The sequence below is a fragment of the Gossypium hirsutum genome, chromosome D08, assembly GCF_007990345.1.
Source record: "Gossypium hirsutum isolate 1008001.06 chromosome D08, Gossypium_hirsutum_v2.1, whole genome shotgun sequence".
Classification (NCBI taxonomy): domain Eukaryota; kingdom Viridiplantae; phylum Streptophyta; class Magnoliopsida; order Malvales; family Malvaceae; genus Gossypium; species Gossypium hirsutum.
In genome coordinates, this window is record NC_053444.1 from 4,409,769 (window position 1) to 4,470,034 (window position 60,266).

The window sequence follows — 60,266 nt, forward strand, 5'->3', positions numbered from 1 at the left end:
CGGCGGCGGTTGTCGCGTTATCAACAAGGGAGACCTCGTCGACGTGGTCGGCGTTGATGAGGTCCTTTATGATCATCCGCGACGCCGTTATTCCATTACGGAGGGTATTAAAGTAAAAGGCATCAGGTTGTCGGAGGAACTGGAGCTGCCACCGGCGTTGGGCAGCAAGAACCGAACCGGGGCAGCTACCGAAACTCCCGTTATTGATACGAGCGACACGTGGTTGGTGGTGAGAGAACTCGTCTCGGATTTCGGATTCCGGTATGTAATTGGAAGAAAACTTGGGTTTTTTGGAGCTGCGGTGAGGCGACTCACCGTTTCGAGGGTCTTCGTGCTCCATGGGGGAGCGAAATGGTGAAGAAAGTGAGTGTGAAATTAGCGCTACGTTCAGAGAATCACAATCGGCATGATTTTCAGTAGACTAGCAATTGTTGCATTTGTATAGGAAAATTCCAAGGCCTGGAGTTCTGCCCGCTGTGAGCTAAGGCAATAAAAGTTTACACGAAAGGTTTCATTTAATTTATCAGAAAGATTTTATTAAAATTTTTAAAAAAATTCTGAAGGATTAGTATCTATCAATAAGAATATATTTTAAGTTCAAGTCGATTTCACGATCGATATTGAAAATCGAAAAAAAACTGTTATAAATTTTAATTCGTAAATTCATTATTTCATGCAAAAAAATCTAAAATATAGAAGAGAATTAGAGCTTTTTACCTGTGCAAAAAATGCGAACAAAGAAGGCCATACAATAAATTATTTTAACTATCCAATGACTTAAATGAAAACTTTTTAATAGTTTTGTGATCATTTTATAACTTTTTGAAGTTGAGTGACCAAAATATAAACTTATTAATGGCTTAGTGACCCTGAGTGTAGTTTACCCATAAAATTATTAAAGTTTTATATAATATTAAAATATTTTAACAAAATTGCTGAATCTTTACCAATTTTAAATTTCTTATAAAAATATTTAATTTCTAAAAAAAATACTAATGCTCTTAAATAAATTACTGAATCTTTTAAATAATTATTAAATTTCATACAAAATTACTGAATTTTTTAAACATTATTAAATCTCTTACAATATTAATGAATAACTTAACAATATTTCAGAAAAATTAAATGGGAAATTTTTGCTTTAAACCCCCCAAAATTCATAAAATTATAGTTTGACTTCCCAAAAATGTTAAAATTTCGATTTATTCATTTTGAAAATCATAAAAATACCAACCAATACGTGGAAAAAATTACATTTTAATTCTCCTTAAAAATATAATTTAATCTCGGTCCTCTAAAAGATTTCTAGTTTTCGCCCCAAATTTTTTACAATTTAAATGACTGAAACTCTTACCCAAGTACTAAATCGTCTAATAAATTATAAATCTATTACTATTTTTGAATTTCCTACAAAATTACTTAAAAGATTACTAAATCTTACTGAATTTCTTATAAATTTACTAAACCTCTTGCAAAATTACTAAAAATCTTACACATTTAGAACGTTTAAGTGATTTTTTACAACTTTATAAATTATTAAATATCTTCTGAAATTACTAAATTATATTTGTAATGCTGGACTAATTTCTTACAGCTTTGTAAACTATGGAATCACTTATGGATTTATTAAATTAAATTTGTAATGATTTCAATAAATTATTTAATTTCTTACAATTTTGGAAAAAAAATTTTACATAATTACTAAATTTGTAACAAAATTGTAATACTTTTAGCAAATTACTCCATTACTTACAACATAAATTACTGAAATTCTTATAAAATTGTCACCGTTTTTTTACACTAATCGTAAGTGAACGCATTGACCATCCAAAGAAACCCTAAATCTCATATAAATTTCTTACGGAAGATGTTACAAATTTACTGAATTTCTTATAATATTGTAAAGTTTTCAGTAAATTACAAAAAAATTCTTTACAATGCAAATTATAGAAATTCTTACATTAAATCTCATACAATATTATTGAATCTCTTATAATATTACAATGATAAGATAAAACCAGAAACACGTATTTTCATTGTACTAATAAGATAAAACCAGGGCTGCAAGGCTATCAAATATCAAAGTCAGACCCCAAAAAGAGGTCTATACCTGCGTGTGTTATTATGTTAATACCCTAATAACATTACATTGATTGATAACTGAACAACAAATATAGATATATGTATGTGTTCATATATGTATATGTCAACAATATTACAGCCTCTGCAACTCAGTCCAAACCCTGGAACTTTTACAGTTTATTATAAACCGATTACAAATACAAACCGCCTAGTAAATGTTACATATTTAGGGAGACTAACCGGACTTCAGCTTGCACCATAGTCCAACAGTTCCCATCTGAAGGGACGGAACACGTACACAACTTCCGGACAGCTCTTAAATAATAAAGCAACGCAGACGCAGACTGCAGCAATTGCTACCATCGACAGCATTGCAGGCCTGTAACTCAATGACATGTTGGTCGCCATCCCATAGCTATAAGGAAGCTTCTGGTCACAAAGCTTGCAATGTCGCTTCACGGGTCTCAATTCGAGCTGACTTATCTCAAAGCTGGTGGTTGTCTCATTGTTTTGCTTCTGGTTTGGGCTGGAGACAGAGGGAGTGGCGGGAATGTCAACCACCACATGCCCAGAAAGTGATCTCTTGTTAATTTTCCTTTGTACCAAGTGGATGTACGAGTAGTGGCCACGTAAGCGAGCATAATCTTCAGGTGTAGAGCCAGTGCTGTCCTGAGCACTATTCCAAGCATCAATGCCAACCTAAACAGAAAATAAGCACAATACTTAAGAAGTCAATAGACCATGGCTGACAGAATCCAGACTGAAGGAGATACAGAAGATCACCGAAATTCATGTTAGCAAATCAAAACAAGAATTCCTGCATTTCATTTCCAGGAATGCTCAGATATAAATTAAGAAGATACCTTTCCAGGATCATCAGTTAATGCATCCAACACATCCTCGGAACCATCTTTACCAGCTGCAATGTGAAGAGGAGTCAAACCTCCAGGGCCTAGTACATCAGGTCTAAACAAGGAGGTTTTATCAACACCAGCAGCGACTGTCCCATTCTCAAATCCTAATTTATCTGAAGCGTTCTCCGGAATAAATCTTAAAAGGAGCTCCACTAGAGGTCTACAATTTTTCCTAACAGCTCTGTGAAGAAGACTCATCTCTGTTAATGCAAGGTAGATAGAGTGGTGCTCCCCAGAGCCCACTGTTCCATCAAGAAGAATATTTAGAAGTTTCTTCACTACAGCACACCATTCATGGTCCATAGAGAACTCCATAAGCCACTTGAACCGCCTTAGAGAAAAGGATTCTGAGCTAGGATCCAACTGGCCCAATCTAGACTTCAATTGACTTCTATGAAGAAGCCAACCAACTTCATGAATGAAGTCCATGGCTACATTTTTGGCTTCCATTCTGCCAACATCGGCATCAGTGTCAGTAATCTCCAGTAAACTCTCAAGCATTCGGATCTCTGAACAAACATCATCCTCAGCAACTATGAAAGGGAAGAAACTGCTGCTAAAGCAAGGGTCTTCAATCTAGAGAAGATCAAGGAAATGTCAATTTCCGCAAAAGGAAAGACATACTAGAATAAATTATATATATACACCTTTTACAACAAGCATGTAGGGTAGAAAAAAAAAGAAGAGAAAATAGCAAAGACAGATATAGCAGTAGACTCTACTTATTTTGCACTACATGAATGGAGCATAGTGACTGAAGAATATAGTGCAACTGGAAAACCAGAAAGTGTCATGCTTCTATACCTCTCTCTACATTCTCACCAAATCTAGAATAATACCAAAGCCAGACACAAATTAATAAAAGTTGTCCAAGCAGTCAACAAGCAGCCAAGCATGTTCTATGATCCAACATAAATACATCCAAGAACTTAAAAGTTCAAACTATGTCTCAAATCTCATCATCCTAGGACTTCTCTATTTCCTCCCTTTACCCCCTCACACACTCCCATGTTTCACCTTAAATAAGATGAAATTTCTTGCAAATAATTACGATAGTCCACCCAAAAGTAGTAGAGTTAGCAGTAGCACTAACCAGGATGTATTTGCACTACACCTGTTATCTACAAGCTACATTGTAACCTCACACCCAACTAAAAGGAATCTTACTAGAATTCACATATAATCATTTCAAAGATAACAGCAGCAAGGATGGGAGCAATAGGATTGATTAAAGTAGTAGAAGAAAGACCACCTCAATGAATCCTCTCCCAGTCACAGTAGGGATAGAGCAAGAGAAGTTAATGCACTGTAACTCATCTTGCTCCTTGAAATCATCGTTGTCATCTATCAACTCATGAGAATCATTTTGCACCAGATACTTCCCTTCTACTGAACAGAGCAACCTGGGATAGGAATCCAAGAATATCAAAGGCTCTAGAGCAACCATAAAAATTCAATACAAAGCATGTACTCTCTTGTATACACTCCCAAGGATCAATTCAAGCAATTGAGGGATAAAATGACTCAAGAAATATTGGCTGCAAGAAAAATGTAATGAATACCTTGTGGCTGGCCGAGACAGATTGATACCTTTAACTGAAAATTGAGCTCTCTCAGTTGCAGATACTGCAATTGGTTTGACATTCACAATTTTACCATAATGGATGCTACCAAGAGGTAAATACGTATCTACCAGAACCTGACCTGCAGTACAAAAATAAATTGGTCAAGTATTCACACCTCCATGCATAAGTACTCTTGCTTGCCAATTATTTGGTCATATCAATTAAATGAATACTGATAAAGACAAGATAAAGAGACCATTATAAATGAATGCTATCTGATCTTGCACCCTTATACAAATCCATCCAGTCCTCCAGAAAATGTCATCCGAACAATCCAGAAGTCGACTCAAACTGAAACTCAGATTAGAGCACAGCTGACAAAATAATAGACGATTAAAATTGTGAAGAAATTAATAGCATTTAAATGCATAGGAGATAAAAGAATCTATAGTTTCATGCAAACAAGCTTACATCATCCCAAGCAGCCTCAGCTTGACGAAGATAAACTGTGAGAACTATGCAACCAGGCCTAATATAGCTCTCAATGTCGGTGGGACTATGAGATAGCCAATCAAGAATCTGGAAGTTTAAACATTTTACATAATTATACTTTCGGAAGAAGCGAACCCCATACTAAAGTTGCATTTAAAAACTTTTGAGTACCTGTGCTCGCAAGACCAAAGGAAAATCATTTGGTTCTTTCCCAAATAATTTAAACACAATCCTATCTGTACGGCTCTGCAATGTCAAAGTGAAAGTAAATCATCAGAGGTGAAACTTTCATAGAATTTTATGGCACTACATATATTAATCAACAGGTGAGATGGATCATCAAAATATCCCTTGGTAATTGCTTGTCATGACAATTTAAACCTCCTCCACAAGTAAAGCCATCTAGCAACTGCCCTGACCCCAAAGTAATATTCAAGGAATTTTAATACAAAAATGGTATGCAATCATGCATATTATGCAATATAGAGATACCTGAGCACCACCACTGGAACTAGAAGGTGATTGGCCAGATGCTGAATCTGAATTCCTACTGGTCTGGGGTGGACTTGAATGATGAGAGGTCTGTTGAACCCATGAAGGGCAATCAAGAGAGCTAGTCCCTCTATTCACAGGTGCAGGTGACCTCTCTATGTCATCTGTGCTATTGTCTGAGTCAATATATATGTTATTCAGATCAAAATCATTCATCTTGACCACTCCAGTAGCACTGCCTTGGACCTCAGCACCCCTAGTATCATGAGAACATACTCCTTTCTGTGGCATCTCCAATGCAGGTCCAGTGATATGCTGCTTGAAAAGCTGAGGAGGGCCTTGGCCATTAGAAAACAAAGTTGAAACAGCTTCTATATCTTGAGGTACCGGCAGAAGCCCAGATATGTTTCTTCCCCCTTGTTCACTGGTATGGTTTTCAAGGCTCCTTAGAAGATGAGACAGAACATCCTGGTCCGTGGTCTGGCCAGATGTGTTAGCTGTCATTTAAGAATATCAAGGTCATTCACCCATAAGCAAATACAAAATATTCCAGGTGAAATACAATAGCTAGAATTATGCTACAACCAAAGAATCTTAACAGCTCTCTCATGTCTAACTTTTAAGTTCACCTAAAATATAGATTTCCAAGAAAGTGCATGGTGAACTATCCCGAGAAAAATAATTGACTAAGTATGAAAAATGAATTGAGATTCCTTTTGCATTGGTTGTTCAAACATTCATAATTGCCCCTTAGGTCCCCAGAAGGGAAAATGATCCTGTAAGTATGAAAATGTATAGCAATTTAGACCCATTTTTCAGAGAAAAAATATAGAAGATTATATACTCAACAGACACAAACCCAATAGCATTCAGTTGTAGTGGAAAGTCAACTAGATACTTACAATGCAAATTAGAAAGTATCTTCAGAAGACTTAACAACAGATAACCACTAGTTTGCTCATCATTCAGTGAATTGCCATTGACGACAGCTTCAGGATTTCTTTTCCTCCTCCTTTTATTGTGGCCAGCCAGACGTCTGCGACAGCTTCTCTTACCGTCATCAAACTCTTGAAGGACATGAAACCTACCAAAAACCAAACAACATATCCAGCAATATAGATTTTCAGCTTGAAGTACAAAAGATCACCAAGACGTTACTTCTATAAGAATTTCTACAAATTTAGTTAGCTTATCTCTTTCAGTTCTGCAAAGTGGTTCAAACCTTAAATGCTTACCGACTACACTGCTGACAAAATCGCTGCATGACATTTCCAACCAGTGTCTTACTAGCCTTGGAATGCATCTCACAAACCTTATGCCGCCTATGATAATCCTTGGCATCACTCAGATCAGCCCTGCAGTCATCAACCTGACAAACTGCACGATTTCCAGAACCTCCACTCAACTTGGTCTTCTTCCCACTAGTTCCCTCCCAATTTATCGTATCTCTTTGGCTAAGTGGATTACCATGACCATCTTGGCCCCCAAGCTTCAAAGTAAGGCTACCTGCTTCTTCATTCAGACTGTCATCTTTGACCACAGTGACCCTTCTCCTCTTCTCCAATTCCCTTTTCCTTTCAGTTTCCAGATCCACTTCGTCAGAGCATGATGATGAACTATTGGATGAATTGCCAGGAATCCCAGACCCCAGCGGGAAAAACTGCCTCCCCATACCATCAGCAGACACCGGATTCATCCGGCTAGCAACAAAAAGGTCACCATCCCATTTCCAATCATTCAAATTCCACTCCAATGTCCTTTTCCCCACAGCCTGCAGATCCTCCGGACTCACACCATGCAACTGAGCTTCACTTCCATATCGAGCCTCCATTTACAAAACCCCAAGTAACCAGAAGACTCAAAACCCAGTAATTCAACCTCAAACCAAATCTCAATTTAACAAAAATCCACAACTTTAACCATCTTCCAGCTACAGATCAGAGCTCCAAAACCCTATACTACTAATTACAACTAATCAGCTTCAGCTCTTTCCCAAAAGTTCAATAAACAGTACACCAACACATCCATTATCCCAATTAAGAGTAACCCACATACATAATCAAAACAAAAAGCCTACTTTTCGCTAAAACCCCAAATTCCAAGCACTTGAGGGGTTTTTTTTTCGCATCTCACAACAACGTATCCAAATAAAAGCTGACAATCAACTCCAATTTTAAAGGAGCACAAAGAATCAGAGGTAAAGAAAAAAAATAGACCTACCGGTTACTAGCTCGGAGTGTAGACAGGCGGGAAGATTAGGGAAAAGAGTTGGCCGGAAAGAGAATGGAGATTAGAGACAAAGTAGCGAAACATCTCAGTAATGATTATTTATGATAGTAACGTTGTTGCTTTGTTTGTTTGTTTTTTTTTTTTCTTTTTTTTATGAGGAGAAGAAAAAGAAAGGAAGGTAACAGTGGACATTAAACCAAAATGGTGGACATACCACGTGTCATATTTTCTTAATTCTCGTATAAATATTAAATCAAAATTCAAATGATTCCATTTGCACCTCGTTAAACGGGATGACATTTTTTAATTTTATTTTTTTCTTTATTTTTTTTTTTAAATATCGAATTAATTGTGAATAAATATTTTTTAAAATTTAAAAAATTATATTCATAATATATTTATATTTCTATTTCTATTTTTAATTGAGTGAGTCAACTAAACATTAATTTAATTAGGAAATAATTAAAATATATTTTTTATAGAGTAATAAAATATATGAATATATTTTTATATTTATTTTAATATTAAATAAATTTAAAAACACAAAATACTTGAAAACGAAGACGCATCAATATTAAAGTGTTAATTTTATTATTTCAATCAAAATTAGTGTTCGTTTTTTTATAAATAAATAATTTTTCAATAAATTATATTAATAAATATGAATTTTATGAAAATATTAACCAAATGTTGATGGTAACAAGAGATTGAGAGTCTTACGCAATAGTTTAATATTACATCAGTAATTTCATCTTAAATTTTAAGATTTTCAATTGGATATAATTTTTTTCAAGATACAAATACTAAAATTTAGGATGAAAATGTTGATGTATCATTAAATATTTAGAAAAAAATATTTTTTTAAAAATTTTAAAAAGATAAAAGCTAAGATATTTTTAAAAAAATTGGAATTTCTCATTAAATCTTTCAAAATTTTAAAAATTTTGATAATTTCCGTTAAAATTTTAAAATATTTGAAATTTTAATTAGATTTATCAAAATTTCTAAACATTCACATTAAGTACTTTTAGTTAAATACGTTAAGGAATTAAGAAAATGATAATTTAAAGTTGATCACGGGAATAATAGTTGAATGGCAGCTTGCATCAACCATCAAGTGCCAGCTATGGTCCTTGATCATCATACTTCTTTGATGAAAGAAACCTTGTACTGTTTGGACCAAAAACTTAGGACCATCTCTGTATACCCAAAAAAGGAAAACCAACTTTCATCAGATTTTGGGTTTGAATTTAGCAATTCTTTTATATGGAAAATTTGGGATTTTTTTCATATTAACATCCGAACTTCTTTTTGTCTAAATTAGGCCCTGAACTTGGCAAATGCTCCTATATCGAGACTTGATTTTTTTGTTCAAATTAGTCATTAAAAACCCTAAAGTTTAAGCCCCAATGTGGAAAATGTTACAAAAAAAAAGTCTAGGTCTCAAGGTAGGAACAAGTGCCAAGTTTAGGGCCTAATTTAGACCAAAAAATGTTTAAACCCCAATGTGGAAAATGTTACCAAGTCTAGGTCTCAATGTGAGAACAATAGCTAAGTTTAGGACCTAATTTAGACCAAAAAAAATTAAACCCCAATGTGGGAGAAGTTGCCAAGTTCAGACCCCACATAGTGATTTAACCATTTATTAAATAATGTTTAATAAATCTTGGGGCCTTTGGGGTACTTTAATAAAAAAAAATGGATAAACTACATTCAATATCACTAAACTATTAGTAAATTTACGTTTTGGTTAATCAACTTCAAAATGTTACTAAATAGTCACTAAATTATTCAAAAGTTTCCATGTAAGTTGTTGTCGAACTATTAAAATTGTTGTTGTATAGCCTTCTCTATCTGCATCGCGTGCACCAATCGAAAGTTTTCCTTCTTCTTTTCTTTTATAGTCTAGTTTTTTTTTTCATGAAATAGATTTGAACGTCGCAAATCTATGAACCAAATCAAAACAAGTTTCTTCTCTGATCTTTAACATTGGTCATCAAATCGACTTAGATCTAAGGTATGTTCTTCTACTGGTTGATGGGTATTGATCCACTATATCGATTGTCGAATCATCACTTGAAACTCGCAAGCCGAACTTAAAAAAATTAACTGTCTAATAACTTAAATAAAAACTTTAAAATAATTAAATAGTCAATTTATAACTTTTTAAAATTAATTTACAAAAATATTAACGTAAATTGAATGAACTTAAAATTAATTAATTTTGTTCCTAATAAATGTTAGAATATTTTATTTATTTTTTAAATTTTAATCTTATCTTTTCACTTTAAATAAAATAATTTCATTCTTAAATTTTTAAATAATTATAATTAATTGAGTAAAAGATGTCTCGTTTTTACAAAGCTTATATCTTACTCAAGTTAACAGTATATTACGCAGGTTAACAATATGTACCATAGATGATTGAACTTGTTTGCATTTTGAAAGTAGACATGCAATAAAACATTTTAACACTACTTTTTATTATCATCGAGAGTATATGCATCATTTTAATAAAATGATATTATACGCATCTCAATTTCTATCACCGAGAAATAAAATATTGTTCAACATTTTTCACCGGTAATTTTTATTAAAAATTAAAGATTTTTTTGCACAAAATTATTCTAATTCTGTGGAAAGATTATGTTATGATCGTTGGTTGAGGAATTGATAATTCCTTTTGCAAGGAATGGTCAAAATTGGTGGTATATGATCTTTGGTTCTCTTTTGATGGAACAAACCTTGTTTTTAGCATTCGGGTGTATTGTTGGGTTGGACTATACAAAAATGGGTTGCCTTCATCACCTAATTTCTTTGATAAGATTAAAAAAAAAACCTCTTTTTTGTAGATAATAGAAATGACATGTGTCGAGGCACGCACACTTTGAAATATTTAATATAATGGGGTGAGATGGTGAAGGGTGAATCTAGAAATTTTTTTAACAGGGACTGGAATTTAATTATAATTTTTATAGATTAAATATAGGTTTAATTTTGTATTAATTTATAATTTTATCAGTTTTGAAGGGATTAAATATTTTTTTTATTCTTAAGGAGATCAGAGTGCAATTCCACTATATATTAATTTATCGATTTTCAATTTATAAGAGGACCAAATTGATTCTTTTTCATTTTTGGGGGCCAGTCAGATTCACCAATGGTGATGGTTGAAAAGGTGGAAATTATTTTTGAACAATCTTATTATAGATTCTGATAACATATGTTATCTTTTTGACATAATGCCTAGAATTACCCATAGCCCCTCCCCGACCCATAAATAAGAGAATAATACGCTTCGGTGCACTTGAACCTACGTCCTCCTACGTCGGCAACAATGCTCATACCAATCGAGTTAAAACTAAATCGACAAAAAATGTGGAGAATTAAATGGAAAGAACTAAAATAAGAGAATTGTAGAGAGAGATTGAGAGAATGTTTGCCCTCAAGTCAAAATTTTCCAAAAGTTCCTTCATAAAGTTATGAAGGATTTTTATTTATAGAGTTCGAGAATAAGCGTTACAAAGCTAGTTATTAATGAGAGAGAATTTTATGTTGAAAAGGTATTAATATTCTTTCATGACAATGAGTTTAAGCCGTTGACAATAGCGAATAGTGAATAAAAATTCATAATGTTGCTGAAAGAAAAAGAGAGAAATACTCAATATTACAAGAAAATATTCTCCCTCCATATATGATCCACCAAGCCAACATTTTCCAAACATCTCATAAGTGAAAATAACAAAAAAAATCCTACCATATTTCGGGATTATTTTCAATTCTTCTGTTTAGGGTTAAGAGTAACATCTGAAACATCTTCTACAAAACATTTTTTGAAGAATATGTCTTCCAGAATGACCTTATTTTACGATGAGTTGTTTTATGGCAATACTTTTGTTGAAAGTTTTATTTTGAAAAATGGGTATTCTTAAAGAACAATTGTTCTAAATAAAAAAATATTTTGAATAGCAATTGTTTTGGACATAATTGTTCTCGAAGAACAATCATTCTAAGCAATAGTTGTTTCAAATTGTTATTGTTTTTAACAAAAGCTGTTCTCAAATGATAGTTACTTTGGTTGACAGATATTTTAGATTGAAGCAGTATTTTGAATATAGTTATTCTGAACATAACTATTTTTTCAAGCAACAATTGTTATGAACAACAAACATTTTAAACAAAAATCATTCTTCCAAAAGAGACATGTTAAAATTAACGGGAAAGATATCAAAAATTATTCTGTCCAAATTTTAATGTCTATTAAGAGCTTGGACCATCTATTGATAATTAATTAACACTTATTTTCAAGTGAAAGTATTTTGCAGGTCCTTCTATCTTAGAGACCAGATCAAATTAGTTCTCTACTATTAATGAATCAATTTCATCCATGTACTATTAAAATAAATCAAATAATGCCAAAATTCATTTGAGTTAACATTTTTTTATTTTCAAAATGACATTTATTGTTTAACAAAATTAATATTTTGAAAGCTTTTTTTATGGTTCTACATATGAAATCTTTTGTTTGGAGTTGAACTGCAAATGAAAAAAAAAATCATGTCATTTTTTGAATAGTAAATATTAACTCTATTATAATTTAGCCTCATTAAATTCATTTTAATAATACAAGGATTCAATTGATTTATTCAATAATAAAAAGACTAATTTAATCCAATCTTTATAATGGAGGGACTTACCAGATACTTTTACCCTTATTTTACATTCTAGAAAACTTCTGATTGTATGAATACTTAATATAATTGAATTGTAAATTTTATTAATAATTTCAACTTTTAAAACATTTATTCCAAAATATTCAAATTCATACTAAAAAAACAAATTGAGCCAATTGTGTCTTAACTCGATCAGTATAGGTATTATTGTCAATACAGGAAGAGTGCGCTATAGTGCATTATTCTGGGTTGGGGAGGGACTATGGGTAATTCTAGGCATTGTATCAAAAAGAGCATATATAATCGAAACCTATAATGAAATTATCCAAAATGGAAGAAATTTATGTCTTCATGTAGATAATATTTTTCAAACATTTCAAATTTAGACCAAACAACTTTGCCTGCCCTCAAATCTTACCTTCAGGTTAAAAAGGATAAATTTTAAAATTATATATGAATTTTGATTCGATATGCAATTTGATATATAAATTTTGATTTTGTGCAATTATACGCATAAAACTTTGATTGTGCTTCAACCATACACATTTAAAAAAATAAATACATCTATTTATTTTTTATATTGGATAAATATAATTATTTGTATTACAATATATATTACGTATACTTAAAATGAAATTTTTAAATAAAAAAAAGTATGAGGATTGAATTATTATCTTTTAAAATACAGTGATTAAATCTCAAATTTTATCAAAGAACATTTCACATGGAAGTCGTCTTTTTATTATATTTTTTTATGTTTATTCTCTTATTTGAATATTTACTCACAATTTTTTTATAGATAATTTTTTATATAATTATTTAAATAATTTATTTATAAAATGAATCTTAAAATTATACATAATTTTTTATATAATATGCAGTGTTATACATTATATATATGATTTTGATTTTGATTCAATTTTCACACTCCGCTAATATTATTATTCATGTTGCAATATTTGTTATTATATTATATGGAAATTACTAATGTGAAATTTTATTAAATTGAAATTCAAATGAATAAATTTAAACATTTCAGCATAAATTAAGAAAAATACATGTTTTTATTCTATAAAAAATTACATTTTTTATTATTATTATGGCAATAGAAAAATAATTAAAACTATTTCAAAAGAACAACAGCATAATTTAAATTTATGTAAAATATTAAAATTTACTCATTAATTTTTAAATTCAATAAAGTCATCAACAATTTCTATGTAAATTATTAAAATAATTTGATGATTAGTCATGGAGCTGATTTTGAAAATTTAGAGGGTTAAAATATATGATTGTAGCTCAGTATATATATATGAAAATTTGGAATTTACATTATGCATTTTAATTTTTAGGAATTTAGTTTTTTTTATTTTTTGGATTTGGAATTTGGATGTTATAATGCACCTAAATTTAATAAAATGATTTTAACAGTATTAATAATTGACCTGAATTTTGAAATCTGAAAAGTAAATGACTAAATTCTTAGAAATAAAAGCACAGAGGACTAAATCTAAATTTACGAAGAGTACAAGAACTTATAGTATATTTTAACCTCAATTTAATATCTATTTAAGATCTCATAACTATTCGTATTTGTTCTATAACTCTTACTTTACCATTTAGTCCATTTGATGCCAATAGTTATTATTATCATATTAATTCAATTAACTGCAAAATGTTACAATACAACATAAAAAAATTAACATAATAAGTTACATATGAATTTACCTGGCAAAAATAGCAACATACAAGATGTCAGGGACTAATCTCAATTTTTCTTTCTTCGCGATTACCTTTCGATTGGTTTAAGCCTCGCTCTATACGATAATTCATTCCAATACATCAATTTCAATTACTTTGTAACATCATATTAAATGCACATGACAGTTCAATTTCACTTTTCCAGTGTCCCCTAAAGTTTTGCATTTTATTCAATTTAATTCTTAAAACCGAAATTACTATAACTTTCAAATTTGAGTTTCGATTTCGAAACTGATCTCAATTACATCCTTCTGAGATTCTCTACTATCCATAATTATAGAATTTTCATGTTAATTTTGAAATATTTACACTTTAGCCCTTTTTCACTTCTAAGTATCAAAAGTTTCAAGAAATCAACAATGGAAACTTTTGAGAATTTTAACAGTTTTGCAAAATAGTACACAAGTCAACTAAATTAAACTCTCGGGATCTAAAAAAATAAAAAACATAAGAAACAGACCTCAAATTGCTTGCCAATTGATTGATTAAAGTTATGGCTTCAACTCTATTCTTTCCTCTTCTTACGGTATGGGAGATGAAAAGATGAAAGAATGCTAAATTTTCTTTCAAATTTTGTCTTATATACTTAGATTAATTATTAATTATTCTTAACTTATTTACTTAAACCTTAATTAGTTAACCTTGTTTAGTTTAAGTTAGCGCATTTCTACATCACTTTCCACTATTCAATATAATTTCGTCTAATCAGTTAATTAAAAGTTCATAGCAATTAAAAATTTACAACTTTTACGAATTAATCCTTGTACCATGATTAACTATCAATTAGAGATAATTACTATACTTAAATTCAATAAATTACTTAATTAGACTTGTAAATATTAAATAATAATATTTATGAACTCACACATTGGAAATGAAGTTCCAAAACTATCGTTTCTGGTATCACTGAGAAACAGGCTGTTACAATTCTAATATAATAATACGTTAAACATAATGTATTTTTCATTAATATATGTAAGTTTTTTTTAGGAGAAGTTATTTTAAGTGAATTGACAATTGTAATTATAAAGAATATATCCAAATAACAATAACAATAACTAATTATTATAAAGCATGATTAGATTGTTAACCAAAATATATCTAGATTTAAACCAAAATAAATTTATACAGGAGCTAGTTATGGTGGTAAATAAACTAGAATAAATATGGACGAAAAATCCGCATACAGAAATTGAATATTTTAAAGTTCACAGAATCTTAACATTGCCATAAGCTGATGCCTCATTTACTCTAAGTTAATTATTTTTAAAAAAAAATTGTTTTTGATGATAATTTTGTTTTCTTTTTATTTTCTTATAAAAAGTTAAATATTTAAATTTAAATTTTATTATTTATACTAGCTTGAGATTAATTATTTTTCTTCCCTTTTTATTTTTTGTATATTTTAATCATTTTTTTTTCCAATAGAATCTTTTAAATAATGGCAAGTAATTAAATTTACATAAAATAATTTAATAAATTTATCTTGGTTGATAACTAAATTAAATACAAAACTTAAAATCCTTAATTTAAATTTAAATTAAATATATTTTTATGAAAATAAATAAATAAATTTAATTTTATAGTAATTCAATATGTAATTAAATTTATATTTATGTTGTAATTAAAATTGAATAAACAAATAAACTAAATAAAAAAATACAAAGATAATTAAAACCAATGGTATAATTTAGAGGTGCTCATGGGCCGGGCTTGGGTAAAAATATAGGCCCGAAATATGGGCTTGGGCAAAAAAAATGAGGCCCGTTTAGAAAACGGGCCGGGCCTCGGGCACCACTTTCTTGGCCCGGCCTGGCCCGGCCCGATATAATAAATATATTTATTTTTTTAATTTTAAAATATTTTTTACATACTTTTTTATTTTTTTAATTTTAAAATATTTTTAAAATACTTTTTTTAATTTTTTTAAAATAACAATGGACCGGGCCGGGCTGGGCCCGAGCTTATGATTTTTTCTCGGGCCGGGCTCGGGCAAAATCTTAGGCCCATATTTCGGGTCGGGCCGGGCACGGGCCAAGATTTTTTATGGGCCCGGCCCGACCCATGATCACCTCTAGTATAATTGTCTTTTTATCTAAAATTTGTTTAGTAAATAGATCTCAAATAGATTTATAATGTGTTCTTTAAACCTTAAACGGGTAAGAAGTCATTCTTAAAATCACGAGGTAAATATATCATTATCCTCAAAATACATCAAGAGAGGACGAATTGGTCTTTAAAAATTAAAAAAACTTTGCATAACAAATTCTGAGTGCTTCAGATTTCCTCAAATAATGATTCTTCCTCATTCACTAATAGGTACCTTTTAAGGACAATGTATAATCTTTACAAGATTATCTTTTATTATGATGAGATAATCTCGTTACCCCTTAACATTTTCTACCAAGACCTTAAGTAAACTCTCAAATAAGAGAAATGAGAAAATGAAACAAACAAAACCTCTCAAAGGTAAGTATACGAAGTTTAAGTACTCACAAATACAATTAAACACTTATACGATGAATAACAAATGAATTTAGCAAGTGCTTGCGAAAGAAAGATCAGTATAAAATGGAAGATTGAATATTTGTTTTTTTTATCTTTGTAAGTTTGTTTATTTTCTTCATTGGAGTGTTATTGGACCCTATGTAGATCCTCTTGTTGATTTGTAGCCGCTTGATGTTATTGGGGGGATTTTCTAATCGATGAGAGCATTAATTCCGTGAATTAATGATAATCTATAAGCATATAGGTATCGATATCCTAAAGAGTGGTATTGATACTTTACACAAAAATAGTCGTTAGAAATGATTGGGTACCAATATCTTCAAGGCAAGTACTGATACCTTAAGAACATGTATTGATACCTTGCAATATACAAATACCTAGAGCCTAGGTATTGATACCTCAAGATATGGTATCGATACTTTACCCTTCTAGATTGTATTTTTGACTACAGACTTGCAATGATCGATATATCAATCTTAGTGATAGATATCAATACATTGATGCATGGTATCAATATTTTACCCTTCTTGAAATTATTTTTGGCTACTGACTTAAAATGTACTAATACATCAAAATTGGGGACATATATAAATAATACTTTACCCCTTTAGAAAATATTTTTTATTACAAAATTACGATATATCGATACACCAATCATGGGAATAAGTATTAATACCTTAATACATGGTATCTATACTTAACCTTTGAAAGCTTGGATGACACTTTAAATAAATTTGGAAGGGTCTTGAGAGTAGTTAAAAACAATTTTGAAGCTTGAAAGCATTCTAGAAACTTATTTTTGAGTTTTTATAAGTTAAAAATTATCAAATTAATTTTCACTTATTTGATTAATGGGTTGAATTTTATTAAAAAAATTGAAAATAAAAAGTAACAAATATTTTACATTAAATTTAAGGAATAAGTACTCTAAATAATTTTATGAGATGTGTGAATTGAAACTTTTTTTTAAGATTCATGGAAGATCAATAATTCAATTATAAAATCAAAATCCATTGTTCACACCTTTCTTTTGGTGCAACATTGTTCACATTTCAGCGATAATAATTTATTCAGCAGCATAGTTCATGCTCTCTACTTTTACTTTTTAAAAGGAAAAATTAATTTAAAAGAAAATGATGAGTCGGGCTCTTGAAATTTAGTTTGATTGATATGTGTATTATTGTTAATACGTAAGGACGTGAGTTCGAGTGCGCTTGAGCGCATTATCCTCCAATTTATAAGTTTGGGGGCTATAGGTAGTTCTAGGCATTAGATTAAAAAAAAACCAGATATGATCATAACCTATAATGAAATTCTTTAAAAAAATATATGGAACGATCCCTTCAAATACTAGAATTTTCATTTTCTTCTATTAAACAAGTCGTTTTTCTCTCTCTCTTATTATTATTATATAAATAGTCACCCAACTATTAATATGTTTCTGTTTTGGCCATCTACATTTAATTTTTTTATTTATTTAAGTCTCTAATGTTATTGAAATTTAATATTTTTGTCACTCATCAATTAAATTATTAATGGAGTGCTGATGTGACCTTTTTTATTGACATAGTAACAAATTTAGTCTTCTAATATTTACAAATTTTATATCAGCTCAGTAAAAACTTTTGAATAGTTCAATAATTACCTTATAACTTTTTGAAGTTAAATGATCAAAAAGTAAATTTACTAATAATTTAATAATCTTGGGTGCAACTTTTTTAATAACTTTCAAATTTTATTAAGGCACAATAATTTATTTGGTTCTCCAACTTTATAAAAAAAGTCATTTTAACTCTCTATTTAATTTTTTTGTCTCTTTTAACCATTAAATTTGTTTTGTTGGTTAAATCATCTCAAAATGGATGAAAAAGTTATCGTTTTGTTAACTTTGATGATGTGGCATCTACGTAGTAATTTATGTATATGTCATATAATCATATAATTAATTTTTTTGAAATTAAAAAATTTAATAAAAAATTAACTTATCCATCATTTAGGGTGATTTGACACATAGAATAAATTTAAGGATTAAAAAAATAAAAAATTAAATAAAGGACTAAAATAATTTTTTTTGTAAAGTTGGAGGTCCAAAGAAGTTATTATTATTTTTATTAATTTCTTTTGAGTTTTGGACATATTCTCTCCAACTTCAATTTTTTTTGGACAGTTGTAAATTGTTTTCCAAATGTAATCCAACATTAATTTAGGATTAAGTTAAATTTACGACAAAACTGATTAACTTTTTAATAAATTATTGAAAAGAAAAAAATCTTAATAAAAATACGATTAACACGTTTCGATCTCAAATTATACCTGAAATGATGAATATCCTAATTATCAAGTTAACGTAGGACTTAAACCTAAAGGGCAGTCAACACTATAAATATCATACCAACTCAGGGTTGAACTTTAAGACTAGTTTAAACATTGAATAAAACATCCTACTTTTCCTTTCACAATTAAAATCAACCACGTAATCAAGCTGGGTGGATTTGAATCCTTCCTCAAGCTGGGTGGATTTGAATCCTTCCAATCCCAGCTCGGTTCAAGAAAAAAAAATTCAACCGGACGGTCGGTGGAGTCAACTGTCAAGTCTGGCTAGCTAGCTATCAGTGTAGAAAGAAAAATAGTATATAAATAGATAAAGTGAAAATTATAATAATAATAACAACAACAAATAAATTAAGGGAAACTGCCAGCAAAGTCAAGGCTCCGATTTTTCACTTTCATCATACGCTACGCGCCCTTAAGTTCTCTTAATCTTCGCATCTTTCGCCGGCTCCACCGTCTCAGATCTCCGGCCCAACTGTTTCGCTCACTCTCTTATTGGACTGATCGAAGTCCAAGTGCTTCTTCACTTCATCGGCGGCTATTTTCAGGTTATATTTTCTTTTATTCTATATTTTTTTTTGTATTTTCTTTGATTTTTCTCTTCGTCTTTGATACTAATTGTAGCTGTAGATTAACATTTAAGCGGATCAGTAACGCTAATTAATTTACGGATTTGCTGAGTGTTTTTTGGGAAATTATGATAAAAGAAAACGGGATTTTGAGTTTTGGCTGTTAGATTGGACCTTGTAAGTTACAGTTTGTTTGGTTAGTGGTTGATCTGCTTGATTAAGTGGTAGATGGTTTAACTTGGAGAAGTGTTTTTCAACGTTGTGCTGAGAAGAGATTATTGAAAAGAATTTGTGATCGTATCTGGATTTTGAGCTACTTTGGAACTGAATTATTGTGCTGGAAAACTTTTAGGTGGAAAAGTTGGTCAAATTCTAGGTTTGTGCAATTTCTTTTTCTTCTTTTTTGTGGTTTTACTAGCAGTTTACAGCGGCTAATTTAACGTTACTAAACTTTATATCCAATATGTTTACATGCATGTGCAATTTCAAGTTGGTTCTGACTTCTGAGTAAGAATTTCCCGTGATATCATTGAATTTTTGCTTATGCCAGGCTGCATTTATATGATGAAATGAAAGGTCTAATTTACCCTATCTCTTGTTTCTTTGGGGATATCATGCGTAATAATGAAATGCTACAATCCGTGAGTTTACAGAATTTATCATCATTTGCATTCCTAGAGGGTTCTTTTTTTTTTTGGTTCTTTCACATGCCATGTTCAATATCTTGAATGGGAGTCTTCAAATGATATGGGAGACTGCTTTGGGGAAATATATTTAGATTTAAGACAAAAATCAGATGAAGCAAATATGTTCTGTGGTACAGAAGACTTAAGATATGCATCAGATGGACATTTGGTTTGAGACAATCCAAAGGTTTTCATTTATATACAAGCCTCAAACTCACACATAGTGGAAAAACCAAATGCATTTTGCTTCTACTTTTTTTGTCCTGTGCTCTTCCTATATGTACTTTGACCTGACAATTTTGGATACAGTACGAAAATGTGACATGGCCATAGAATGTCTAATAGACATGAAAACAATGAAATAAACACAATATTACATTTTCAAACACAACTAACATGACACAGTTAATTCATGTATCATATTTGTGTTTATGATTTAACACATTTAATAATTTGTGTTTACACGATTCAGATGAGAAAAATGAGACAAGACACACCTACATGTATTTCTAGATTTATTTGTAATTTTGTTGTATTGATTTGCAGCTTCTATACCTGCAAGACATGTAAAGCATGGTGTGGTTAAGCTGTCCCCCCCCCCCCTTTTTTTTTCTTTTAACATTTATACTTACTTACATGCTTCCTTGGATTTCTAGATTGGTATTTTACAAATTAGAGATAATTGTCAAAGGATAGAGCCATGAGTTGTTTTGGCTGTTGTGAAGAAGATAATATCCACAATGCCACAGACAATGGAGGCCAATACATGGTTAAAAACTCAGCAGGTAATCCTTTGGTTGAATTTTGCATCAGCCTCTGTGTACGTGAACTAGTTTAATGAAGCATAATATGTAGGATGGCATGAACTTCTTTGGTGCTTATGCTCATAGTCAGTTGTTGTTAAATTGTAGTTTGTTTATTAGCTTTAATTTTATTTTCCTATAAAAAAATTATTTTGCTTGATTTTTGTTAGAATGATATCTACACATGTATGTGCTATTGTCTTCAACCTAATTTTTTTTACTACTCATACTTGATATTGATGCATGTTTGACTCTATCTTTTGAATGTTATGTCTGGGTATGCTTTGTGCTCACTTTACACTGAATCTGTTGGTCTAATCTAGGCTGAATTTTTCCACAGGAAATGTTGGGGGTTACCATACATCTGAAACTGCATCGAAGAGTGCTCAAACCGTGAAGGTTCAGCCTATTGAAGTCCCTGCTATTTTGGCAGATGAATTGAAGGAAATCACAGATAACTATGGTAACGATGCTTTGATTGGAGAAGGTTCATATGGTCGAGTTTATTATGGAGTTCTTAAAAGTGGAGAGGCTGCAGCGATAAAAAAGTTAGATGCCAGCAAGCAACCAGATGATGAATTTTTAGCCCAGGTTCAGTCGACAGCTATAATTCATTGCATTTATCACATCCTGATATAATTTTAGAGTTCCATATTTATATCCACTGATGTTTGGATTTTCAGGTTTCCATGGTATCAAGGTTGAAGCATGAAAACTTTGTTCAGTTGCTTGGTTATTGTGTTGATGGGAATTCTCGTATACTTGCCTATGAGTTTGCTTCTAATGGTTCACTGCATGATATTCTCCACGGTATGCATGATGATGCTTTGTTCATTGCTCCTGCTAACCATATATAGGAATGTAACAATGCTTGAAGGAAAGATCTCTTCATGATGTTGTTATAAAAAGTTTCTTCCTTTATTGACAACAAAATATCTGGTTTGTGATTTTTATGTTGTGCTGTTAATATTGCAAGATTATTATTCCTTTGATGCAGGGAGAAAAGGTGTTAAGGGAGCTCAGCCAGGCCCTGTTCTGACATGGGCACAAAGAGTGAAAATTGCTGTAGGAGCTGCAAAAGGGCTTGAGTACTTGCATGAGAAGGCTGATCCTCACATCATTCATCGTGACATAAAGTCTAGCAATGTGCTCATATTTGATGATGATGTGGCAAAGATTGCAGATTTTGATTTATCTAATCAGGCTCCTGATATGGCAGCCCGTCTTCATTCCACTCGTGTACTTGGAACCTTTGGTTATCATGCTCCTGAGTAAGTTATCTGTTATATTTATTTTGTCGAACTTAAATAGTGTATTGAACTTTGGTACCTAAAATGAAGTAGATTTTCATATGATTACTGAGATGTTTCAGGGAACAAGCATAAAATATCTAAAATATCTTCTTATTTATAGCTTGATTTAAGATAGAATGCCTTGAAAATTGACTGTTTTTTGGCAGATACGCGATGACTGGGCAATTAAATGCCAAGAGTGATGTATACAGCTTTGGTGTTGTGCTGCTGGAGCTTTTGACTGGAAGAAAACCTGTTGATCATACTTTACCCCGTGGACAGCAAAGCCTAGTGACATGGGTACTCTTCAGCAACTTGTTTCTGTATATCCAGCCTCTGTTTCATTGTTAAACTTTTCAGGCATGGCTGATTAATGAGAGCTTTGAATTCTGTTAGGCTACACCAAGACTTAGTGAAGACAAGGTTAGGCAGTGTGTTGATCAAAGACTAGGAGGAGATTATCCTCCCAAGGCTGTCGCCAAGGTAATAATATGCTTGGTTGCTCCCAATAATATCTGTTTTCTATTCACACCCACAATTTCCGTGTTATGCTAATATTTTTAAGAGGCTGCATCAAACCTTGTTTTAACCTTAAACCTATCATGGCCAGATGTTTCCTTTGGTATGCTCACTGAAAGCTAATGTGATCTGTCATGTATGTATGCCTAAAGCAGTTTGTTGTTCTGATTGCAGATGGCTGCAGTTGCTGCATTATGCGTGCAATATGAAGCTGATTTTAGGCCAAATATGAGCATCGTTGTCAAAGCTCTTCAGCCACTGTTGAATGCCCGGCCTGGACCTGCTGGTGAAACACCAAGCACATAAATATGCGTATGTCCTTCGTTCTCCCACTCTTTCTATCTCTGTTCTGTCTGTGTGCGCAGAAGTGTTCACGCAATCAAGCATCCAGAATTTATAATGAGGGGATAAATTTTAGAAGGTGATGATAATTTGTTTATTCAGAGTGCCGTATGCATCTATTATATACTCGTATTCGATTTGTTCATAACGTGAGGTGTTCTTTTAATTATTATTGTTATTATTATTATTTAGGTTCTTGCATATATATGTTGATGGTCTTCTTGTATCTTTTTTTGTCTAAATTTAATCATAACCTTATCTTCCTTTCATGAAACTGTTAGCTTTTCCTTTTTCTTTTAAATGGTTATGCATCTTTGATTGCTCGGATTACAAGAAATCACCATGAATGAAAGAATATATTATGGACAAGCTAGATTGTACCCGAACTGAGCTGAGTTCAAGCTATAAAAAGTTAACTTCGTGCTTAATTAGGTGAGGGAAGTGGTGTTGTTTGAGACCGAATTCAAACTTTTATGTTCACAATATAATGCTTTTGCCCTTTAGGTTGTTGGCCAAGTTGATGTTTTTGTTATCCTAATTAACAAGTAAAAAAGTTAAAATGGGTTCAAGTATAATTTAAAGTTGAATTCGAATAATCAGTATTTTATTTATAGTTGTTGTAATCTTATATACAAAGCAACCTATGTTTGGCATTTGTTTTGATAAGTCAATATGTGCATTTTGCAGATTAGTGCTACATTAGATTAAGAGTAAATTGATTTTTTTTGTTAAAATTTTTATCTACTTGTATTATTAAAAACTAACGTCGTCAATGAAATAATCAAATAATGACATGTCATGTATCACATGTATCTCATGTTGATATAAATGGATCATTTTAACTGTATAAATTAATAAAATTTTTAAGAGAATGACTTGTTTGTTCTTTGATCTGATGTATAATGATTGCTTTATTAATTTTTTTTTGTAAAAGAGTTGAAACGCAATTTAATTTTAGTACAACGACTTTTATGATACTTTTATCAATAATTCATTGACGGGTTTTACATTTAAATGGTGATGGTTTTAATTTTAACCCAACAAAGCACATAAAAAGCATGAAAGTGTTATTTTGCGTTTTGCCTCGAAAACGGCGACGGTTTTGTTTAACTCTTTTTTGAAAAGCTATGAGATATTACTAAGCTTATGTTGGATAAGCTTAAAAAGATAATTTTAAAAAGTTAAGGGTTGAATTTAAATTATAAAAAAAATTATTTGGTATGTTAGTTAAAATTAAATATTAAATATAATTTGATATTTTGATAAAAAAATAATAGAATATTAAATGAAACAGAATAAAATAATAAATGGTTGAATTTATTCTATATTAAGTAATAAGTCTCTATTTACTTATAATTTTCTAAATTTTTTTGTAGAAAAAAAAATCTATGTATTATTTTTTATGGTGGACTATCAAATGTGTTTAAAAAATTAAGCTGTTGAAAATATTATTTTTCAATTATTGAATTTTTTTAACACTTTATCAAACCGGGCTTAAGTATATTTAGTTATGATAATATTTTTTATGAAAATTGTAATTATATTATTTAAATTAAAATTTCCATCACCATCCTAGTCAATTTATTTTCTCGCAAAATAGTAAATAATTGTTTTATTTATTACTAGAATATGTGAAAGCATGAAGGAAGTCCCTATACTTAGGGGTGAATTGCATTTCGACCCCTCTATTGTAAAAATAGGTAAATGAGCCCTTATACATTTCGAAACGTGCAAATTAGCTTCATCATTAAATTTTATTTGTTAAATGATGACGTAGAACGTTAATTTAAATGGTTAATTACTAATTTGGCCCTTGAATTATAGCTAAAATATCATTTTGATTTTTTAAAAAATTTCTTAACAATAGTTCTAAAAAAATTAAAATAAATATAAATTATTAAAAATATTAAAGATTATGTTAAAATATTTTTAAAAATAAAAATTTCTAAAAATTTAAAATATATATGTAAAATATCTAATTTTTTAAAAAAAATTATTAAAATTTCAAGTCGAAACCAAAAAACCAAGTCTTTTTACAAGACTTTCTTCCCTATTTTACAAAACCCAGAAAAATAAATAAAAAAATTATATGCTTGATCGAAGCCATTAATACATAAATAAAAACTTGATTGAAGCAAAAAAAAAAAAATTGAGTACTCACTTTCATATCTCCTAATGGTGTGTAGCCACCGTTATAAAATTTCGATTACTCTTTTTCCCATCCCCTTGGTTATTACAAAATTTCCCATTTGAAGATCTTATTGTTTAATACTCTAAGAAGCTTTGATCTTTAAATTGCTGGGTTTAACAATTTTTGGCTCTTAAAATTTTAACATAAATTTCTAGGTTCTGAATAAGGATCCCGTTAGAATTTTTAATTTAAAATAAAACCCCAAAACCATCAACACATCTCTAGAGGTAGAGAAGCAGTGAAAGGAGCTCATTGTCTTCATCTTCTTCTTTGTTGCTAAAGAGAGATGCAAAATCAAAAAATTTTGTTTACGGTAAATGTATTGCTTCTTTAGTTTGATTGTATTTTAAAAGTAATAAAACCATGATTTTATTGAAATGGGTGTTTTTAAAGTTGCACCGGAGAGCGATTTCAACAAAATTAATGTCTCATTGCATTAGATAGTTCTCATGAAATCGAGAATTTTATTGAAAATGAAAATGTTTTCCATTATTGAAAGAGAGGTCAATTTTTCAAAAAATAAAAATCATTATTCACCGAAAAAGAGCATATTTTAATGTAAGTTTTGGCTTTAATAAATCTAGATTTGATTTTGTTTTAACATAAAATTTAATATTTTTAATATATTTTAAATAATTTTCATAATTTATACTTATTTTTAAGATTATTTTAATATTTTAGAATTATTGTTAAGAGTTTCTTTTTAAAAGAATTAAAATGATATTTTAGCTATAGTTTACGGACTAAATTAGTAATTAACCATTTAAATTAACGTTCCACGTCATCATTTAACAAATAAAAATTTAACCGAAGCACTAATTTGCACGTTTTGAAATATATAAGAGTTAATTTACTTATTTTTTCAGTAAAGAAATCGAAATACAATTCATCCTTAAATACAAGGGTTTTCTTAATACTTTTACCCACTACAATATGCTTGTTTATCACACTTTGACTGAGTCTAATTAAAATTAAACATTAAAAATATTAAATTATTTTGAAAATGATTCTGCAAACTATGAAAAATAAAATATAAAATTTCAAATAATTAAAAATTGCATATATTTGGCTTGTTTTTATTTATTATGAATAAGATAAAAATTAAAATTAACATATTAATAGTTAATGATATAATTTCCCCACTCCCCAACCTATTATATATAGGAGAATAATACGTTTCAGCTTGCTCGAACCGCGTCTCCGTAACATAAAATATTTAATTTAATTTTTTTATAAACGATAAGATTTATTTAAAAAATTAATTTACATAAACCCTCTAGTTTATGAAATTAAAAGAAAACAAAAAAATAAGCAGAATTGACAATTTAAACAATTAACCCACAACAATGTCAATTGGGAACAAAAGTAACACAAAAAAGGATGGGAGAAGAGAGAGAAGATTCGCAGAAGCTGAAGAAGATGGCGGCGGCTGCCTACGATTACGAGAACGACCCAAGGTGGGCAGACTATTGGTCCAATGTCTTGATTCCTCCTCACATGGCATCTCGCTCCGATGTGGTTGATCATTTCAAGCGCAAGTTCTACCAGCGCTATATCGTATGTTTCTTGTCTTTCTTTTTCTTTTTATAATAGTCCTATCAATTTGTGCTTTGGGTTTATTTAAGATTTCCGGTTTGTTTCTCTACGAATTTGGAATCTGGGTTTCTTTCTGTTTTGTGTTTGTCAGCTGATTAAGAGAGAATTTGCAATTTCACGTTGAAATTTTTTTTTGTAACCCTTGTTTATTGTGTTGTGTGTTGGTAGGTTAGAATTTGATGGTTGGAACTTTTGGTATATGGGCTTTTCTTTTTCAGCTCAAATCTTATTTTGTTGTTTTTCAATTTTGGAACTTGTGAATTTATATATGATTTCTTTGGTAACTTGAAAACAAACCATCTATGGGTAGGGATGACATACGTCACTAGCCACTGCTTCGATTTAACACATTCACTTCTTCTTGAGATAGTTTTTGCTACTTCAGTCTTTAAATGTTAGCTATCACTTGACCCTTGACCCCTCAGGAAAAAAAGCCATTGCGGTAAAAGTACTATGGAGGCCCTTGTACTAGGACTCAGATTGTATTTTGCTCTCCCTACTTAAAAATTGGGCAAATTAGGCCCTATAGGTTAGATCAAAGAGCAAACTGGTCCTTCTATTAATTTCATCCATTTCTACGTTTAAAATTTGGTTCCTGTACATCAGCATGAGATACACATGACACGACACATGTCACTGTATGGTTATTTCGTTAGCCACAACAGTTTTTAACAATACAAATGGATCAAAATTTTAACAAAAATGACTAATTTACTTTTTGATCCAAAGTACAGGGACTAAGTTGCCCATTTTTTAGTAGAGGGGGCAAAATGCAATCTAATTCCTAGTACAGGGGCTTCCATGGTACTTTTACCAGCCATTGCTTAGTTTTTTTTGCCTCAACATCATGATATGTGCAAGTACTAGGATTTGGACTAGTTCACCTTATGACCTTTTTTGATCACCTTTTGAATTTGATATTGAGTTTTGGAGCTGGGGACCATGCTTGATTTCTGCAAATCTTGAATTAGTTAACATAGTCATCAACAAATAAAAGATGTTAAAGAGTAGTAAGAGTATTCGCTAATATTTATTCCACTAAGGTGATTCCATTTTCTTTTATATTGTTTTACTTTAGTTCCTTCAATAGTACATGTTTTATTTTCTAACTATGGTAGTCCATTCCATTTCCACTGTTACCATTGTGGTATCAATGCCATTGGCTTCATGGTACTGGAATTGGGATATATGGACTGGGTTTGGTGTGGTTTGCAATATTGTTTTCATCCCTTTTATGGCTTTTATTAAATCAATTTGACTTAATGCAATATTGGATGAATTTGCTTGCTTCTTCTTCTGCTCAAAAGCTCTAATATGTCTTGAAGTACTTCCGGGTTAATTTCTTTCTTTCTTTTGCTACTTCCTCTATGCGATTTGCTTTTATTTTCTATAAAGTTGTTAAAAAAACAATAGTAAATGGTGGACAACAGGTTCATTATTTATTAAGAATGAAAACTTAGAGTGTAATACTACATCAATTCTAACATAATTTTTATAGATAACATGAAAACTATGCACTTTGTTCTTCAAATTCAAGGGTGCAATTACAATTGCTATTCTTCAATATATTATACATTTTTGCATCTAAATGGACTTTATTAGAAAATGTTTCAAAGGCAAAAGAGCAAGAAAGCAACGAATAAACAATTCCTAAAATTCTGTTATAAAGCAAAAGCTAATAGAAAGTAGCAAAGTCATGTTTTAAATAAGAAAATAACTAAAAGGTATCATCAAACCTAACATAACGATTCAATATAACTGTTGACTTATGTTTCTATTATCCTATTTGCATATGAAAGTTAAAGTCACAATGTCCCAAACCTAGGATCCCTCATTGATCCTTGCCCAAATTCCTTCCACTCTTACCATTCAAGTCCATGCAACTCATTTTGTAATTCTTTACATTGTATAGACATTTGGGTTTTACATTAAAACTAGTTTTCTGCAATTGGCTTTTCAAAACAAAAATCAAAGGATAGAAGCAACAATTGGATGTAATCTTAGTAATTTATAAAATGATCTACATGCTTGAAAAATAGAACCAGAGGGAAACTTTGTCCTATTCCCCGTGATGGAACTTGTCTTGTCCATTAATGTTGTTTACATGCAATTTCTTGCAATGATTAAACTTTTATATCTATATGTATGTCTATAACATTCTAGTACACTCACCTTTCAGTAATATTCTAGTATTGTTACATGACAACTCATATCTGATGATTTATGGGATATGTTTTATGAACAGGATCCTGACCTTGTGGTAGAGGCTATGTCATCATCAACACCATCTGCTTCATCATCAACCTCATCATCATCAGCGAATGAAAGCACTCGAGCACGCAATGCAGGTAAAAACTCGTTTTTGCCAATGAGGTCAGACAAAGAAGCTAATATTTGCACTAAATAACATAAAATTGTAGAATTTTTTGTATTTGCTCGTCCTTATTAATGAGCTGTTTCCTTCATTGAAATCAATCCTAAATTTGTAATTTAGGCTCAACCACTAGAAGTTCAAGGGCATCAGCAGCTGCCACTTCAAATACAACTTCTATGCGCTGGGATCGGCAAACAATACAATTTTCTGTCAATGCTTGGGTATACTACCTACCCTCACTCCTTTCTTTCTCCGACATGTGCGTATTTGCATATTAGGAAGTGATGAGTAAAATGTGCATTGTATTTCCTGATTTGTTCTTGCAATCTGTCTGTGAGAGACCACGAGTTGATTTTAACGACTAATAAATCATTATGAAATTCTAAGCCGGCTGCTACCTTTCGTTTCCTGCCAATATATTTTGGTTACATTTTCTCTTGCAGGTTTTTATCGTGGCTGTGCTTGCCATCTTTCCACTTGTTACTAGAACTCTTTCTATTAGAGCATATCGACTGTCGTTCATGGGCACTGCTTGTTCCGCTCTATACTCTTTGTATGCACTATATGGGGTACACTTATTTCCACTAACTTATCATCCTTTTAATTTGATTAACTTATCATCCTTTTAATTTGATTTACTGAGGTTCTTCTCTTGAATCGAGTCTTTTTGTTTATGCAGATACCAAGGGCCTGGAATTTGCAGGCTATTCAAGTGTATTTTCAATCAATAATTACAACCAAAGATTTTATCTACTTTATCTACAGCCTTACGTTTGTCACTTCTCATCTCTGCCTTAAATGTAAGCTTTCCTCTGTTCCTAAATAGTTTTAAGGAATTCTCTTTATCATTTAGTGTGATGAATCAATATTATTCTTTTCTGCAGTTGCTTTGATTCCCATTTTATGCCGAGCACTTGAACATGTTGCAAAGTTCTTAAGGCGTAATTTCAATCGTTCTACCTTGTACAGGTAGATCTTTACTCATATATGTATAAACCATCTGCTATGACAGAGTGCTGATTTATTTTATCCTTTATTATTTTAATTAATTATCAGACTATTAACATTATAGTAAAATTCAGTTAATTCATTGATGATATTCTTCAAATGAAAATGCTCGACTCTCAGATGGACAGAAATCACATGCTATTTTTTCCTCCTGTTATTTTCGTTCTTTTTAAGAGTATGTTATGATCATTATTGTTATTTTTTTCCCATTTTAATGTTATAAACATACTCTTTCATAGATGGGGGTGGAGAGATTTGAATCCATAACCTCCTTGGGCCTCGCCTTGTCTTTCCATCCCCTAGGCCTTTGCTTCAGTGGCTTGTTATCCTTATTACTTGGTAACACAAAATAATGCTAAACTTCAATTCGAGTAAAACAACGTTCTTAGTATTACATACCATTTAAGATAATAGGACAGTAGCGTTATGGCACTGTAAGGAAGATTTTACACAACTTTCGCAGAAGATAATGGTACTAATGAAACGGAAAGCTTACCTTTCATGAATGTTAATCCGAAGTATTTATCCCCTTTTTTTTTTCATCTTAACCAATTCCTCAGATGCAGAGTAGTTCAATTTGATTTACAACATTCTTTAATCTCAACCCAAAAATGGGTGAAACGAAATCCATGTCATTTGTGGATGTGCATGTCCGTACTTGAAGGTCTAATTGTCGATTCCTTTATTTATACTTTCTCCTTTTGTTTAAGCAGGAAGTATTTGGAAAATCCTTGTTTGTGGGTAGAATCGAACACCATTACTCTTAGCATACTCTCTTCACATGCTGAGATCGGAGTTGGCTTCCTTCTAATCATTTCTTTGTTCTCGTCAGCTTCCTATATCTTTTTACCATTTTTGGTTTATTTTTCATTTCTAAGCCAATAGATACCCCTCCTCCAGCTTTCATAGTTTGCTGAATTTTGTATTAAAATTTTCAGGTGGCCACGCAATATCATACAAACTTTCATGTACTGGCAGGTCTGTAATGCTTCTTTCTTCTGTCACCTCTTTTTTCTATTGGTTAACAATTGTCTGGATGGTATGATAGGTTGGTAGAGAACCCATTTTATGCATGCTGAAAACAGTGTTGGAATGGATGTCTTTAGGCTAGGAAACTTATTGATCCTATAGTGCCCTTTTGCATGTTATAGCTTTTTGTATTATATGATCTTTATGCATTATTCTTAAAATCATATTTCAAGAATGAATGAATTAGGCTAAACCCCTTTTTCCCCTCTCTGACAAATAGCTATTAAAGCTTATGTACCGTGCTCCGGTTGCAACTGGTTACCACCAAAGTGTTTGGGCGAAGATCGGGAGGATGGTTAATCCTTTTGTCCAGCAGTACGCTCCGTTTTTGAACGGTCCGGTTTCTGCAATACAGCGATGGTGGCTCAGATAGGAAGTCAAAAATGGCCAATATGTAGATGAAGATGAGGATGAATTGTTCTACACAAGGTTTAGTTTGCATCTCTTTTTTTTTAGATTAAAAACTGATTTGGGATAAATGATGATATGGCCATCTTGACTGTAGAAGATGGGGTTTAACACTTATTCAGCTAATTACAGCCTTCTCTTGTTCTTAACCTTATTAGACTTTTTTGTGTCAATCATTAAAATTGTGTTTTTTTTTGCCCTTTTTGATTTCATGGCCTTAAATTTAATAAATACAATGAAATTCATTTTTTTCTTTTCTATTGAATATTATTTAATTTGCTTTTTTCATTAATTGAATTAGTTTTAACTGACTTAAAACTAATTTAGAGATTGGGGTTGGCTCCTTTTCATTACTTTTTTTTGTCTATTATTATCCCATGCATATTAGGAGGATCCTAACCCCTATTTAGACCCTAACAAGGTAGACCCAGCAAAATTGATATTATTTCATTTTGATTAAATAAGATACATATTATAAAAATTAAAGGTATCTTAATTCTAGGGCCTAAATGAATCGAATTCGAACTTGAACGTACAAATTTTTGTTCATATTTGTTTGTTTGTTTTTAAGCTTGTTCATGTTCAGTTTGTGTTTGTTGAGAATTTTAAATTTTTGTTCATGTTCGTTTGTTTAATGTTCACAAATAATGTTAATAAATAATAAACAAACAAACAATAAATACATACACATTCATATATTGTTTAGATATAAAATAGTCAAATATAAATATTAATAATTATATTATAAATAAAAAAATACAAACCAAGATAATTTTATTAATATATACTAACGGAACAATAAAGGAGTTTTAAGATAATTTTATTAATATATACTAAAGGAATTTTTATAAAAAAATATCATTAATAAATAAACGAGTCAATAAACGAGCTTGTTCGTAAACATAAACGAACATAACACACCTCTCTGTTCGTGTTCGTTCGTTTATTAAACGAACATAAAAATTTTGTTCATACTCTTTTATTTAGCTTAATAAACAAATATAAACGAATGTTATATGAACGGTTCGCAAACAGTTCATCGAACGTTCTGTTCATTTACACCCCTACTTATTACATATGAAAAAAAGATAAAAATGTCATAAAATTTTGTAAAAGCTAAAAATTTCTAATTAAAAATAGATTATAAAATCAAAAGAGGGATATTTTGATAAAACTTTTCAAAATGGTAGTATCGTAATTTTTAGTCGAAATGTTTAATTAAAAAAATCCTCAAAATTCGATTTCAAAATAAAAAGTAGGGTAAACTAAAAAAATAGTCACTTTTGTTTGCCCCAGATTATATTTTAGTCACTTATGTTTGAAATATTACGTTTTAGTCACTTCTGTTATCATTTTGTTACGAAATAGTCACTTTGCAGTTAAGCTCCATTACCTCCCTAACGACAATCCTACGTGGCAGTCCAAATGAGTTTTAAATGCGAACTTGGATGTCCAACTGGGATAAAAATAGTTTTTTCAGTCAAAATGAAAAATAAAATTAAAAGAAAAAGAGACAAACGGTTTTTCTTTTTCAGTTCAAAGTGTAATTAATTTAAAATTTTTAATTAATTAAATTTATTTTATTAAAAACCTATTCTTATCCTAGTTGGACATCCAAATCGGTATTTAAAACCCATTTGGACTGTCACGTAGGATTTCCATTAGGGAGATAACGAAGCTTAATGGCAGGGTGACTAAAACGTAACATTTCAAACATAAATGACTAAAATGTAATTTGAGGTACTATTTTTATAGTTTACCCTAAAAAGTATATCCTTGTAAAATTGGATCAAATCTAAATTCAATAGTTGAATCTTTAAATATGAAATTATAAATTAATAACAAAATTATATTTTTACTTTTAAAAATTTATAATTAAAATTTAATCCCTATAAAAAATTATTTCACCGGCAAGTTATCATGAGATGACCACTTAAGTAGGCTTATAAGGCCCAAAATGAAGCCACGTAAGGGAATAGAAGCGATCCTCATCCCTTAGAACATTCTCAAACACAGCATATTCAAGCAAGTTTTTCACACTCAATTAAACAAAGCTTAAAAAACAAAAATGGCTGAAACCGAAGTAGCTCAAGTTCGTTTCGGCATCGTGGGATGTGCAAACATAGCAAGAAAAGTGGCCAGAGCCATTAACTTAGCCTCTAATTCCATCCTCCACGCCATCGCCAGCCGCTCCATAGACAAAGCAAAGCAATTCGCAAGTGACAACGGATTGGACCCAAGGGTCAAGATTTACGGGAGCTACGACCAACTGCTGGATGACCCGTCGGTGGATGCGGTGTACATGCCATTGCCGACTACCTTGCACGTCCATTGGGCTGTCATGGCTGCCCAAAAAGGCAAGCATGTGCTGATCGAGAAACCGACGGCTCTTGATGTGGGTGAGCTTGATACAATACTTGAAGCATGTCAATCTAATGGCCTGCAGTTTATGGATGGGTCGATGTGGTTACACCATCCTAGGACTGTTAAAATGAAGGAGATGCTTTTTGATTCCAAGCTTTTAGGAGACGTCAATTATGTAAGTTTTTTTGTTAAATTTATGAGATTCATTTAGAATTTGATTCCAGCTTCAAAAATTTTACAGTGTGCCATATAGTAATAGCGACGAAAAGAGTGTAATTGTCACTATATATTAATGTACACTGAACTGAGTTGTTTATATTTTTCTGCATAAACTTGCTTTACTCACAAAACCATTTTGTCATTTTCAGTCCATTTATTTTTTGAATTTTAAAATGGTAATCTTGATCAAATGGTAATTGTTGAATTTGTTAAGTTTTGTTGTTACAAATTTTGACGCGGCAAATATATTATGAGATGTGTAATGTTGTGTCAGTTTTTTATTTTCACATATTGCTAACAGAAAAAGTCAGTTAATGAAATTTCAAATTTCTAAAAGTATAAGAAATCAAATTTAAATGCTACCATTTGTGCCAGTATAGAGACTAAAATTGAATAATATGAGCTAAATTTATTAAATTATAGAGATTAAATCTAAGAATTATGCACAATACGGGGACTAATAGCACAATTTTACCTATTTATTATATCAATCTACTAGTGGAATTTGTTGCTCTTTGGTTTTCAGATATACAGCACATCAACAACTTCAGCATCCCCTGAATTCTTTGAGAATGACATAAGAGTAAAAGGAAACCTGGATAGTCTCGGAGCATTGGGTGACCTTGGCTGGTACTGCCTCGGAGCTGTATTATGGGCCAAAAACTACCAGCTCCCAACCGTAGTCACCGCCCTACCGGACGTCACTACAAACTCCGATGGAGTCATCGTCTCCTTCTCAGCTTCCATTCAGTATAAAGAACCATCATCATCAGGAGCCACGACCAACGCAATCATTCACTGCTCTTTCCTCGCCGATACATCCATGGACTTGACCATAACTGGTTCCAAAGGTTCCTTGAATCTCAACGACTTCATCATCCCGCAACGAGAGAGCTCCGCATCGTTCGAGTTCACGTTGGGTGCAAAGTTTGTGAATCTTCATATCGGGTGGAATGTGAAGCCTGAGAGAGTAGTTGTGAATTGTGATGAGCTACCACAGGAGGGTTTGATGGTAAAGGAATTTACGAGGATTGTTGCGGGGATTAGAACAACACCTGGGGTGTTGCCGGATCCTAAATGGCCTGAGATTAGTAGAAAGACTCAGATGCTAGTGGCTGCAGTGAAGAAATCTGTTGATCTTGGTTGTAAGCCTGTTTATTTTTGAAGTGATGATCTTGTGAGTATGTTTAGTGTTATTGAACATGTATAAAACCAAAGCTTACCTATTCAGATATTTCCCCTTTCTTTTTAAAAACCTATAAACTCATCTAAGACTCAATAAAAAAAATATAAAATATAATTGGTAAACTACGTCCAAGATCACTAAATTATTAATAAGTTTATATTTTGATTATTTAATTTTAAAAGATTATAAAATAGTCACTGAATTATTCAGAAGTTTTCATTTAAATTATTGGACTATTAAAATCACAATTGTATAGCTTTCTCTGTTCGCACCGCCTGCACCAAACAAAACCTCTCATTCCCTTTTTCTTCTAAAGTTTAGTTTTTGTTTTGTTTTATGAATTAGCTTTGAATGTCACAAATTTGCGAACCAAAATCCAAACAACTTTTTTCTTTGATCTCCAACACTGTCCATCATATCAACTTGGATCTAAGGTATGTTCTTCTACTCGTCGATGGTTATTGATCCACCATGATGATCGTTGAATCGTTACTTGAAACTTGCTAATCGGATTTTAAAGAAAAAGCTTAACAGTCCAGTGACTTAAATAACAACTTTCTAATAGTTGAGTGGCTTAAATAAAAACTTTCAAATAATTCAATGACCATTTTGTAACCTTTTGAAGTTGAGTGACCAAAACATAAACTTACTAATAGTTTAATGACCTTAAATGTAATTTAGCCAAAATATAATTGATGCTACCCTATTATTAATATTTTTTTGGCTAAAGTAATTCATTAGTAATATTACAATAAGTGGAATATAAATATTAAAAAAGAACACACATTCTGAACAATTAATATTATTAAACTAAACTCAATCACTTGGATAAGATTGCTGACATTTATCATTAACATAACTTGCAACTTTGTCACATTAAGTAACATAATTAACTTAATAGGGATTGAATAACAACCCACCAATCATAAGAAAACACGTGACATACAAATATTCTCCTTAAATATCTCTCAAAAACTCCTCCACAACACTACCAAATTACAATCTCTCTCTCAATACTCTTTTCTCTTGTTTTCCAACTCTATCAGGGTAAGTCATATAGTTAATCTAATAAAGATTTACATTAAATAATAATTCACCAATTAAAAGAGGACATATAACTTAGGAGTGTCTCCCTTAAATAATTCTCCAAAACCTTCATGACAAAGGGCGAACGCAACACCACTCTCTTCTCCTCCTCCCTATATATAGTCTTCCCTCTTCCTCTATCGAGTTAACTCGATGATATAATTTTACTCATTAACAAATATTATTATCAAAAAGTAAATAAGAGGAGAGTACAAATTTATAATTTTTCACCCAAACAATTTACTTTATTTTAACACTTGAAAATTTCAAAAATCATTTTAGAAATTCCAAAATTATATATATATATTAGTTTGAACTCTCTCTCTAGATTTGCTTTGTCCTTTAAAAGCCACACAATTCTCTTCTATTTATGGACACCATAAAGTAATTGTAAAATATACAATTATTAAAATAGTAATTGTATCACCATGTAATTACAAGTAATTTTAATTCCATAAATATATTTATTTTGCAAAATATAGCATTTTAAGAAAAAAAATTTAATTAAAAAAATATAACATAGCCTAAATATTGTATATAAGTTTGTATATTCTTCAACCCATCGATTGGTTGAATCAATGAAATCTTCTCGATAAATCTTCATAATGTTTTTGTTATTTCAAGTTTTTCAACACTTTTTTTCATTAATTTTAAGCTGCTAGTTGTACATTGTCTTATACATGTTAGCCTTGCACTACAGTTGTTCGATCACTCTCTCATCAAATTAATTCTTCAAACCCTTAGTTGATTCCTTTCCATTATCTTAATGTCAAAAAATAGAAAATAAATCACGTTAAAACAAATGGTGCATAATAGAATTAAAATAAGAAAAAAAATATACAAATAAGGTTAAAGAAATTAAAATGCTCGTGTTTTGATTTATAATTCTTTGTTGTGTATCAGCATTTCTATAGGAATTTTATTTATAAGTCTTCGTACATGCATAAAATAGAAGAAAGAATGGTGGACTTTTAATATTGATTTCTGGATTACTTACACCAGTGAAAAAACTTAGTGATTTTACACCCTTCTATGACTTTTAATACAATTAATATTTTAACAATCTAACAGTTGAAATTATCAAGCTGTTTGTACTTGTCATGTAAGTAAATTTTTTAAATCGATATGATATCTCTATCATACTGATCTAATATATTGTCTATATTAATATATATATATTTTTGGTACTTCCTTAGAATTTTTTGTATTTCCTCACTTTTTTGGTATTCCCTCGTAATTTTTGGTATGTAACACTCCGTACCTGGCTCGATCACCAGGTCCGATTTACAAAATGTCACATTCATTGCCGGAGCAACTACGATCAAATTACATTCAAATATTACCATTACACAGTTAACTACAAGTAATATAAGCATTAGATACAATTTATATTCATTCTCAGGTCTCACACAAGCCTACGAAAGCTCTATTACTAACCTAAGATCGATTTGGGACTAAACTATAATATTAACAAAATTCTAGGTTGACGTCGCGACGTCGGGAGTTCCCCGTCACAAAGCAACATACTGACTTAGCTCCTCGTTGCAACGATCCATACTCGATGTCCTGTCCTGGCATGGTGACTTCATCTTGTCGCGATGTAACATATTGTTTCTACATATTACAAGCTAATCAATTCACAAATCATAACACATTTTTCAGCCAAAATCATATCACTAATGGATTCATTTTCAAATCATAAAACCTTTCTAGCACATATACATTCCATTCATTGCATCATTTTCATCCAATTACCTAAGTTACTTCGCTAAACTAACCATTAAACTACTTGTCAAAAGAATACATGCATATATACATACATTACCATTTACAATAGCAACCATATCACATTTTATACACTAGCTAATATTGTGACAATCTAAGTTGCTCAAATCAAACATATAGTCACTTTCAAAATACCAATTCTAAGTCCAAAAGTTCATAAGTATCATGCTATGCCAAAATTTGACTCAACCTAGGTACACGTCATACTTAAAACAAAATGGAAACTTTATTGAGTTGGAGACCGCTTGCTGGATGTTGGATTTATTGCTCGAACACTTGGAAATCTACTATACTTGCACACGAAGAAAACAAATCGTACGCTGAGCAAATACACTTGGTGGTATTTCCATAATTTAAGCCAATGCAAGACAAGTTTAAAATTATTGCATACAATTAAACCTACTGAAATTGTACAATCAAATCTTACATAGTTGCATACCAAATACTTCTATTATCATAGTAACTTGCATATGATCATCTTTACATGTCAATACATTAATATGTACTTAAAACATACCATTTCTCATTCATTTCACAGTAACTTAACCAATTTATATTATCATGTATAGTTACTTATACTTATTCATTTCCATTACTACATATAAACACATAAGTTCCATTCATATTTAGTACTCAACCATTTCCAAGCCTATTGACTCGTTATTGCTCCATCATCCCCCAAGGATTGTTTTTAGCCTATTTGCATAGTCTTTCACATGCTATTGAATATCACATTTCATATCACATTTCATATGTATGCATTTATACCAAATCAATTCACATTTCATTTCAATCTATCAGACAGCCAAATCATGTTTATATAATCCTATTAACTTGACTTGAATTTCAAGACGAATACATGGATTAGTCAATTTGCATCTTAATTTGACACCGTAGTGCATCATCGGATCAACTGAACGAAGTATACTGGCACCTATAGTGCATCATCGGGCAAGTCGAAGGAATTATACTGGCACATAAGGTGCATTATCGGATGAACTGAAATGATCATACTGGCACATAGGTGCATTGTCGGATAAATCAAAGCAAATATATTGGAACACGTAAGTGCATCATCAAATGAATCGAAACAAATATACTGGCACAGCAGTGCATCATCGGATAAACTGAAGTAAATATATTGGCATACAAAGTGCATCATCGGCTAAATCGAAGTATAAACCCGTACAGTTAATAAGGTAACCAATTTCCAATTCCATCACATAGTTCAATTTACATTCCATCATTCTCAACTCATAATCAAATCACCATTCCAAAACAACATATAACACGTTCAACTCAATTTTATACCAAGTACCACATATCAATTAAATCATACTACTTTCTATTTTATTCAATTTAATCCTCTATCTCGATATACCATATCAATCACCATAATTTAACTCATACAAGCATTATATACTCACCTCATTATTAAATCATGCAATTTAACATGAATATCAAATAATTATATTGATCTCGGATTAGATAAATACAAACTGGGGGTCCCACGTCACTCGTCAACAACTCTCGCTTTTGCTTTTCCTCTCGATGGTTTTGCGTCCACGTTAGCTACGAATAGTCACCAAACATATCATACAATCAAATTCCAGTCAATTCATAACCAATTATCAATTTACATATAGTTTTTAATTTATTCAATTTAGCCCCTAAAATCGAGACAAATGTAACTTTCAACTTAAGGCTTCGAATTAAAATCCAATTTCACCAAAATTCATTAGAGACTTTCTAATTTCTATTCCTATCAACATTTCATAATATTTTTTTATTTTATTCAATTTGGTCCCTAATGTATGAAACTAACAACTAAGCTTTACAATTAAGTCTTTCTCTTAAACAAAGCTTCATATCTAACAATTCCGCACCAATTCATTCGATTCTCAACAATGAAAACTTTCAAAAATTTTAACAATTTTACAAATTAGTACATGGGCTAGCTAAGTCCAACTCCCATGATTCAATTTCCATAAAATAATAATAAAAAAAAAACTAAAAACTTACTTGCAATTAAGGGTCGAATGTTGAATAAAACTTGAAAGCTTTCTCTTTTCTTCTAAAATGGTTTCGGTGGTCTTTGGGAAGAATATAACAACTTTTGTCATATTTTTCCCACTTAATTTACTTATATAGTTAAGTTTATTTTAATTAAACTTATTTAATTAACTTAATTGTAATTAATTAGGCTTAAACTTTTATTAACTTAATCTAATGATAATTAACATCACATCCCACTAACATCTATCTCAAATCAGTCCATTTTTTATTTTGGTCCTTTGAATAATTGTTATTTAAGTCCCCAAGCCTTATTCTAATTAAAATTTTATAACGATTAAATTTTTACGATTTAGTCCCTAAGCCTTAATTACTCACAATCTCGGCTAAATCACTTAACCAATTTTCAATTCATCAATATACTAACTCTGTAAATGTCCTTATTTAATATTTACTGGCTCAATTTACAGAAATGAGAACCAAAACTGCATTTTCCAACATCATTGGAAATTGGCTTATTACATGATACACCCTCAAAAATTTTGGTATGGTCACATAATTTTTGGAATAATTTCGAAATGAGGATTTGGAATGAGAAATATAATTTTGGAGTAAAAAATATATTACTTTTTAATATTAAGAAATTTCATTGAGATTTTATAGATGGAAAAAATGATAACTTTTAAATTATTTTTTTCATGATAATATTTGGTACGAAAAAAATTTAAATATAATGATAGTTTTTAAAATTTTAAATAATTAAATAAATGAAACAAATTTAAGAGCAACCAATTTTTTATAGTCACTCATAATTTTTGTTACTTCCTTATAATTTTTTGATATTCTCTCATAATTTTTTTTGTACTTACTCAGAAATTTTGTTACTCCCTCATATTTTTGGTACTTTTAGATTTAAAAAAAAATTTGTATTCCCTCATAATTTTAGTATTTCCTAAAATTTTTGGTATTTCCTGGTAAATTTTAATTTGCTATTTTTTCTTGTTAATATTTGGTATAGAAAATTTTATATATAATGATAATTTTAAATTATTGACAAATTAAATAAATTTAATGAGGCCAAGCAATATTTTTTTTTGTACTTCTCATGTTTTTTTCTACTTCTTCATAATTTTTTATATTCCCTTATAAGTTTATGTACTTCCTTAAAATTTTTGGTATTTCCTCTTATTTTTTGACACTCTTTCAAAATTTTTGATATTTTCTCATATTTTTTTGGTATTTCCTCGTAATTTTTGGTACACTCTCATAATTTGTAGTATTATTTCATTATATTTTATATGGTTTCGGAATGAAGGTTTGGAACGGGAATTATAATTTTGGAGTGAAAAAAATATTATTTTTGAATATTGAGAAATTTTATTAGGATTTTTTAGATAGAAAAAATTGGTACATTAAATTATTTTTTTTCTTGCTAAAATTTGGTAGAGAAAAAAAATTATATATAATGATAATTTTTAAAATAAAATAAATAAAATAAATTTAAACAGACCAACCAATTTTATGGTAGTCTCTTATATCTTTTGCACCCGTCATGTTTTTTTTTTTTTTGTACTTATAATTTTTTATATTTCATCATGCTACTTCCTCATTATTTTCTTTTTCTTATATAAAAAAATTATGAGACGAGAAATTGCGAAATATTAATTTATCTTATAAATTTATTTTATTTTTAAATTAATTAGTGTATATATATGCAAAAATGATTAATTTATGTATGAGAAAAGATGAAATGAAATTTTCTGTAAAATAATTTGACCGGATTATCCGGTATTCCATTCCCCATTACAAGGGATGTTATGGAAAGCTCACCTCACTTTCCATAGAATTTCTCAGAAGAATTACTTAAGTCAGTGTGAGCAGATCCCGATCCCACTGGAAGAATCTGGAATTAAAAAGCGATAGGGTTTGGTTCGTTGTTAAAAAGATAGGCAGAGGCATTTAAAAAGTTTTAGAAATTACTTAGGGGAAGCCTAATCAGAGAGATCCATGGAGTTTTTAGCTAAAGAATACGGGTACGTAGCGTTAGTGGTGGTGGCTTACTGCTTTCTCAGCATATGGATGGGTATCCAAGTAGGGATGGCTCGCAAGAAGTATAAGGTTTATTACCCCACCCTTTACGCTCTTGAATCCGAGAACAAAGATGCAAAGCTCTTCAACTGTGTTCAGGTTTCATTTTTCTTTCTTATTTTTTTGCTGCTTCTAAAAAAATTGTTCAAAAGGAAGCGAATTGAATTAATTTTTTGATTGCAGAGAGGGCATCAAAACTCGCTGGAGATGATGCCTATGTTCTTTGTACTGATGATTTTGGGAGGGATGGCTCATCCTTGCATCTCCGCTGCGCTTGGACTTTTTTACACCGTCACCCGTTATTTCTACTTCACCGGCTATTCCACCGGAGATCCCCAGAAACGTCTCACTATTGGGTATATTTCTTCTTCTTTGCTTTTTTTTATTATTCGTGAGGGTTAATTGCAGTTTGAATTTTATAAATTTTGAAATGTTTTAATTGAGTATTGGTTTCCTAACAACCCAATCTTTTGATCGTTTTAGTCAAAGGTTAAATACAAGTTCAAACCCGATGCGAAAGTGATAGTTTCTAAACTTGAAGTTTGAAGATATAGGGTCAGTTAATATGAATTTTAGTTTATGAACTTGTCAATTAGGGTTTTTTTTAGTTCCAACTTGGGAATTAAATATTGTGTTCACTAAATTTGGGTACCATTAAAATTGATAATTAATTCATTTTGGTCACAAAATCTAAGATACCATTCAGATTTGATGACATATCTTTTAATATTGTTCATATCATATTTTAAAAATTTTTTTAAAAAAATATTGATTTGATGCAATTTAAGAATGTTATGTAAATCAAATTTTTATTTCTACAGATGAAAATAATTAAATCATTATTTGAGATTTGAATTTAGTAATTTTTCTCATTTTAAAGCCTAATTCTAGGGCTTTTAAGGGCTAGATAATTGTCAAGGCTTAATTTGGATTTAAAAAAACTAATACTTTTAAGGTTAATTGTCAAGTTCAAAGCTTAAATTGAAAATAAACTTTAGACCGAAAAAAGTTGTCAAGTTCAAGCATACTTAGTGATTTAACCTTAAACTTATTATGTGACCTAACTTTCAAATTTGGAGGGACTAAGATTGATATTAAAGGAAAGATATATGGCATCATCGTAGGGTTCTCAAATTGGATAATGGACAGGAGGAAGTGGATTCGAATGCGTTGAAGTGCATTATCCTCCTATTTATGGGTTGAGGGGTTATGGATAGTTCTAGTTATTGTGTCAAAAAGAGCAGATATGATCAAAAGTTCAAAACCTATAATAAGGTTGTTTAACGAAATAAACTCATAGGTGATGGAGGAAGAATACTAATATTTTGATATTCAATTTGGTGTAATTGCAGGAAATATGGGTTCTTGGCATTGCTGGGGCTCAAGATTTGCACTATTTCATTAGCAATAAACCTGCTCCGACAATGATTTTCTTTCCCTTCTAATTAGGGTATCGTTGTGATCTCATCCATAATTATGTATACATTTCCTTTATATGTATCGTATGAGAGGTCTTATCTATTATAATGACATCTTTTGAATCCACTCGAAATAAACAAAATTTCATTTTCATCGGTGATTTCATTTTTATCTTTTAACCATAACTATTAAATTAAAACAGATTATAATAAAATCTCATGTTAAAGTGTTGTAGATGTGAATTTATATTTGTTGTTCTCGACTTTCCTATTAAAAGTTGCTTTCAGTTGAAGTATTGACTTTTTAACATCATCAATTGAGGTTTCAGAGAAGGGATGGGATGTCTTGTATTGTTGGAGAGGGTATCTCTGGCTCTGAGTTCCACTCAGTTATTATCATTCTCCTGTCTTAACTTGCAATTCATATGAGAGAAAAGAATCATCTTCATTATTCTAACCATTACTTTGCTCATGCTTTCTTTTCAACTCCTCATAAATAACATTCTTTTTGTATGGAAGACTCACACCCAAATATGAATAGCAGGTCTTGCATATCTATCAAACATCTGAAATTTGGTTTCTTCCACTTTTTGGGGATGGAAATTGAAAGCAGTAGTCACATTTAGTGGTACAGTATATAATAATATTTTAACATGTTGGATTTTATTTTTTAAATCTAATTAGAAAATCACGACAACTCACTCAAGTCTTTGTAATGGGTAAAATAAAGTTCACATCCTAGATATCTGGAGAGGAAATATGGGTTCTAATAATGCATCACCACTAAAGGAGATCAGCTGGAGCTTTCTAAAGTCACCTAATCTCTCTAAGAGATGGTTCTCACAGTTTCTGGCAGCCAGGACTCCAGAAGAGTAAGCTCCGTGCACCGACCCTTGGTGCTCCTCGGTAACTGCTTCCCCTCCAAAGAAAAGATTATCCAAAGGTTCTCTAAGCTTATCATACACATCTCCTGCCATCCCGACTGGATCATATGAATAACAGCCAAGGGAGTTTGGATCTGTTCCCCAATGTGACACCAGATATTGTACCTGTTTCGCATTTACCATTCTCAAATATTAGCTCACACCTTCCATAGGAGACGATCAATTATGTTATGGAAAATAGAACATGATGGAAACTTGTACAATCTAGTAGATCTATTTTGATTTTCTATCAACATTTAGAAAGAAGATTCAGGCAGATTAGCAAACATAATTCCTTAAACCACCCGAGTTTAGTCTAGGTAGGATATATCAAGTTATATAAAATAAATAGCTGGAAGCCATAAATTTACCGGCTCAGTTGCATCAGGAAACATTTTCTTCAACTGCGACATCACAAATTTCACAGCATATTCATCAGAAAACTTCTCGAGATCGTCAGCAAATCTTCCAGCAGCCATATAGACAAGAATAGGATGGCCTGTTGCCTTGTGAAGATTGAGAAAATAACCACAAGAATAAGAAGTGCGTGCAACAATGCCTAACAGCTCAACATTTGGCCAAAAGACTCGGTCGAATAGTAAGGCAATCTTGTTTTCGTTACCAACACCAATATCTGAAATTGCAGCAACCTTCCACTCTGGCAACTTTGGTTCAAACTGAATCAAATTGGCTTTAAGAACCCCGAGGGGTACAGTTACTATAGCAGCATCAGCAATGAAGCTCAATCCGTTCTCAACTTTGACCACCACCTTATCACATCCTCTGGATATTTTAGAAACCCTACTCATCAATATCCATAAAAGAATCAAAATCTTTGTTGCCTGACAAGCACCATAAACAATTTCCATTCTTAATTTTCATTTAAAGAAACAAAATGTCATTTTATATGTTACAAGAATATATTTACAGTTCCCGACAATAAAAGTAACATGCTGACTGTACACATGGAGATCACAGCTACTCAATTTCAGTATTCAACATCCCAAGTAAATAAAATGGAATTTGAGTAAATATATGATCAAAATCTCAAAAAGTTGAAATGCTAGAACAGTGTAGGCCTCATCTAAACATCAGATTGTATCTTTCTAATATCAGATTAATGAAACAGAAAGGAAGAAGAAAATTAGTGAAGAAATAAAGCACAAGCATCAATGGAGCAAAGAAAAGTAAATTTCTACTGTTAGCAAGACTTAACAGGCAAATTTGGTACCTTAACTATAACCAAATGTGATTTTGCACCTAAATTTAAAAAGTGCAATAAGGTACTCAAATTTTGCTTATCTACGAGGTTCAGATTGCATATTCTACAACTCTGGCAAGGACTAAGCATAGCACTGTCACATATTCCCCACACCAGGGCCACATCATTATCAAGTAATTGAGTGGGTTGGGGATATGCCATGCCTTCTCTACCACCGGTGGTGGATGCAAGCTTTAGTAAACAGAAGCAAAGTTCAAGTACCATACTGCACATTTTTAAATTTGAGTACCAAGTCAAAACAGCTGACCATAGCTTTGGGCACCAAAATACGTACTAAACCCTGTTACCAATTGAGGGTCAATGCTGGATCTAGTGCTATACTAGTAAAAGAGACACAAGCATAGTTATATGCTTTGTCTAGACTAAATCTCTTCAGTACAGGCGCAGAATATTATTTTACATGCATTAAAGCATTTAACAAAGATATGTAATTAGCAAATCAGAGAACCATTTTGATGCACCAAACATTACCTATGATTCAAGCGAACATCAATATCTTTAGCAAGTTCTTTTATTATGGGGTCATAACCCTGCACCATAAGTCCATGACCACCCAAAAGGACTTGTTCCTGAACATCACAAATCAGCCACCATTTTAGTGAGCAACCATTAATTTTCTTAATAGATCAGATGAAATGTTTTGAACTCTATTATAGGATTAAAATTTAATGTTAAAATGTTGTGTTTTTATGTGAAATTTTCAGGAACTTTTTCGTTTTCTACACAATTAGAACATGACTAAATTAATCAGCGTCACTTCATGCAAACCAGTGTTGAAAAGCTTCGAGATTCTGATTTGCAATAGTGAAAGATGTATGTAGAGTTTAAAGTTGAAGTGGAGTTGATCTGGTCAAATTTTAGAATAGAAGGGGCTCCCTTGAGAAGACACCCAGATGGAAATTTCTAGAAAAAAAACAAATGAAGAAAATAAGAGAAAAGGACTTTCGAATGTTCAGGTGATAGATGAAAAAGACCAAAAAGGTAATGGGGCCAGCCAGCTAGGTGCTCTCTAGAAGTAATGATGGGTATTTTCCCCTTTTTCTTTTAGTTAAACTCACATGATAAACCACAAATTCAAGTCATTGTGCAAGTATAATAAAAACTGATGTAACTGTTACTCCTCAGTTTTCATTCTCCTTTCACAAAAAGGGTCAGCTAATATGATTGCAACAAGTTTTATTGATTGGTATGGAAGTGTTACCTAGTATAGACCTGTAAATCATTTTGCACATGATTACACGTTTAAATTACTACGTCTTTACCTTCTTCACAAACCTATGACACTACAAACTATCTGACGGACAACTCAAAATTTAAAATGAAAGGCATAGTGTAAGATTGTTATCATGTTTATAACTAACAGTTACTACGTCCATAAACAAAGATATCAGGTCTCCAACAAGGACAGCAAATTAATAGAGTTTAGCTGTTAAACAAGTAATACTTGCCTGATCCCAGCATTTCAAGGATATCATATCTGTATCTGCAGCAAACCAAGCTTCCATTCTACATATGTACCACTGCATCACTTCATAGGCAAGTCCCTCTTGTCTATAAAAAATAGGACATGTCAATGACACTAAATAAACCCATGTTTATCAACAAGGTAATGAGATAGTGGTGCGAAACACAAATACCTTAACTCAGGATTCCTTTCTAGCACAATTGATATTGCTTTAAGGACTGACATGTCCTTCTTGTGTTCGTCCCGTACTTTCTCAGTCTAGAGGCATAAATATAGGGGGAAAAATGACTTTCACATGACATTACAATGCTCGGTTATAGCAAAGACAAACTAGATCATTTATTTAGAACAATACCTCTTTGAGTATTCTCTTGAATACATCTCCAACTTCAACAACAATCTCTTGTGGAACTTTACGGCCATCCATATCAAAAAGTGTATAACTGATAAAAGTAAAGTCAGATACTTACAAAAGTAGTTCAAACTATAATGAAGGAAGCTATAGCTGCAAGTTGGTTTACATGCATGTAGAGATGTAACCCGTGAAAGAACTAATACATGTTGCCAAAGTATCACTTTTGGTTATTACTAGCTAATTGACACGTACGTACTAATACATGATACAAAAATTATATAAACCACATTAAATAAGAGATTAGAACAACCAACTATATAAAGAAAAAAAAATAGAGATAGTAATGAAAGAATAGGAAACCGTGCAGGACTATTACAATTTCTTTCTACAAGTTAAAGCCGGTTGGACTTTGACCTACACAACAGAAGATAGCCTTCTCTTACACCATCATAGACCCTTCCCTTCCCCTTCTCAAGATTCACTTCTGGCACCTTCAGGTTTAAAGATTCATTCTAATCATAGACTGCCCCATTGATGACAGAGAACAGATTACAAAGAAATACCCATGTTGTCTGTTCTTTTACTTTTCAAACAAATATGAGATTAACTGATTTTTTTTTAAGAATTGTGATCATTTAATGTCAATATACGTCGAAGAGTACGTTCAAATTCATTATCCATATTCACTACAGAACATGCTTTAACAATGGCAAAGATTTGTTCATTCCATGAAGTAATGGTACAAATCTCACAAGCCATATCCTGCTTTCAATCTACTAAGAACATTGTTCATCTGAGTTTGGGACATATGGCAGGATGAAACAATGTATAAAGGGTCCAAGACCAGTATAATGATGCAATATAGATTGAAGAAAGCCGTGAGGCCCATGAGGAAAAAGAAAAGAATAGCACAGTATTGGTATTGTCATTTGTCAGAAGAACCATGCATGTGATCTTGAGAGCATGCTAGAAACGTATAAGCAGAAAGTTAGAAAAGATTACCTTTCCAAATCATGGTCATACAACACAGAATTGTCACCACTAGTACGGTACAATTTAAGGCCCAGAGAGGATATTAATGGAGCTAAGGGATTCTCATTGCATACCCCGTGTAGCCTGAAATATTAGAAAGATAATTAATAGACAAGACATAGATTCATTATTTCATATTAGCCTCCTGAGACACTTAGACTTTGCAATTAAAAATATGACTGACAGAGAGAAATATGATTTTAATGCTAGCTAACAAGTCTAAGAGAACACTCTTTCAACTTAAATAGCAGATTATATCCATTTATCCTTCCATAATTCACACTAGTAGCCAATTTAGATCATCTCAAGTATTTGACAAACATTTTAAACCAAAAAAAATGTCTTACATCTAGACAGAAAATGAAATCTAACATTTCCTGATTTCATTCAATAGACTTATAAAGAAGCAAAGTAAGAGAAATATCAAGATCTAAAGCCTATTAAAGAAAGAGGAGGAGAAAAAAGATGACTTTCCATGAAGCTCCCATATCCACGGGGCAACCAAAAGAGAAATCAGTATGGATGCGACCACCAAGTCTTTCTCGTGATTCCAACAGGATTACCTGAAGATAAACAAAAAGTCTGTCAATTGAACAGCAAATGATAACAATAACAATAACAATACCAATAATGGTGTAGAATCATTGCCTTGAAAGAAGCATCAGTCAGAGTCCGAGCGGCAGCAAGGCCGGAAATACCACCTCCTATCACAATGACACAGGGAACTGCTGCCTCCTCCTGCCTCTCAATGCCTGATATATATACACATACATACACATATATACACATAAGAGTTCAACATTAAACTCATAAATAAAATGAAATAAAGAGAATGAATATTAGAAATCGGTTAATAACCTTGGAAGCGGAGCAGATCCATGGATTAGAAACGAAGAATTACGGGTGTATAGGAGTGAGGAAATTAGAAATCAGCTGGAATGAATGGAAGAGAAGGGAGATTAAGAGGCCGGCAATGAAGCGGCTGAGATTGGAAGAGGAGGAGGAAGAGGAGCAACACGGCTTGTCCAAGGCGTTCATAAGGAAATAAAAGAATACCCGAAGGCTGGGACTGGCATAGATTATGGTTATATTATATATAGACAGTAAATCACAGCTGCCGATGCTAATGGAAAATGGGCGTCGGCGTCGGCGAAGGCAATGGCAATGGCGGCGGCGGCGGCTGATTTTCTCCTCTTCTCTCTTTTCGCTTTTAGTGTCTCTTCCTTCAAGGACAAACGCAAATCAATCTCTTCCTCCCACAATGAAAAGCGTAAACATAGTAGTGCACCCCTTAAATGATTGGCAACTGAAGGGTATTTTTGCAATAAAAACAAATTTGAGGACCTCACGGCAATTTTGTAACAATAAAATAAAAATCAGAGGGATCAGATTTTTTTAGGGTAATGGTATAAAAGAAAACTTTTTCTTTAATAATTTCGTTATAGATTTTAATCATAGTAATTTTAAACGGTTTAAATTTAGCAACACTCTTTTTCATAATCTATTTCGGGAAAAAAATAATATGCTGACACAAATATTTAACTAGTTCAAACTTGTTTAGTATTGAGTTGGGACCAAAACAATAAAAATTCTTTTGTTGAAGAGGTCTGTGCTTCATTTGTTGAAGTAAGGACAATGGTCTGATTCGAGATTTTTTAAGAATCGACTTAGTCAAATCTCATATTTTTTATATTAAAAAAAGAAATCATCATATCTATTTTTCCCTTAATCTATAAATAAGAAAATAATGCACTCAAATGTACTCAAACTCGCATCCTCAATACTCATATTAATCGAATTAAGACTCACCTAGTAGAAAAGTCTGGATGAGTTTAAGAACCTCACGCAAACTTTGTAAGAAAATATAAAAATCTAAGGGATGAGATTTTTTTTGCAGGGTAATGTTAGAATTGTGAACCTTTTTATCTTTTTATGGAGAGTTTAGAAAAGTGAACGCAGATATAAAATAAAATATGTATCATATAAATTAGGAATAATCTTTATTTGTTTATTTATTAAAATATTATATTTTCTATTTTCCGTAAAATTTGATCTGTTAATAATAAAATTATTTAACCATTAAATTTAATTTTTCAGAATATTTATTATTTTTCATATCGTAAAAAAAATTAAAAAAAGGAAGATAAATAAAGTGAGAATACTGAAGTAAGCCACGTAATTTTGTCTTACTTTGAGTCTAGTACGCGGAATTAGGTAAAGATAGCCGGACAGATCCAAAAGTTCATATCAACTGTCATTATTCATAAAAAGACATTATTTTTATTATATTTTTTTTATAAACTACACTATTAGTCATTAAACTACAAGTAAATTTTTATTTTGATCATTTAATTAAAAAAATTATAATTTAGTCATTAAACTATTTAAAAAAATTTATTTAAGTCACTGAACTGTAGACCTAATCATTGGCTAGGTCACTCGGCCCGAAAAGTGGGATTGAGTAAAAAAATGAAAACTGTTTTCAAAATAAGTCTGACATTGAGTAAGCTTTTTTTAACTCGAGCCTGGGCCCAATCTATACTTGCAAAAAAAATGTTGTTGTTTCCACTATTTTGGTGCTATTTTACCACTATTTTGTTGTCATTTTGCTATTATTTTGTCGTTATTGTTTAGATATTATATAACTCTTATTTTTATTATTAATTTTACTACTATTTTAGAGGTATTTTGCTTGCTAAGTTGTACTTATCTTGGTGTTAGTAAGTACTTTTTTAAATTTATTTTCTATTTGTTGGGAAACATTTATTTTAATGTTTTTAGTGCCTTTGATGTATTATATTTTTTTAATTTGTTTTTATATAAAAAATTTAATGCAGGCAGGTCGAGCTCGAGTTTAAGCATTTTTATCCGAGTCGGGCTTAGGCAAAATTTAGGCCTTATGTTGAAGTCCAACCCGAACCTGCCCATGATCACCTTACTAAGCTATTAAAATAAATGATATATGACTTTTTTTGTTCACATTGCTTGAACTAATTGAAAGTTTTTCTTTCTCTTCTTTTACAATTTAATTTTTTTTTCATGTAACAACTTTTTTTCTTCAATCTCCGACATTGACTGTTAGATAGACTTCAATCTATGGCATATTTTTCTATTCGTCAATGGATACTAATCCACCGTACCGATTGTCGAATCGTTATTTAAGCACTCTAGCAAAATTAAAAAAAAACCTTAATAACTTAAATAAAAACTTTCCAACAATTCAATAATTAAATTATAACTCTTTTTAATTAAATAACAAAACAAAAATTTAACAACTAGCAGTGTGGTTTACCCTATAAAAATATAATTATATTTCCCCATAAATATCTTTATTATTTAAATGAAAAATCGAGTGGAAAATGAAAAGACATTACAGGTCAGGCCTACCAAAGCGTAGGACATGTGATAGCATGAAACAAAATGGCTCAAACATGTTTGCACTTGGCAGTAGTCAGGTCAGGCTGTTTTTTTTTTACTGTTTTGGTTTGTACTTTTATTTTAATGTAAAATAATATTAAATACAGGGGTAAATTATTTTTAATGTTATTAAATTATTAGTGAATTGATATTTTTGTTTAAATAACTGAACTGTAAAAATTATTATTGTATAATATTTTCTATTTGTATCACATATGCAATCAAAAGTTCTTTTTCCTCTTCTCTATTACAATGTGGGTTTTTTTGCATTAAATGATTTTAAACGTTATGAATTTGTAAGTCAAAATCATATTGTTTTATTCTCTGATCTTTGATGTTAAATCAGATCTACTTGAATCTAAAGTATATTTTTCTACTTGTAACGGGTACTGATTTACTGATCCACCTTACCGATCATTGCTTAGAGCTCGCTATTCGAATTTGAAAAAAGAAACCCAATAACTTAAATAAAGACTTCAAACAGATCAGTAACTATTTTATGACTTTTTGAAGTTGATTTACTAATCGTAAACTTTGTAATGGTTTAATGACCTTAGATGTAGTTTATCCTTATTTTAATGTCACCATATCTCACTGAAGCCAGAATTTTTTTTTTGTGAGAATGACCTAAATTAAATTGTATATTTTTATAATAATAAATATACAATTTTGCTATTTTAATAATTTATATTTTTATAATTTTAAAAGATTAAATTAAATTTTTATTTTTTAAGGGACCAAATTATAATTTTATTATTATTAATTTAAAATTTTATAAATTATAAAAGGCTTAAATAAAAAAAATTCATTTTAAAGGGACTGTGCCCCTGCCAACCCTTTGCTCTGTGACTACGTGCATACTAGTTTAATATATTTTTCAAAAAGTAATATTAATTTAATGTGAAATAATATGAAATAGAATTGATAATTAAGAAAATTACATATTTATCTATATATTGCAGCATTTTGATGGGATGAAAAACATTTGTTGCAGATGAGTCCATATAGGGCAAAGATACTACAAAAATGGAGATGAGGACATAAGAATAAAATAATGGATTTTATTCGGTGGTTGATGCAGGCGAAAGGTTGAAGACGCCGCGCTGTATTTCCAACCTCTCCAACTCACTCATTTATGACTTTTTTTTTCTTGTGTTGCTTCGCTTTGTGAAACCCCACAAAATCATACCCCTCATTCGCCTCTCAATTTTTTATTTTTCTAAAAAGAATATTTATTATTAGGAACATAGTGGCTTTAGCATAGTGTAAGTTATAGCCATTCAATTTGGGTAGGTACATCTATTTTTCCAATTTTATAAATAAAAATTTATATAACAAAAATTATTAATTAATAAAAATCTCTTACACAAAAAAAAAACATAAACACGATATAAATAGATATATTGTCGATAAAATATTTGATATAATAAAAAATAGACATTTTGAAAATTTTAATTAGTGAAAAACTAATTCCAACATTTTGGTATATTAAAAGAATTATAAGTTTTTTTTGAAAATTACTTTTCCTCAACCGTGGATATATGATTCATTCGAATAATGTTGATTTATCTTATAATTTTGAACTTTAAATTTAAACATGTTAATTTTGAAATAAATATATTAATTTAATAATATTTAAAATAAAATAAATAAGTTACGTATTTATTAACAATAAACCAATTTTGTTAATAATAAACATTACCAAAAAGTTTAAATTAATAAAATTTATAATTTATTTGATAAATACGAGATATTAATTAACCCTTTCTCATAGGTACCAATCACAATCTTAAAACCATATTTTCACATTCTATTTAATTTGAATCTTTAAAAATACCAAAATCTAAAATTACATTCTACTTGATTTGAATCTTAAAGATATACAGAAAATGCTAATTAAAATATTAGTGTTTGTGTACTTTTGAATTTTATATTTTTACCAATAGGCACAATATCCTTATAAAATATTACATTTTACTTCATTTCCGTGTAATATAATTAATTATGTTTAAATTTATAACCGAAATTATCCAAAAAAAAAAATTTAGCTTACTCTTCATTAATTGTTAATCCAATGAAATAACAATAGGCAGATAGTTCATCTTCCAGCAGCCGCCGGGGGTTGTTTGAGCCAGCTTGAGGGCTGATATTGTAGGACTTGGTGATGAACAGTTAGTTGTTTATGTACACATTCTGTGTTTGTCCAAGGCAATGAAGAACTAATAATCTAAAACTTAGAGTAGTACCAAATATGAATCTATCTGTATGCTCAACTATTAAAATTTTTCCTACAGTTGAAAGATTTCACACCTATATCTATATGCAGTTGTGCATGTGTATCAACTCTATCTTCAACTCATAAAAGCATCAAATCCCAAGACTTCCTTATTTCACATATAATAATCTCTATATCAGAACATACCCTAATCTCATATCATTATAAAAATCATAAGTCATCAATGCAAATGAACCAAACAAAAATACAAAAGAATAACCAAAATAAACTTATAGCAGAACATTGTGATTCATTCTAGTACTATCAAAAGCTTACGGAATGAAGTCACAGCAGTATATCTTTCATTTTCCGAATGTATGAGAGAGTAAGAGCAAATGCATCATTGATGAAAGATAATTAGGTTAAGAAAAGACACGACCTGGAAACAAAGACAACCAGAATAGAGTTTATAACACCTAAAACCTATGCTACTTAGACTAGGGTGTGAGTGTCGCACATGAGTGTGTATCTGACATGAGTATTTCAGCTTCATTTAAAGTTAGACCAACATAAAGATAAGATATTGGCTCAATTATTTTATCTTAAATGCTAACTATGCTTAGTTACCTAAGCGGCTAAACCAACGCTTAGGGTAACTCAAATATGAAAAACTGTTTCAACATGAAGACTGCACTATCCACCAGTCTAAACTCCAGCAGTTCGAGTCATGTTTTCAATCAGAAAAGTAAACCTCCCCAAGGACACAACCAAGAAGAGGGTGAGGTGATCGATCAATTCCAAAATACAACCAAATGTTAAGGACACAACTATGTTACTATGACATATTTTACAATATACATACGGCAGAACTTGAAGGTTTGCCAAAGTAATATCGGTAAACCAAGCTATTGGCTTTTATCTTGTAAATAAAATTGTTAATTAGTACCTGCTGAAAATGGTTAAGGTGACATAAAGGATAAAAAGATTCATGACAAGACTTGAGAGTAAATGAAGGGCACCACCAAAATCTACCTAACATAGTAGCAGCTTCTTTTGTTTCACATACCAGACAATGGTAGGCCGATAAGTACAGATGGTAGTCGATGAGTGATCCGACAAATCATTGGCAGGAATCAAATGAAAGGATAATAAGATTAACATACAAAAAGAAGCAAAGGTATATATTTTGCCATGATCATAGCACAAAAGGTACAGATGAAGTGGTACACTCAAATAAAAACAATGACAATGAGAAAGTAATCATGATAATCTTAAAAGATGAATGGGGGCTTTTCGATCACTATCACATGGGAAGACTGCAAAATCAACAATCAAAAAATAAACACAGAATAACGGTACTGATGTTAATATTGCAAAGCAAACACATAATGACAGCAAAATTCCGACTCAAACGATGCATCACCTACCACATATCACCAATTCCAAAGTTAATCCATCATTGGTTTCGTTTTGTTTTGCATTCCGGGAATTGTATTAAAAAAAATAAAAGCAAACAAACAAATAAAACGGAGCTATTGCAAATGAAAGAAACATTAGAACAAAGCAAGAAGAATATAGCATCTGAAGTAGCAAATACAATAATATCATTAGATTACATTTTTATCAAAGATCTTTAAATAAAATACATAAACATAGACATGAGTTCGCCCAAATGCACAACAATTTATACATGATTCTTATTTCATATTAAAGACTTAAAACACATAATTTGATCAATTGACTTCCTTAACGTTAACGGTGGGAATTGTTACATACCCAATCTTCTTAGGGCTAAGTTCTCCGTCGCTCTCATCATCCTCCAAACAAGCACGATGATAATCAGACCGGGCCGAGAAGAGGGTCCAGACCAAGTAGAGGGTAGCCGCCGTGAGAGCGCCGCTACCGACGCCGAAGAGAAGAGCGACGACCACGCTAAGGATGTCCTTACTGCGCTCACGGAGAGAGCTCAAGACATCGGAGGGCTTGGGTCTTGGTGGTACGACGTTCAATTGACCGATCTCGGTGAAGACGGTGACGAATCCGGTGGAGGAAGAAGGGTCGTTAGGGTTTTCAAAAGAGAAAGAATAGGAGGCGACGAAGAATGTCTTGCAGGGTCTAGCGGTGGCTGATGCCGAAAGGAGGCCCACCGCCAGAATAGTCACCGCAACCACGAATTGACTCCACCTTCCCATTCTTCCTTCACGGCAATTTCGTCGGATTTTACGATTTGATTGCAAATTACGAATCGAGTCTAATTCCGCACCCCCTAAAACATATTTATACCACTACATGCATTTATTTGTTTTGAAACAATTACACATTTATCCCTCTTAGAAACTTCCATGCGTCGGTCAGAACACGGTCCTAAAATGTAAATTACACTAATAGTTACCTAACCCAAGTTAACAGCAGGTGACCAAACTGAAAAAAGTTTTGTAATAGCAGTGCCTTTTTTACAAATTTTCTTTTATTTTCGACCCTCAACATGAAAACTTATGAAAATTCAATAACTAAGCCATAGTTTGCTTTAACCTAAAAACTTTTAAGAAAAATATTTTTAGCCTTTTTCGATATTTGTTTTATATTTTTCAGTCAATATAAAATCATCTCATTATTCCCGCAACATATCTAACCAAATTGTTTTCCGTAAAATATTTTCCAAACTGATAAAGCTTTGTTCACTGTAACACCCCATTTACTGATCCAAACACCGGGTCAAAGCATCGAGATGTTACATTCTCTACTACATTCTTGACTTATCAAATATTTTTTTATAAACTTTCATAACTTTTCAATTTAGTCCCTTTTTGTCATAAAAATTCAATATTCACTAATTAATTATATTAAATCAATTTTCTTTCTTGTTACACTTTAATCGCATAATTTATCTCAATACATTGTTTCACACATATCAAATCTCTATGCATTGCACTTCTATTATTTCATCCACATATTTTTTAAAGTTTAACAAATTAGTCCTTGTCATCATAAAAATTTCATATTTTTCCACAATTTCATTTTTACAATACTTTATGCATATTTCATCATCTCATAACATATTCATTAAAGTTTTATCATATTTACCTTATTCACATATTAACATGTTTCACGCTTAAATTTTTGTACATTTTCTCTAATTAGTCCCTATTGCCATGTAATTTATTTGTCACCATACAAGCACTTTAATCAAATATTTCATTTTAATATCTTATTTCACATAACAAATTTTCATGCATATCACTTCTCTTGTTTCAATTATAAATTTTACAAAGTTTACAATTTAATCCTTAACATCATGAAGATTCATTATTTACTATAAGTTCACCTTAACATCACTTTATAATCAATTCACTACTTCATTTAAACGTAAATCTTAAATGTATGTTTGTTCCATTGAAAATGAATTTTATGAAATATTTCAGGAAATCTATCAAACAGCAGAAAATATTTTACACATATTCATCCAAACACTAGAAAATATTAGTTTTTCCAAATAAGTAAGTCATTTTCCAGAAATTATTTTCCGAAAACTGTTTTCAGTAAAACAAATAGGGACTAAATTTACATTGCAATATATGCACAAAATTAAAAAAAATTAAATTAGTAAAGGTAAAATTGCACTTCGTCCCCCCTGAAATTATAAAAATTCGATTTAATCCTTTAAAAATTATAAAGATATATACTATAAAAAATTAAAAATTCATTCAGCCCTTCCTAAAAATTTGTCCTGGCTTCGCCCCTGTGCACATATATAATTTATACAACTTCTATTTGGTGTTTTCTCTTACTAAATTGCACAATCTATGTTATTTTTGCGTTTGCTTCTATGTTCCTTTTCATAACTAGAACTAGACCTGTTTATGAGTTGGATAACTTATCCAAACCCAAAGGCCTGTCCGAAAAATAAGAGGGTTTGGACAAAATATAAGACTTGAAAAATGGGTTTGAGTTAAATTTAAGTCTTATTTTCTATATGGGTCGGGCCTTGGACAAGATTTATAGCTCAAGCTCGACTCGACCTGGCCCGAATATTATTTTATAAAATAATATTAAATTAATTATATATGTTAAATAATAATTATATATATTTATATTTATATTTATATTAAATCACTAACCTGACCATAATTAAACTCATTACCCAGAACCTAACAAAAATTTATCCAATTAAATAACCAAACCCAAAATATAAAATTTTAAATATTATATTTAATACAATAAAACATTTATTATATTTATGGTAGTGTTTTTTTAATATAAATACTTTTTAATGCATTAGAAAGCTTTTATTTTAGTGTTTTTTAGTGTATTTAGTGTTAAGTTTTTCTTGAAAAAATATTTTTAAATAAAAACTAACCTAAAAAGATCAAATATGGTCGGGTCAAGTCGGACTCAAGTTTATTTTTCTTAAACTAGATCTGATTTGGACAAAAAAATAAATCCATTTTTCAGGTTGAATTATGTCCGAGTTTAAAAATTTGAATTAGATACCTTGCATGTCATGTTCCGGTGATGACCACCTTTCTAAAGCCTTCTCATTGTTTTCTTTGTTGACTCAAAACTTCCCAATGTTTTCACATTCATCGTACGTTTGTGTCCATTGCACAATGTTTTCACATGGTTGTTTCTTTGTTTCCTTGATAACTACCAGTACGTATTTAAACATCAAATCAGCTATTCACGACACCAAACATGAAGAATTGGCCTTCAATATGGAGCTGGTAGAACTCCAACCTGACTCTGCGAAATAATAAAAAGGCATTCTTCGGTGGGTAAGGTCATGGCCAAGAATACAAGAGAAGTTAGGCCCTGTTAAAGCTAATACTCTCCGAGGTGTGACCTCTCAATGAGCTCGACTGAAACAGTTTATTGTTGTCTTTGGCAATGAAGCTGATAAAAGAAAACCCTAGATCATCTTCTACTAAAAGACTTGTCGATAGCAGCCACCCTCGAAGAGATAGATTTCTTAACATTCAAGTTATGGATTAGGGTTAACAATCTTCCTATCCAGATCATCATGCGAAGGCATCATGCGAATCAAAGTTGTTATGAAACAAACTTTGCCAACACAAAAGATGTCCAATGGGAAGGCATCATGCGAATCAAAGTTGCCACCCTGGCCAACAACATAACAATTAAATAAGGCTAATTTTTTCTTAACAATTTTTGTTAATTTTACATTCTCGGAAAATAATATTTAAAGAATGTTAAATTCTAAAAGAAAGTTGTTGATGGCTTTTTGGTCCTCCCTTTGTAATATCTTTAACTCGTATCCGTCGTCGGAATAGGGTTTCAGGACATTATCGAGTAATCATAATCGAATCATTCATTTTAAACATTTCAAAAATAATAAAATAATTCATCATTAACACGCCCGTGTGTCTGGCCGTGTGGGCATTCGAAGTAGGGACACACGGCCGTGTCTCAGCCCGTGTCTGTGCCAATGTAACTCTTTGACTTGGGTCACACGGCCAAGCCACATGCCTGTGTGCCAGGCTGTGTACCATTTGAAATAGCCTCACACGCACGTGTGTTTAATACTCAAATTTAACCC

General features: G+C 31.1%; 8 protein-coding genes across 8 annotated transcripts in view; 4 read left to right on the plus strand and 4 right to left on the minus strand.

Moving 5' to 3' along the window:
- Positions 1-554, minus strand: part of LOC121220212 (L-cysteine desulfhydrase) — a 2,531-nt gene extending 1,977 nt beyond the window's left edge. The window contains exon 1 of the mRNA XM_041099584.1: positions 1-554. This exon is cut by the window's left edge and continues 1,020 nt beyond it. Coding sequence (XP_040955518.1) covers positions 1-340 — 340 coding nt within the window. The 5' untranslated portion in view covers positions 341-554.
- A 1,523-nt stretch (positions 555-2,077) lies between these two features.
- LOC121220213 (squamosa promoter-binding-like protein 1) lies at positions 2,078-7,991 on the minus strand. Its single transcript, XM_041099585.1, has 10 exons — positions 6,781-7,991; positions 6,448-6,629; positions 5,546-6,042; positions 5,225-5,299; positions 5,033-5,140; positions 4,818-4,935; positions 4,559-4,700; positions 4,249-4,399; positions 2,946-3,572; positions 2,078-2,781 (listed from the first exon to the last, which is right to left on the minus strand). The coding sequence occupies exons 1-10, from the start codon at positions 7,374-7,376 to the stop codon at positions 2,329-2,331; spliced, it is 2,949 nt and encodes a 982-aa protein (XP_040955519.1). The 5' UTR covers positions 7,377-7,991; the 3' UTR covers positions 2,078-2,328.
- An 11,136-nt stretch (positions 7,992-19,127) lies between these two features.
- Positions 19,128-23,532, plus strand: LOC107916853 (pto-interacting protein 1). Its single transcript, XM_016846223.2, has 8 exons — positions 19,128-19,595; positions 20,959-21,087; positions 21,446-21,696; positions 21,789-21,915; positions 22,103-22,376; positions 22,565-22,697; positions 22,794-22,880; positions 23,091-23,532. Exons 2-8 carry the CDS (start codon positions 21,003-21,005, stop codon positions 23,220-23,222), a joined length of 1,089 nt encoding a protein of 362 aa, XP_016701712.1. The 5' UTR covers positions 19,128-19,595; positions 20,959-21,002; the 3' UTR covers positions 23,223-23,532.
- A 3,107-nt stretch (positions 23,533-26,639) lies between these two features.
- Positions 26,640-32,053, plus strand: LOC107916863 (transmembrane protein 33 homolog). Its single transcript, XM_016846236.2, has 9 exons — positions 26,640-27,006; positions 29,291-29,393; positions 29,540-29,640; positions 29,863-29,988; positions 30,099-30,219; positions 30,304-30,388; positions 31,141-31,254; positions 31,366-31,405; positions 31,677-32,053. The coding sequence occupies exons 1-9, from the start codon at positions 26,830-26,832 to the stop codon at positions 31,827-31,829; spliced, it is 1,020 nt and encodes a 339-aa protein (XP_016701725.2). The 5' UTR covers positions 26,640-26,829; the 3' UTR covers positions 31,830-32,053.
- A 1,679-nt stretch (positions 32,054-33,732) lies between these two features.
- LOC107916872 (uncharacterized oxidoreductase At4g09670) lies at positions 33,733-35,681 on the plus strand. The gene is made up of 2 exons (XM_016846244.2): positions 33,733-34,403; positions 34,974-35,681. Exons 1-2 carry the CDS (start codon positions 33,933-33,935, stop codon positions 35,610-35,612), a joined length of 1,110 nt encoding a protein of 369 aa, XP_016701733.1. The 5' UTR covers positions 33,733-33,932; the 3' UTR covers positions 35,613-35,681.
- A 6,385-nt stretch (positions 35,682-42,066) lies between these two features.
- Positions 42,067-44,177, plus strand: LOC107916899 (microsomal glutathione S-transferase 3). The gene is made up of 3 exons (XM_016846272.2): positions 42,067-42,704; positions 42,789-42,961; positions 43,958-44,177. Exons 1-3 carry the CDS (start codon positions 42,525-42,527, stop codon positions 44,031-44,033), a joined length of 429 nt encoding a protein of 142 aa, XP_016701761.1. The 5' UTR covers positions 42,067-42,524; the 3' UTR covers positions 44,034-44,177.
- Positions 44,178-44,664: 487 nt separating this feature from the next.
- Positions 44,665-50,356, minus strand: LOC107916881 (probable polyamine oxidase 4). Its single transcript, XM_041099586.1, has 10 exons — positions 49,939-50,356; positions 49,729-49,832; positions 49,555-49,643; positions 49,051-49,164; positions 48,049-48,136; positions 47,866-47,951; positions 47,677-47,779; positions 46,700-46,797; positions 45,318-45,747; positions 44,665-45,072 (listed from the first exon to the last, which is right to left on the minus strand). The coding sequence occupies exons 1-10, from the start codon at positions 49,958-49,960 to the stop codon at positions 44,755-44,757; spliced, it is 1,452 nt and encodes a 483-aa protein (XP_040955520.1). The 5' UTR covers positions 49,961-50,356; the 3' UTR covers positions 44,665-44,754.
- A 5,931-nt stretch (positions 50,357-56,287) lies between these two features.
- LOC107916888 (uncharacterized) lies at positions 56,288-57,147 on the minus strand. Its single transcript, XM_016846262.2, has one exon. It carries the CDS (start codon positions 56,902-56,904, stop codon positions 56,446-56,448), a length of 459 nt encoding a protein of 152 aa, XP_016701751.1. The 5' UTR covers positions 56,905-57,147; the 3' UTR covers positions 56,288-56,445.
- Between the last annotated feature and the right edge of the window lie 3,119 nt (positions 57,148-60,266).

What these genes read in the sequence shown, in the direction of transcription:
- LOC107916881 (XM_041099586.1), bottom strand. Translation starts at nt 49,960, where the DNA reads ATGGATCTGCTCCGCTTCCAAG. An exon ending in GATGTTCGCTTGAATCATAG is followed by an intron (nt 45,748 to 46,699) that starts GTAATGTTTGGT and finishes ATTGATGAGTAG; the next exon opens with GGTTTCTAAAATATCCAGAG. An exon ending in TTCCTGATGCAACTGAGCCG is followed by an intron (nt 45,073 to 45,317) that starts GTAAATTTATGG and finishes AATGCGAAACAG; the next exon opens with GTACAATATCTGGTGTCACA.
- LOC107916888 (XM_016846262.2), bottom strand. Translation starts at nt 56,904, where the DNA reads ATGGGAAGGTGGAGTCAATTCGTGGTTGCGGTGACTATTCTGGCGGTG.
- LOC107916853 (XM_016846223.2), top strand. Translation starts at nt 21,003, where the DNA reads ATGAGTTGTTTTGGCTGTTGTGAAGAAGATAATATCCACAATGCCACA. An exon ending in CATGGTTAAAAACTCAGCAG is followed by an intron (nt 21,088 to 21,445) that starts GTAATCCTTTGG and finishes ATTTTTCCACAG; the next exon opens with GAAATGTTGGGGGTTACCAT. An exon ending in TTTGGTTATCATGCTCCTGA is followed by an intron (nt 22,377 to 22,564) that starts GTAAGTTATCTG and finishes GTTTTTTGGCAG; the next exon opens with ATACGCGATGACTGGGCAAT.
- LOC107916863 (XM_016846236.2), top strand. Translation starts at nt 26,830, where the DNA reads ATGGGAGAAGAGAGAGAAGATTCGCAGAAGCTGAAGAAGATGGCGGCG. An exon ending in CACTCGAGCACGCAATGCAG is followed by an intron (nt 29,394 to 29,539) that starts GTAAAAACTCGT and finishes TTTGTAATTTAG; the next exon opens with GCTCAACCACTAGAAGTTCA. An exon ending in AATTTTCTGTCAATGCTTGG is followed by an intron (nt 29,641 to 29,862) that starts GTATACTACCTA and finishes TTTCTCTTGCAG; the next exon opens with GTTTTTATCGTGGCTGTGCT.
- LOC107916872 (XM_016846244.2), top strand. Translation starts at nt 33,933, where the DNA reads ATGGCTGAAACCGAAGTAGCTCAAGTTCGTTTCGGCATCGTGGGATGT. An exon ending in TTTTAGGAGACGTCAATTAT is followed by an intron (nt 34,404 to 34,973) that starts GTAAGTTTTTTT and finishes TTTGGTTTTCAG; the next exon opens with ATATACAGCACATCAACAAC.
- LOC121220213 (XM_041099585.1), bottom strand. Translation starts at nt 7,376, where the DNA reads ATGGAGGCTCGATATGGAAGTGAAGCTCAGTTGCATGGTGTGAGTCCG. An exon ending in TTTTGTCAGCAGTGTAGTCG is followed by an intron (nt 6,630 to 6,780) that starts GTAAGCATTTAA and finishes GGTTTTTGGTAG; the next exon opens with GTTTCATGTCCTTCAAGAGT. An exon ending in TAACTGATGATCCTGGAAAG is followed by an intron (nt 2,782 to 2,945) that starts GTATCTTCTTAA and finishes TTTTCTGTTTAG; the next exon opens with GTTGGCATTGATGCTTGGAA.
- LOC107916899 (XM_016846272.2), top strand. Translation starts at nt 42,525, where the DNA reads ATGGAGTTTTTAGCTAAAGAATACGGGTACGTAGCGTTAGTGGTGGTG. An exon ending in AGCTCTTCAACTGTGTTCAG is followed by an intron (nt 42,705 to 42,788) that starts GTTTCATTTTTC and finishes TTTTGATTGCAG; the next exon opens with AGAGGGCATCAAAACTCGCT. An exon ending in CAGAAACGTCTCACTATTGG is followed by an intron (nt 42,962 to 43,957) that starts GTATATTTCTTC and finishes GTGTAATTGCAG; the next exon opens with GAAATATGGGTTCTTGGCAT.